This window comes from Cibotium barometz, chromosome 35, assembly GCF_041138505.1.
Source record: "Cibotium barometz isolate CiBa-2024 chromosome 35, ASM4113850v1, whole genome shotgun sequence".
Lineage (NCBI taxonomy): Eukaryota > Viridiplantae > Streptophyta > Polypodiopsida > Cyatheales > Cibotiaceae > Cibotium > Cibotium barometz.
Window position 1 is genome coordinate 43,251,009 of NC_141080.1, and position 72,089 is coordinate 43,323,097.

The 72,089-nt window shown below is 41.8% G+C and overlaps 1 protein-coding gene across 6 annotated transcripts; it reads right to left on the reverse strand.

Moving 5' to 3' along the window:
* Positions 1–16,874: 16,874 nt before the first annotated feature.
* Positions 16,875–37,920, reverse strand: LOC147618470 (G patch domain protein). Of its 6 annotated transcripts, none has more exons than XR_015262127.1 (5): positions 37,571–37,920; positions 37,125–37,214; positions 36,625–36,997; positions 17,817–18,068; positions 16,875–17,702 (listed from the first exon to the last, which is right to left on the reverse strand). XR_015262127.1 is itself a non-coding variant. In XM_086774906.1 (5 exons), the coding sequence occupies exons 1-5, from the start codon at positions 37,737–37,739 to the stop codon at positions 19,326–19,328; spliced, it is 879 nt and encodes a 292-aa protein (XP_086631032.1). In that variant the 5' UTR covers positions 37,740–37,919; the 3' UTR covers positions 18,560–19,325. The 6 variants fall into 6 exon arrangements, 4 of the variants coding, with proteins under 4 accessions (XP_086631034.1, XP_086631032.1, XP_086631031.1 ...); XR_015262126.1 differs by having other exon boundaries at positions 16,877–17,608; positions 17,758–18,068; XM_086774906.1 differs by lacking the exons at positions 16,875–17,702; positions 17,817–18,068 and adding an exon at positions 18,560–19,656 and having other exon boundaries at positions 36,625–36,785; positions 36,870–36,997; positions 37,571–37,919.
* Between the last annotated feature and the right edge of the window lie 34,169 nt (positions 37,921–72,089).

Sequence of the window (72,089 nt, forward strand, 5' to 3'; positions counted from 1 at the left end):
TCACCAAGTCCTAATTTTAGCCATCCAAAAAAGCTGCCAATCAAAATAGAGGGGGCACACAACATCTTCACCAATGATGACTGGTGTGTATGGGCACTTTGTTAACTATGATGATATACACACCTCTTAGTAATGCAGAACATTCAAGTATTAAAGAGAGATGCACAAAAGAAATCATATTTCTTGGGCACAGAGAGAACCGTAAGTTTATTGTTCAAGATGAATTATTTGCATTGTAACTACTCCAATGGGGATACTGCCAACATGATTGAGCACTTTTGTTTTATATAATGGTACATTATGTACTTAATCATGATTGAGCACTTTTGTTTTATATAATGGAACTTAATCATGTATGTTTTCCCACACCCTACCATTCAAGATGGATTATTCCCATCGTAACTACTCGGATGGGGATACTGTCAACACGATTGAGCACCCTTGTTTTATAAAATTCTACATTATGTACTTGATCATAGAGTCCAATTTGCATATATCTCAAGCACGAGCAGTATAATACCGGTATCAACATCCACATCACCAGCAAGGTCAAACTAAGCATATCATGAAGATCGTGATTAGGTGACTTCAGCCTTACGTAATGATGCCCAACTAGACTTTTCTAGAGCCAAAGCAAACTCAAGAGAATTGTTTTGAAAGGCATATAGTAATGTGAAGACCTCTTAGCTCTTGAAACATGCTATCATAAACATCTTATTTATTTGGTGTATTAGTGATGTGCATTTTGCATGTCCTTGAGGATCTTGTTTGGCACATTTTTCTATTAAGACTTTCATTCTTGATATTTGCATGTCCAAAGGCTTCTATGCAGTGTTACACAGCTGGCTAACAGATGGGACTACAAGGACCTTGAAGTCCAAGTTCTAAACGCAAGTTGAGGAAAAGATTTCTATTAATATGCAAGCTCAGAATTGAAGGCAACAATTTCATTTTCAGGTTCATCTAGCGTGTGTATGTACATACAATTACTCAAAGGGAAGGCCATAGTTTCTAGAAAATATTTGGAGCAAAGGATGGGGGCAACTCAAAGATTTGTAGGTTTGTGTGCAGTGTTGCAAAACTAACATATGGGACTACAACCCACAATAGAGTTGCCACACTATAAGGACCTTGAAGACAATGAATATTTCATTTTGGAAGGAGATGTTTCTTACATCTATAAGGTGAGAAATGATTTGGTGGTGGACAAAGCAAAGCATGTTGCTCCCATGCAGTAGACTTGGAATCACCCATCTGGGAGAACAAAACATCACAAGGAGGGTCAACATTATAGTCAGCAATTGAACTTGATTCCCCTGCTCACATGATGCATCAGCGGAGGTAGGTTGCACAAAAGAATCTGCCAATAAATGTAGACCTAACTCCAATGCACTCACATAATGGAAAAGATAAATTCATATTGCTCAAATTATTGTACCAAAGATTTTGCATCTATGTAAACCAACCATCCTAACAAAGATGCTGCAATGTGTGGGAGCTCGTCGAGAGCAAGTCACAGAGATACAAGGGTTTTACAATGGGAATCTTACCTTAGAGTTCCTGTGGACATTGGGTCAAGTACTTCCCATGGATGCAATGGAAGCACGGTATGATGGTCACCTATGGATGAAATCCACAACTATAAATGTGTCTTTAATGGCACCACGAGGATTAGTTATTGTATTGGGGAGCTCCAATGCTTGAGCGATAGCGGTCCACACTTTGTCAAAATAGGGAGAAGAAATGGAACAGCCTTTAGAGGGATGAGGAGGAAAATATGTGTCTTGGGAGAATCAACACATGAATATGGACAAGTCATTTGCCACTATTGTGAGTAACCAGGGATATGCGTGGTATCGTGCGAGGCATATATCTACTATGTTATGCCTCATGATGTTACATTCACACGCCTCTAATGATTCACCTTGGAATCCATCACCATGAGGTCCCTAGCTAGGCACATCAAAGGTGTTGATAGAAAGGACTCGAGAGATGGTAAGGAGGGTGCTAGCTATGGATAGGAACGCTGCGGCCAAAAAGATTCAAATGTTGCAATTGCCAAAGAACTGCCAAAGAACTAGTAATGAACTCCATGGTCATTCCACACAAGCCAGAAACCTAGGTGGAGCTAGGTGGCTACCTTTAGGAGCTCTTTCCTCTCGTTGAAAGCAAAGGGTATCTATGTTATCCCATTTCATGGACCTTATTCTTATAAAGACCTCAAAGGAGTTGATCCAAGCATATGTCAACATACAATACCATTGCGAGAGGATGCAAAACCCTCCAAGCAACGTCCTTATACTTACAATGAAAACTTTGCACGGAAGATAAAGGAAGAAATAGACAAGCTCTTAGAGGCAGAATTTATCTATGAGATTGAACACACTGAATGGGTCTCCCCTATTGTAGTGGTGCCCAAGAAAAATGGAAAACTCCGAGTATGTGTAAACCTCAAGAAGGTAAATGCAGCTACTGTGCGTGATCATTACCCACTTCCAATCACGGATCATGTTCTGGAACGAGTTGCAGGGAAAAAGGCATATAGTTTCTTGGATGGATTCTCCGGGTACAACCAAGTGTCAATTGATCCAAAGGATCAACACAAGACAGCCTTTGCTACTGAAGATGGCATCTTTGCCTATCGTGTTATGCCATTTGGTCTAACAAATGCGCCAGCAACCTTTCAGCGGTTAATGAGTCATGTATTCAAGGAGTACCTTAGGCAATTTCTTGAGATTTTCATGGATGATTTATGTGTTCACTCACAAGAGCGTGATGATCATATAGAACACCTGAGACTTGTGTTTCAAAAGTGTCAACTTTATCGTATATGCTTGAATCCTGACAAGTGCAAATTCATGGTAAGACAAGGGAAAATTTTGGGCCATATTGTTTCTCGCAACGGGATTTCAACAGATATGGATAAAATTGATGTCATTGTCTCATTACCTCGGCCTATCAACCCTAAAGGGGTACAAACATTCATGGGACATTGTGGCTATTACCGTAGATTCATCTACATGTATGCTGTCCTAGCCAGACCGTTATATGCTCTTCTTGTAAAGTTTAATTGGACTGATGAGTGTGAGGAATCCTTTGAAAAGTTGAAGCAAGCATTAGTGACTGCACCCATTTTACGGGCACCAGATTGGAACCAAATCTTTCATGTCCATATTGATGCTTCCAACTTTGCAATTGGATGTATTTTGGCTCAATCGGGAGAACACAATAAGGATTTCCCAATCTCATATGCTAGTCGACAGTTGAACAATGCTGAGAGGAATTACACCACAACAGAAAGAGAAGGATTGTCCATGATATATGCAGTGAAAAAGTTTCGCCATTACCTTTTGGCAAACAAATTCATATTTTTTGTGGACCATCAAGCACTGCTATATTTGGTGAATAAGCCATGTGCAACTGGAAGGATAGTAAGGTGGTTTATCATCCTTCTTGAGTTTGATTTTGAAGTTGCAGTTCGAAAAGGAACAACTCATCTAAGAGCAGATCATTTGTCTCGAATCACCTCTGGCGAAGCTCCTGTGGGTGTGGATGATGATATGTTAGATTCAACACTTTTCCTTGTAGAGACAGCTCCTAGATGGTCTGAATCCGTTTTAGAAATTTTGACAAGTGGGCGGATACAACTAGCAGGTCCTAATGTGGACCTATGGCGACCATTCAAGCTAATCTCAGGGAGATTATATCGTCAGGGTAATGATGGAGTGTTGAGGCTTATACCTAACCCCGACCAATATGAGGAGATCTTGGAATGGGCACATGAGGGTATAGATGGAATCCATGCATCAGCTACCACTTGTGTGCGACGTATATCTCAAGATGGGCAATGGTGGCCTACCATGCATGCAGATGCTGAAACATTTGTTCGTAACTGTGCTTCATGTAAAATTCAGAAGCCAATTCATAATGTCACATTATTCCAAATTTCAACTACACCAAGTTGGAGTAAGTATATTGTGGACTACCTTCAGCATGGTCATACGGATCAAACAATTCCTAAACATCGAAAGCAGGCTATTAAAATTGAAGCGACAAACTATATGCTAATAGAGGGCCAACTCTACAAGAGGGGCAAAGATGGCAACTTGCGCATGTGTGTATGTGAAGCTGACTATCTAAAAATCTTAACTCATGCACATGCAGGTGTTGGGGGTGGACACTTTTCTGGTACTACCACAGCTAAGTTGATTAGGTGGTCTGGGCTTTGGTGGCCAACCTTACAAATGGATGCCGAAGAATATGTGAAACGTTGTGACGATTGTCAAAGGACCAAACCTCCCATCACAAAGGACAATATGCCATTGCGGCCTATGTTGAGCACACGTGCTTTTGCAAAATGGGGTATTGATTTTGTCGGTCCCATTAAACCTCCAGCTCGTAACACGCATGCAGAATATATTATAGTTGCAACCGACTATTTGACTAAATGGGTAGAGGCAAAGGCAACAGTCAAAAATGATGCCAGAACCACAGCTAAGTTCTTGTATGAGTATGTGTTTACACGCTATGGCTTACCTATTGAGATCGTTAGTGATCAAGGTGTACACTTTGTAAATGAAGTCATAGAATTTTTGCTTCAAGAATTTATGGTAATTCACAAGCGTTCTGCACCCTATCATCCCCAGACCAATGGACAAGCTGAGAGTACTAACAAGATTCTCTGCACAGCACTCACAAAGATTGTTGAGGGACATAGGACTGATTGGGAGCAGAAGTTGCACTCAGTTCTCTGGGCATATAGGACAGCCTATAAAACATCTGTGGGCACAACCCCATTTGAACTTGCTTTTGGGCTAGACGCAATTCTTCCCATTGAATTTCTTGTACCTACTCTACGAGTAGCTAAACAATTGGATTGGACTGGTCATGAGCTTTCACAACGCGTTGACGAATTGGAAAAGCTTGATGAGACCCGCTTATTGGCAGTAATGGGGATGTATGCTGAGAAGAGGAGACAAAAGCAATGGTATGATAGAAATGTAACAACTGGCCGATTCAAAAAAGGAGACCTGGTGCTCTTATACACACTTAAGAAGCATAAGAGAAAGCTCAAGAAACGTGGCCTAGGACCGTTTGTGATTAATGAGCTTACTCCAAGTGGTGCAGTGCGTTTAGAGACACTAGAAGGTGAGCAAATGCCTAACTTCATTAATGGAAGTCGTCTCAAGAAATACAATGAACCATTAACTGAAGCCATGCTTCAACAGATGCATGCTGCACAAACACGGAAAAAAGCACTTGACCTACTTAAACGTCACGCTCAAGAGGAGGCTACAGCTAGAGTTGCAAAAACCAAGGAGCGTCGCAAAGCTTCTATGTTAGCCATACAGTTGGCTACTGATGAGCCATATGTCGAACCATTCAATATTCAAGTGGGACTTCATCTTCATGAGACTACCTACTTTGTCTCTGCCTTAATTGACTCTGGTGCAGATTATAATGTTCTCTCGTTTAACACCTGGATAGCCTTGGGTTAACCACCACTTGTGCAAATTCCTGTGGACCTACGCAGCTTCTCCGGAGAAGATAACCCTATAGAGGGAAAATGTGTCATTATGATGACCATTCAGGATCACCAGATGTCAGTGTCCTTTTATGTGGCACGTAAGTCCAAGGCAGTAGTAGAGGTTGTTCTCGGTAGATCGTGGTTAAGTGCTACCAATTGCTCATTAGATTGGAAGAATAGACAATACAAGTTGCAAATTGATTCTGATTGCATCTTGGGATCTGCTACACCACGAGCTTTATCGTGTCAAAGGGGTAATGTTTCTACCTTACCCGACCCACAATCAACATCTGCTCTTGAAGCTCCAAAAAAAATGATGTGGATAATTGATGAGTACTCAAGTGAGGGCCATGGCTGGTATGTTCCAACTACTCTAGTTGCTGCTCAAAGAAGGCCAGGTAAGAAGGAATTCTCAATGTGGCTACCCAAAGATGCGTACAAACTTGTACCATCTAGTCCAGTTGCTAAGCCTCTTAAGAAGCACATCATTTCCAAGCCTAAGCCTCGAATTGTTACTCGATGGGTCCCGAAACATGTTCTCAAAGCACAAGGCTATTATGAGGGTGCAACAGCAATTTAGTATTGAAACACCTGTTGTCCCGATTTCTCCTTGTAACACAATTCAACCATCAACTGGTGTACCTACGACAAGTACAAATGTGTCTCATTTGAGCATAGATTCTAGCATTTCAATGCCTAAAACCTCTTATCTTGCTCAAATTCCAAGACAATTGCTAAAGTGTCCACCTCTTAAAAAGGATATACCAAAAACTAAAGATAAGGCATTAACACTACAATTAAAGCTCTTTGGTAAATCCATGTTTGAATAATGTAGTTCCTTATGCCTTTAGAAGATGTGTTTTCTTTGAAATAATCTTGTTTTTGATTGGCATTGTCATGATGGATATGAGTGTTATAAATTTCATTGTTCTACGTCCAGATAACTCCTGATGGATATTTGGCGAGATACATGTCCACCATGCATTGACCCCGATAGTACTCGACCAGATCATCGCGGGGGTTATAGTGCTCCTCCATTTCAAACACATTCTAGGTACTTCTATGCTGCCTTTGGTGAAAGTTGCTGTGGGCATCACTTTGTCACATTATTCTATCAACAGCATCACCCATTTCCACATTGTCAAGAGTGTGCACGGCTTGTATTAGAAGAAGCTTCACATATTTGTTGGATATGCCGCTCTTACTTTAGACGATATGGCACGGGCTTAATGAAGCAAATTGTGGGAGTTACACCCCAACGCCATAATCTTCTTAATGTGAGAATACCAGAGAGGGGACCAAATCAACGACGATTACCTGAGGAGGTTCAAGCACAACAATGGAGGGATACAAGCCTAAATGACTTGCAACCACCGATCCTGCAAGCCCTCCTTCCCCAAGCCCCCACATGTCAATATTGGATCAATATGAGTACCTACATTGCACAGTTCCAAAATCGAAACTGTCTAATTAACCTTCCCATAGAACCAATGCCATACTTTAGTGAGGAAGCACTCCTTCCTCTACCACCTTCTCCAGCGGCAGGTTTTTGTGAGGGGTTGTCTCTGCATCCTGAGGAAATTGATACCATCTTTCCAGCAGACGAGGACACGGATCCACCACCAGCGCAAGGGTAAGCACATCGACTCCACAATAAGATCGACAAGCCAGGGCACTTTTCTCCCATTGGGTTTTTTCCCCTCGGCTATATTCGGTGTTTGGCACCAATGGTAAATTTTATTTTTTTCTTTTCTTTTTTTTGTGTTTGTTAATAAAAATTTTGCAGAGATCCTCGCTAAAACAAGAGCATCAAACATGCCCCACTAGTCCACCTACCTTGCACACAAATTAGGAAGGGGGGAGACATGCTACGCCTACAAAGATCAAGGAGGAGCAATCTGCACCAAAATCAGCAATGCCTCAATGCAAACGAACAACATCAACAGAGCACTACAACAGGTGTATTCAAATCTTAATCTCTACTTCTTTTTGTGCTCTTATCTTTCGAATATATGGTTTGCATGTTCACACAATATTGGCTGGTTTGAGTTTTTGATTAGTTGTTAAAATATGGTGAGTGAGTTCTAGAGTCTTAAAAGACTTAGTAAAAGATATTTCTATTTAAAGACAGTGTAGGATATATACCAATGGAGTATGCCAAGTACTTATGTTTTCAAGGTATATTAGTTATCCTTAGTGGTAGCTACCTCTTAGATATGAGCTAGGTGCTAGGAGTAATAAAAATTTACAAAAATGTGCCCTAAAAAATATATATCCAAAATAAATTGAGACAGGAAGTGTCTACCGCCATGTGAAATGCTTGGTAGGACCTGAGGTTGTCTTAAGCACCTTGGGGCCGATGCCTTGGTTTCCATGGGGTGAACACTGATGTTTAAAAACTTCAGAAGAAGAACTTTGAGGAATCTATCGCCTTGATAGATGTTGGTAGGACTCGGGGGTACACTATGGGCCCTCAAGACCGATGCTTTCATCTTCAAGGGGTACTCCTTAGGTCATAATAGACAGAAAAAGGGTCTGTCGCCCTTGAGATACTTAGCGGTCTTTAGATTCTCTTGGCGGAGGTCTCTTGGCCATTGCTTGGGTCTCTTTGGGATAGAACCTTAATCTTTATCACCTTCTACACACATTTTAAAAAAAATAAAAAAAAAAAGAGAGTTCCAATCACCTTTGCTCATATTTAGGAGTAGGTATGCCATTTAGGAGTAACTTACATACTGGTAGGACATTGAGACTACGGTCATAACCGGCGGTGTACAAAGCACACTTGCCTTTACGTAGCACTATCTACTACTTAAGTCTCACTTTGACCAGTCTTTACTCACCTATTTTAGTACTCATTAAAACTTTAATCAGCCTTGCACTTGTATGCTCACGTGTGAAAAATATCATTGCTGATTTTTCTTTTCTTTTCTTTTCTTTTCTTTTCTTTTTCTTTTTCAATAAAAGACTTCAATGTATCAATTGTTTTTGTTGCAGCTCTTGCTACTACCCCGCTCGAGGACGTGCGCAAAATAGGAAGGGGGGAGTGTTGCATGCAAATGAAGATCAATACAAGGAAGCAACAAAAAAGATACTTAGGGCTCTTGTAAAGAGTTCCACTTTGTAGATGTATGTGGGAGAGGGCTTCACAATAATCCCACATGGGAACTTTTGAGAGTTCTAGAATTTTTGTATAAAAGGTGGCTCATTTGAGAGCATGGACACATTGGGCAAACTCATGTTTGAGCTCTCATGAGACTAGCTCTCCCTCTTCTTCCATAGAGGTGCAAGCTCTTCTCTCTCCCCAGCTACATTATTGTAAGTCTATTCTTTTGTTAATGCAATGAGTGATGTTTGTCTCTCTTCTCATGTCTATTCTCTAGTAAGCATGTTTCTTTGTTGTTGATAGCTTCAAGGTGTGTGTGCATGCTAGGAAGTAAGATCTTGAGAATGAAGGATGCTTTGAGCTTGTGTATGCAATAGCTTAGCTTTCTTCTTGTTTGGATGCATGGAATGAGTGGGATGTTGAGTGATTGAGTGTGGCAAGATTGAGCTTGAGTATGTGTTAGTCTATGTCAATAGTAGTAGTATTCCTAGCATTCTCTCCATCATCAAATGGATAAGCTTTTGTGCACCGGTACGGGTTGAATCCCTAGCTCCGAAAGGGATGCAAATCCCATTGGATTGAGCTTAGTGTGGATCATACAACTCTTGCTACAAGTGAGAGAGTTTTCCGTCTCTCCAAGCTCCATACATGTACGGACCATATAGATCATCTAGGGCCATGATAATGTATGGATCATATAGACTATCTAGGGCCATGATGATCTATGGATGATATAACCCATTCCATACTTGTATGGACCATATGGACCATCCAAAGCCATATGGACAATACTAAGATGTAAAGATCTCAAGTAGTCCATTCTGACCATGTACGCATCATCATACCCACCAAACAAGCCACACCAAGGTAGCAACGAGCATATAAAGATCACATAGAGCCTACATGGTCCATACAGAGCACACCATGAAAAGAGAGAGCAGCATACATAGATCACATAGAGCCCAGTCCACCCATATATGAGATACATGGACACATGGATCGCATAAACCACACCAAGTTTTGTCACCATCAAGCGTTGCTCCTCTGCACCCCTCTCCACACACTCTCTAGTAAGGACACTCTTCATTAAGGACAACATCAACATTGGACATCGCTCCTTTGCACCTCTCTCCATACACTCTATAGTAGTAAGGACAACCACCGGTCTCGACCATGTACAACACATATGCACCATATGCACCATGCATATAACACCAAGATGACGGCAAAGCATTTAGACATCACATCCATGTGCAGATAACACCGAGCATATAGATATCACATAGAGCCCATTTCAACCATATGGACCATACAAGGCCATGATATATGACATCACACATGGACATTATATGGATGATGCATGTGTGTCCATGGTGCACATAATAGCATGTATGTCCATGCCAAATCACATGCTGACATGAACTCATCACATGTTGACATGGACATGTGAAGTGCCACATCATCAGGGTAGTCCACATAAGCAAAACCCATGGAACCAAAGCTCGCCTGCCAAATAAATTAACCCGAGTAAAGCAAATAGAAGCGCTGGAAGAATATGTAAGTGTAAGGAAGTATCTGTAAAAATAAAGAACTTGATGCTTAAAGGAAAGTTGATTCCCATTGAAGAGCTTCGTCAACTACAACACTCTAAAACCTTTACAACACATATAATGCCAAAGAACAACAACAAGAATAGGCATACTTTATCTATGTTATATTTCCATGCATCCATGCTTGTACAACAGCATTACTTGTGTGCGTGTGTGCATTCTTGCAACCACAGTTAATTTTCTGACCTAAGGGTTTCAACTCTATTAAGAATGAAAATTACCTCTATTAACAATGAAATTAGTGCTAATCACTATCGTTTTTTTGAGCCAAGGGTATCAACTCTCCCATTGAGGTGTTGCTAAAGCCTCATGCATCATCAAACTCAATTTTCCCCTTGGTTTGGTACTCCAATTTTCTCTCCCAAAACAGGGTATTCATTGTGAAGAACCATCTCCTTCCCTCCATCTAGGCACTGAGAGCTCTCATTTCAACCCATTTGGCAAGGAGCATTCTGGTGTAATAATGGAGTGAGGATACGGCATACAAGCTAGCGCACCCACAATGGGAAGTATTTTGTAGCTCAAAGGCAAGACCCAACGATACATGCCTTAGCAAGACTAAGGTAAGCTCTTAACTTGAACATAATTGGCACCGCTAGGAATTAGCATCTTCAAGAAGCCTTAATCGAAGCTAAACATACAGCCTGAGAGATGGAGAAGTACAACAAAAATCATGATAGCATGGTCATGACACATGCTCGAAGGCAAGACCCAACGACACATGTGTTGGCAACGCTAAGCTAAGCTCTTGACTTGAACATAATCAACATTTTTGTCGAGGATCAGCATCTCTAGGTAGCCTTAATCAAAGCTCAACATCATATAGCCTAGCAAATGGAGTATGACAAAAATCATGATGGCGTGGTTAGCTTCTTTGAGTATTTGCCTGAAGAATCCTTAGAAAGCTTAACAAATGGTGGAGTGGGTTGGTGGAAGGAGTATTTTGAAGCTGCAAATAAGAATGGAGATGCCCTTCAAAGAGGCACACAATTTGTTTCTTTGCCAAATGGCACAAGCTACGTGAGACCATACATTTGTTTCTTTGCCAAATGGCACAAGCTACGTGAGACCATAAATGTTTGAACCCACATTCTAGAAGTGTCAAACTTTCAAAGGCTCCACCATTAGTAACCAGCCAAGAGAGAGCATGCTTTTTCCTCTCTACATTTCCTCTCCACCATTAGTAACCAGCCAAGAGAGAGCATGCTTTTTCCTCTCTACATTTACAAAAACTTCTGAAGCAATCTAAAGTTTTCTCTCCAAAAGCCTCTTGTCAAAGCTAAGGTTTGCTCATCTTCTCGATTTGAATGTATGATGATTGCTTTGAGACCCTATTGATTGGATGTACATAAGATGGAAAAGTGCCTTATAGTAGGTCGGGAAGGCGAAACCATGTTAAGATGTTGCGATGATTGACCTCCTTCTTAGGAAGCCACTCTATTTGGTTCTTCTTTGATCGTTATGTTTGCTTGAGTTTTCTTTTTGTTCAACAATCTTTCTCTCTATGTGGCCTAGTTTTCCATATAAAAGTTACACTACACTTTGGCCCTTAGTCCTTTGGTGAAGAATGAATATAATGTGATGAATCTCCAACCACTTTGACTTTGAGGCTTTTCTCTTCTTCAACCAAGGATGCTTTAATGTCAGTGAAGGATAGCTTAAAGGAAGTTTAGATTAGAGAAACGTTCACACTATAAAATAAAATTTTGTGGCCCTTAAAGCAAACACTTTTATGTCTTATTCTTACAACTTTGATACGTGTACTTAGGTACATAGAATTTTGTGGCCCTTAAAGCAGACACTTTTATGTCTTATTCTTACAACTTTGATACGTGTACTTAGGTACATAGAATTTGATCTATAACTTTCAATCACATAAAAAATAAGAGAAAGAGGAAAGGCCTCCTTTAGAACAAGAAATGAAAATAACTCCTTAAAATAATCTTTGATCATCATGTATTATCTTCCCTTAGATTGCTTACACTATGGGAAAAAGTCTAATATGTGGGAGTTAACATACAATCCACATAATTCTAATTATAGCCAACTAATGGGCTAAATGCTTCCAAGTTCATACTCTTGATAAGGATTGCTATGGCATCCTCCTCATCTATGTAGATATTCAACACATGTAAGTTGTTACATAACACTTTTCATTTTGTTTAAGTGAGCTTGAAGTAATTCACTTTCTTTGATGTCCAATCCAAAAACAACTTTTAAAACTAATGTTAGTGTTCTTTTATTCAGCGTGAATGCCTCGAATATCTTTTTAACCTGGTCTTAGTTCTTCTAATACTCTTAGCTCCCTAGCTCTAAGTACACCCAATATGTATACAAGTGAGAGATCAAGTTCTAAAGAGTTTGGAAACAGGTGAGCCATCAAGTTCTGAAGAGTTTGGACATGTGAATCCCATTGGGATAGGTCAAAAAAGTGAGCAGAAGGGGTAGGCTACAAGTAGTGTACAACACACAAAAGTTATAATTTTCACCAGGTCCGCACAACTAAAATAGGAGTGTTATTGGCAAGCTAACATCATGAGGGTCTAGTAGATATATTGGACTATCACCAAGTCAAACCCTAGGAAAAACCAAGGTGTCTCGACCCGTCTCTCTACAACCATGGTTTGGTGGTAGTAGAGACATGGGGGTGCAGTTTACATCAACCCTGTTTTTGATGTTGTTGATGTTACATATGACATCCACATGGTTTTCTATAATGGGATGAGTACAACCAATGTGTACAGGTGAGCCATTTTGAATTTTCTTCCAATATGATGGATGAAACTATCTACTAGTGCTAATGCGATGATGGCTAGGGCTTTATCATCTCTTCCAAGATAAAACCTTTTCTCTTCTCCTTCCAATCTGGACACTTTTTCCCATCCACTCATATCCCCCAAAGCCCATCTTTCAACAAATTTAAGGTCTTACCATTAAACTTATTAGCTACCATGAGTGGAGTTATCATGATTTCCCTATGGCGATGGGACGCTCTTAGCAATGGAGTGACCCAATACTAGTGTCTAGTCCCTTACAAAGGTAAAGCAATGCATTTTATATGATTTACTGAAATGAAGAAGCTAATGGAAGATGAAAACCTATAATCACACGTATTCTCATAAGCATCCATCAAGAAAGTAAAAACACAATGTTAAGAATCCTACTATGGGATTGATCATGGTGATTAGTAACATAGATTAAGCATAACTAAGGTGGGTTATACCACACCAAGAACTTCATGACTAGAGAGAGAGAGGGAGAGAGAGAGTAGCACACTCAACACAAGTTCTATTGCATATCTTGTATGAACCATACAAATGAGAGGCTTCTAATATAGATAGCCTTAAGCCCAAATATCCATACATGTGTCTATTGCATATCTTGTATGAACCATAGGCCTCTAATATAAATAGTCTCAAGCCCAAATATCCATACATGTGTCCACCTGTGCGGCACTAAGATAGGATAAGTGAAAAAAATGTGAAGCCCGTGGTGAAATATGTAGGTGTGATGTGCATGGGGGCCATGTTCGCAGAAGGCGTGGAGCAAGATGGAGGATTAAGATAGAGGATTCTCCGGTGACATCTTCAAAAAGTCCAAATGTGTCATGCACAAATCGAAGGCTAGGAGCCCTTGTAAGTGTGTAGTCACGGATGACAAGTGGATTGGACTGAGCAAGACCTAGACTCAATGAATGAAGATGAGACAAGACAAACCGGATTGAAGGCAAGCATGCAAAGTGTTGGCATGGGGCATGGATGTTGCATGCAAGATTGGGATCCGGTGTTGGAGTGTCATGATAAGGTGTGGGTGAGACCATGAGGTGTGATTGATGGAAGGAATTGGTGCGAATAGTAATTTTTAAGTTTGGTTGGCCTAGTGTGAAAGCTAGTCACTTGTATGAGTCATTTTTGACAATAAGCAATACACAATCATCCCCTTTCAATAGTTTTCTTATGAGCTCTGTTTCTTCCCTCTTTTTGCTTGCTAACATGCTATTTTGTGTTGAAATGTGCAATGTAAAATGTGTGAGAGTGAATCTTGGGCTTGAGTATGTGAACACACCCTAGAGGTGCTAGATATTATCTTGAGTGTGTAGAGGGATAAATACATGCACCTACAACTAACCTCATCAACGTCAATGTCAACCCTCTAGATACATCTATAGATCGGTGAGGGGGCACATGGCGGGTGCAAGCATGGCCCATGGTACGACCCATCGCCTAGAAAACCCTCAACCTTGTAGGTACCTCCAACAAGCTTCCATGCCTATACACTGTTTCGACTCCAAATTAGCACCAACACCACCTCGCCCTGTGGAACATATTCACCAAGCAACATGCCAATCTCTATGCATCACACTATGAGACCTGAGCATCATATCCTATCTCACGCCATGACATCGAAGATCTCCATCTACCCATGCCAATCATTCCATGGGATCTTGGCACTCATTTCGCTCATCACAGGGTGCAGAGCACTTCTCCCAACTACCCCTTATGTTAAAGGGTCCACACCACCTCCACAACCAACGGAGGTGGTGTGGACCGATTCTCCCAACTACCCCTTATGTTAAAGATTCCACACCACATCCACAACCAACGGAGGTCAGGAATAAATAAACTCTACATTATCTATCACTTTCCATGCCGTCGTGACAAGATGTCTACCATGAAGGCTTCCCATAGATTCGCGTCACTTTGCCCTATATCTAGCTATGGACCAATCCCATTACTCTTAGCCGCCAACTCCATGGCATATCATGGGACCATCCACTTCTCGGCACCATTGACTTGGGTGACATGAGGACACGGTCACCATTAGCAAGGGAGGTATGTTAAACCACTCACCCAACCTACAATAAAAGATGTTGTGTCCTCTTACATGTGTGAACGGGCACTTAACTTTGTAAGACAACCCTAGAACATATAAAGCAACCTTACCATGCACTCAATGTCAAATAAGGAAATCTTACAGATTTAGTGTATATACTTACTTAAGACTAGTAATAGAGGCTGGATCATTTTTAAGTTTGGTCGGCGGTGTGGCTTCTTCCTAGAGATGATATGAGTGGCAACATGCTCATTCTTAAGTTTTGGGTGATGACGTCATCGACATGGCATGGGTGGCAACATACTAGCCTACTTGTGGGGGCCTTGGTGATCCTTGGTGGTGGTCTCCATCAATATATGATTTACTACAAGCAGCATTACTCCTATTTAGAGTGTCGATTTCAATTGTATTAGGATCTTATCACTTGGTGACTTCTATGTGTGTAGTGGTCCATGAATCACCTTTGATTGGATCATTGCTAGTTAGTAGTTGAAGGTGCTAGTTAGTAGTTTACAACATTGCTTAGTGAGCTTAATTCTTATAATCCATTGTCAAGATCCCTTTTGGGATAGTTATTAGAAAAGGAAGGCCTTATTAGCTTGGCTAAAGTTAAAAGATTTATCCCATATTTTAAGGTAATGAATAGGTGTTACAAATTAGGATTGCTAGACTCTAGTGCTTCCCTTCCTTCCCTTCCCTTCTTTCCTTCTTTTCTTCCCATGTTGTTAGCCTCATTAAGCAAGGTATAAATAGTAAGTTTCTAGAGTTGACATACAACTTTTATAAGCAATAACATTGTTTATTTTTCAAAGTTTTCTCGTGCACACGTGCATGTGTACACACACACAAAAGTGCATTTATCCATACATACATACATACATATATACAAGTGCGCGCGCGCGCACACACACACACACACATTGGTGGATCTACACTGTCATTTGCTAGAGTAGGGTCTATCACAAGTGCCTCATAGGTTACAATGTTGGCTTACATAGAGGAACGTCCTTTATAAATGAGGATTGAATCATTCGCACAAATGTTTTAACCACTCCCACAAAGGATTGAATCATTCACACAAAGGTTTTAACCACTCACACAAAGAGTTGGAACATTTACACAAAGGAATTTTCACTCATACAAAGGAGGATGGAGGCCCTTTATAGCATTAGGGCATTACAACAAAGGTGTAAGAATTTCACCCAAGACGAATGCCATCACACGAATGCAACAACAAAAATATGCCTACACACTTTATCTTGTCAAACACAAAAAGCACTCTAAGCAACAAGCATTCACTAAAAACATGCCCTGAAAAAAGTGCCAAAGTCTGCAACATATCATGGACAATAACTCCTTTTTAACCAAAATTGCAGGAGTCTTGTCGCTCATGTGTGCGGGGACACGGACTTGCATGCATGTTTGTGTGTGTGTGTGTGTGTGTGTGTGTGTGTGTGTGTGTGTGTGTGTGTAAACGTGTACATATGCATATATACACATATACGTACATGTATACGTGCAAGCAAGCACACAGCATAAAGGTAGTGTCAAGGTTCAAACTCATGTCCCTTGCACAACAAACATAATATTCACAAACATCCTATCATTTTGTGATGCCTACTCGTGACCCCTACACAACATTGTATAATACCCACTAGAAGAAAGACAAACAATCATCTGTTAGAAAAGGAGCTTAAAATCAAACCTTCCTCTCTCATCTCTAATTTGATAAAACACTATGAACAAAATGACACCAACAAAGGCGAGGTTTTTCCACAAAGCTAATCACCACATAGATTTATTTATTAAGCTCAAATAAGCAATACAAAAATGCTCTTTAAATAGAGACCTTCACCCACCCACTGCCACATATTCCACTTGAACATAGCAACTTACCTACTCAAGATCACTTGCTAATTCTACGTCAAAATTTGCTAAAAATAGCAATTTTGACGGCTTCACATTGGAAGTTTTCAACAGGCTCACATGCCTACACAATGCCTAACACAACTTTCTAAGGTTTTTCTCACTAAGGCCCTTATAAGATATTATTCATCCTACACCAAGGTTTACAACCACCTTAACTTCTAACACCCCCACTTGATCAATCGTAGGGATGCTAACCACATAGCCACACAAAGCCCCCACTGAGTTGTAGCACTCAAATCAGTCACCAAGGCTTAGAACATATCGCGGCCTAGAAGAACCACTGCTTTCAAATTTGCTCCAACCATAGTCTTGGTTCCATGAACCATGAGCTTCATGCCAAGGAGCCACCGGTAGAGCTGCGGGCCAACACCACCAAGAGTTGCCCACACACACCCCTTTGAATGACACACATGCTTGTGCCTTTACATGACACATGCTCCCACTATCATCCCAAGGATTGATTGCAGAACTCATGTGCTACTTGGCAAACTTATGTTTCACATAGCACAATGCTCACTCTCATCACAAAGCAGAACAACTGCTTCCAAAGCCATTCATAGCATCGAATAGGATCATCCTCCTAGAACCTCCAAGGTTCTTAACCTTAAATTACCACAAAGCATATTTGAATCTTTTAATCACTAAGAAAAGAAACAAAAACACTACAAGACTCACCGTTCCGTGCGTTTGAAGTTACCTGGCCACAAAAATCCGCATTACACAGAAGACACACACATAGCGCAGAATGTTACCTGGCTACTTCTTTGCACCTTTGGTTCACAGCAGGTTGTAAACGGGGTCACAAATACACCTTTATCAACCGGCGCACACAGCCCAGCTACAGCCGCCACATGCCTTTAACTAGCTAGCACACAAAGCCTAGCATAAACAACTTAGTCATCCCAACAAACACATGCAAGTGGCCAACAAAAATAACCGGCATAAATAGCAGCCAACGGATAAAAATCGGGGGGGGGTGTCATCGAAGTGGATGGACGTCAATGGAATCGTGCTGGCAGCATCTCTTCCTTAAACAGCCCCACCCAGCCCATGGAAGGACTCTCTGATACCATGTTAACAAAGAAGCTTCAAAACAAACCCCTCTCTCTCGCTCTCTCTCTCTCTTTCTCTCTCAATTGATAAACACTACGACCAAAATGAAAGCAACAAGAGTCCAGATTTTTCCACAGCTAATCACCACAAAGGTTTCTATCTTAAGCTCAAATAGAGCCCTTCACCTACCCACCATGCAGCAACTCAATTGCCACCTACTTCCACTTGAAAATAGCAACTTACCTACTCAAGATCACTCTCTACCCACACACGTCTCTACCCACACATACTACACTAAGGTTTAAAACCTTTTGCTTGATCACCTTAATTTCTAACACCATCCATCCCCCACTGCAGTATTAAATACTCTACCAAACACTCGTGTGAAGCTTTCCCCACAATAAAGATACACGTCCTATCATTTTGTAAATCCCAATACACTCGTCAATACACAAAAAAAGAGAGGTCAGCTTCAAGCTTTTTGTTTACCCATTCTGAACATTGAATGGCCTGGCAATACACCACCACTTTATAGCTTCAAATAGCTTCGAAATAAGGTAAACTACAGTGCCTAGGCTACACTGTTACACATGACACACACATATGTACAACGCGCACACAACTCGATATCATTCTGTGACAGATCCATGAGGTAAGGACTTCAGTGGACTTTCCAGCAAAATCACAACTTTACTGCACCACTCTTGTCACTAAATTAGTGATGCACACTAACAAGACCTGCAAACTAAGTCAGGTCAAGAAGTCCTCAATTCCCACCTAAAACCTCGTCCATAAAACCAAAGGCCTGTTGAGATTCTTTTCTTTTGTTTCGAAGATGCGTAAAGTGGGCAGTGAGACCACCACCCCACCAATCGTATTGGGATCCCCTGAAGACTGACCCAACATCAAGAACACAATGACGCAAATTCCTACCTTGAAGCATAGCATCGGATTCACTTCTTGGCTCCCTAGCCTTGACTGATTTGGTGGGAGATGGAGCCCATAAATTGCTGTCAGGCTAATACATATAAGCATTCATTACAAGGACCGAGTACATCCTCTGCCAAATTCTTGTTCACACCTTAGAACATAATCATTCTTGGCAGCAGACTTCAGGTCAAACTTTTAGCCAGCTTCAAGAGTTCACAAGAGGAAGACGAAGGCTCCAAAATTACACAACACATAGTCCAGGCTGTATCACCAGAAACAGACAAGTGCTCACATGCTTCAGTAGTATTTGCTCCAGCCAGCTTCACAATTGGTGCCTTCAGGAACTATCCCCTTGTCTCTTCTTCTTAAACTTTTTATGTAGACTTCTATGCTTCTTTTTGCTCCGCCTTTTCTCCTTTTCCTTTAGCTCAGAACTTAACTCTTCTTCAGAGCAGTCCTCATCTTCGTCAACCTTCCGTCTTCTCTTCTTGTGCTTTTTTGACTCCAGTAACTGTCCTTTGTCAACCTCCCTTGAAGGACCTATAATATGATCCTCCCAGTCCTCCTTAATGCGCACATCCAGAAAATGTTGGTGGCCAGGATGGGGCAATGGATATGGTCCAGTTTCATCCATACGAGACCCAACTGCACCCCTTCCACGCTTGACCCTGCATATTAGTAAACCAAAGTTAAGAAGACAAGATGATAACAAGTGGCTAAATTAGAAACTCATGTAGATATGAACTCACATGTGGGAGAAAGGGAAACATAAACAGGAGTATGGAAGCACGCGAACGGGTTAAGCACGTGAGCGCTCACAGCCGTTGCATCTTTGAAATGCAATTAGGAAAAAGATAAGTGTGGAAATCACAATGTTACGCCCATAGATCTCGTAAACATAGGACAAGTGCGATTCATAATCAAATTGAAGGGGTGCAGGCTACCTCGCCACCCAACCATAGGTCTCCATCGGCAGACCACCCCTGAGCACAAGGGCTAAAGTTCGGAATGGACTATATCCTAGGCCTAGGCACAAGCCTCTGTCATCCGACAACACGATATAGAATAGTCCACTCCATAGACTCATCCTACTTATAAAGCCTCAGTCAGCCTCCTATAACTAGTTGTCAACCCATTAATAGCCATGACTTTTACATTTTGGATATTTTGCACACTATTGGGGCAAGAGTGTGTGTATGCATTTGACATGTGGTTTATGGCGGTGTGGACACACATTTGGGAACAAGTGTGTATGCATTACTTTGACAAGGGGCATAATGAGGTGCGGACACATTTGGGGCAAGTTTGTGTGAAACTACTAGTTTTGGCTCTCCAGTAACTGAAGATGATGCAACGGCAGTGCTTCTTAAAAGCATGCCTGAAGAGTATGACCACCTGGTGAGCACCTTGAAGAACATTCCTAATCCTACCTTGGAGGGAATCATTAGTTCTTTACAAGAAGAAGAAAGAAAGAAAGAAGAAACAAATGTTGCATGCACGGAAGCCTTGATGTACTGCTGATGATGATTCTGATGAAGATGATGTTGATGACCTAACTGCTGTCCTAACTGATGGACTAATCAAGGATTAATAGTGTTCATTTGAGGATTAGCCATGGCACGGGCCTGCGCGTGACATCCCCTCTTGCTAAACTTGATGACGGGGTGGACACTCTGTCATCCTTCCTCCCTGGACTTCTAATTGCTGACTTTGACCTTCTACAATTGACTTTGACACTTCTACTTTGATATTTTTTGTCTGAACAACTTCCACTTCTAATCTCCACTTCCAAGTCTTGCTGAAGAACTCAACATCTATTCCACTACTGTCCCTGCTATCCCTTACCCTTAACAGAGCAGTGGGTCACCTACCGGAGCTAATCATGCTTGTTGCCAAGCCTTTGGAACTGATCTGAGGATTAGCCACGGCACAGGCCTGTACATGACATTCCCTCCTACTAAACTTGATGATGGGATGGACACTCTGTCACCCTTCCTCCCTAGACTTCCAACTGCTGACTTTGACACTTCTACTTTGATATATTTTGTCTGAACAACTTCCACTTGGGTCTCCTACCGGAGCTAATCATGCCTGTTGCTAGACCTTTGGAACTGATCTGAGAGCTTAATGATGTACTCATTATGCATACATACCCTCAGGGAATGCTTTCTCTAGCTTCACCTGTTATAGACCATTGCACCCTGCTACATTTTTCTGTTGGAACTGTGCACCTTCCTTGGGACTATGCTGAGTGGCTCAGCCTAAATGCTCTCATACCAATGTTGCATGCACGGAAGCCTTGCTATGCTGCTGATGATGATTCTGATGAAGATGATGTTGATGACCTAACTATTGATGGACTAATCAAGGATTCATATTGTTCATGTTGAGGATTAGCCATGGCACAGCTGTGCACGTGACAACAAAGGTCAACAGAAGCTATCACAGAACAAGGTTTTATTGTAAAGTCCAAGGCCTCATACATAGGAGAAGCCAAAGGTAAAGCTTGTAGATTACGTGGGAAAAGCAATCACTTGGAAAATGATTGTTTTAGCCTAAATCCTTGTGGTATATGTGGGAAAAGTAATCATCTTGAAAAAGATGGTTATTCAAAGAAAAACACTGCTAATTTGTTGAAGAGCCTTCCATATAAGAGGCCAACTATTGTATTGATGATTGGGCTTTTTAAGTCCAGTGTATGTGTTGTCTTCTTTTGTGTGACCTCATCTCTTGTATGTCCTTACCCTTGGCACTCCATAACTCGCATGTGAAACTAGAGCCATGTGATTTATCCTTGACCAAGAAAACTGGCATTAGAAACCATGAGCCTAGATCTATCCTTGACACAATATGAGACAATCCCTTGAGGGAGGGTTTGTTGGGAACAAGGTATTGCTTGTGTATGTGAGTGTGAACCACCTCCTAGAGAGCGGCAATGTAAAAATGTCTTGTCTGTGTGTGAACCACCTCTTAGAGGGGTATCAAATAATATCTAGATATTTGTGTGTGCCTGACATAAGCAATGATGTCATTGGGGCAATCTTTGTAAGCTCTTTGAACGAGGCACAGTCTCATTTGCTTCAACTTCTTAAAAGCTAGCATGCCTTGGCAGCTCGGAGGATACCGCGTTGTGGCATGCTCGCTTGTAACATGCAACGGAAGTATTCGTAATTGAGGATCCTGTCACACAAATTCTCACACCATCTTCTGTATCCTAAGTTTCACGAGTTTAGCAATCCACTTTATGACTTCAAACTTTTAAGAGATTTGAGAGAGAGAGAGAGAGAGAGAGAGAGAGAGAGAGAGAGAGAGAGAGAGATATTAACGTCTACGAGAGGCCACAGTCGGCCTATGAGACAAAAAATAATACAACTGTGTTCTTCCGGTCATCAGAAGAAAAGAAACAAAAGAAAAAGTGTGCATGTGTCTGGATACAACTGTGAATCATCATGGATCGGTGGAGCCCATATACAAACAATATAAGGGGGGTGGGGATGTGGATGGAGTGCTGAGGCAAGATGCATCTCTATATGCTGAAGGGGTAGTACAAGCATGCTATGCAGATCTATGTCTAACTCCATCCAGTGCCATAAGAGGGATATAAGATATCATACATCGCCGATGCTGAGGCTGTGAATGGCATGAACATGTACCCTGAGTCTGAATGAAAGCGAGCTAGCCTCTCCTGTGTCTCCATCTGGTGTCTCATTCGGATAGCTACTATCTCTCGGTGACGGAGTCGGGGTGCTCTATGTCCAGTCTGTCTAGGTCTCCTCCTAGCTCTCAATTCCTCTGCTCTCTATGCGGTCACCCCACATGGTAAATCAGCTGGCACTGGCATAGCTCTCTGGAAGAAATCTGTGAGCTGGGACTGTCTCCCACCCCTAGCGGGAGCGGGTGTCTGGAGGAGTCTCTCTCGAGGACTATGAAGCTCTAGTAGTAGTCTGCCAAGCTGTCGCTGGTCCGAGGCCTCCATCAACTGATGTAGTGAAGAGTGCTCCTCAAACAATCCTGCATATCTATCTCTGACCCCCTGGTGGGCTCTACATCTACATACAAAGTGATCCTCACTCTCCACCTCCTCGCGGCACAATCTGCATATCCGCTTAGCTCTAGGAACCCGTGCCGCTCTCCCAGCCTCTATCTCTAGCTGATGTGATGAGACTCGTAGCTGTCCAATAGCAACGCGAGAGCTGTGTGGCATGTATACATCCATGTACCGCGGTCGATGTATAAACCCATCCCCTGAGATGCTCATAAAGTGGTCTCTGTAATACAGCATCTTCGGTGGTAGTGGGCTCTCTGGTGCTGTCCATGTCTCCTATATGTAGTGCTTCCATATGTCCTGTCTCATCACTCTGTTCCTCTCATTGAGAGAGAGGTAACCCCGTGGAGCAGACTGATCATACTGAAAAGGTGGCAACCGCTCAATGTCTATACCATGATGTGAGAACCACTGTAGCATCTGTGCATACCAAGATCCAGTGTGTCCAGCCTCGGCCAACTGTCTGATGCCTCAAAAGCTCGGCGGGATAATCTCTCCATGGGCATCTCCCTCATCCTGTATATAAAGGAGATCGTCTGGAACAATGCCTCCACTGCCATAGGTGGTGCAGCAAACTCAGCCCGAACAATGTCGTGCGGGACGGATGGTTTGCTGCGTATCATCCTTGAGAGCATCAAGATCTGTGGTCTCTCCAGCTGTACCCATGTGGAGGCTGCAAGCCCTGGTGCCCAAACCGCTGCTGCATACATCAAGGGCTTGCAGAGGCCAAACTCGACCTATGAGACAGAGAGAGAGAGAGAGAGAAACTGTACACCGTATGGGGTCCCGAATTACCCACTGAACGACCCCCTATCCCATTACCATAATAGTATTTGCTTTATTTCTTTGAAGAGACTGACTGTGGACTGACGATAAGCCAAACGCAAGATCTTGGAGGACCAAGAGTCAGACTGAACCGTACACGGCTGTAGAAGCACCAATGATGACCAATCTCGCACCTATGCACTCTTCCCAATGGATGTAGGAAGGCTGTAAATCTAAGGCTGAGAGAAAGGGCTGATTGGGACTGTTCTAGGCTATGTATGAATGCTGAGTTTTACCTTCACCAAGTGGCTGTAGCAAAATGATGCTAACAAGGATGCTGAAAACTGTATGTATGCTGAAAACGCAAGGTGAACTGTGGGGCTGAATGCTGTAGATGAAGGCTGAATGCTCAAGCGTTGATGCTCCTTTATGCTGATGGTGAAACGTTGATGGCTGATATGCTGAATTCTCCAATCTTATGCTCCTTGGGCTGAAGGCTCCAAGCGTTGAGGTCTTCTTGGCTGAATATGATATGAATGATGGAATGGTGAAATGCTCAACTATTTATATGGATTCTAGATGCTGGTCGGTTCGCTTAAGGGCTGGCCGACTGTCCTACACGACTTGTGCATGATGAATAAATGGTATTACATGCTGGAAATTATGGGAAAAATGCCAGATAAATTCTAATAAATGCTAGTTGTTATTTGAAGGCTTTTGCAATGGTCTATATGCAATGGATGAATGATATGGCTTTCTAATTCAAACCCTAAGGTTTCTACTGACTCTACATGCATAAATGCATCTCTTCAAGTGGGTTAAGGGACATGGACTAACTGACTAACTGTCTAAGGCTGAGGAATGACCTACGTAGCTCGTGCCTGACTTATCCTGGACTGAGGATTACAATGGATTACAATGGCGTCACAGCGTACGACAATTATCATCCTAAAAGGTATTAATAATGTACAATGTTGCACTGATGATGATGAACCATCTTGTCACCATGCAATACAGTGCAAACATAGTAGTTAGGAAACGTGTTTCCTACAGGGAAAGAAACTTGGAAACGTTTCTGAAACATTTCCTTGTAGAAAACATGTTTCTTCAAGCAAATTTTTTGACATTTTTTTGCCCAAATCTAACGTTGAAGTCTGTGCGACTCTTTTGATAAAGAGTTTTATGTATTGTCATGTATGTTTTTTTTTGTGGCATGGAATGATGGATGATTGGATCATGGATCATGGACAGTGGACCATGGTCTATGAATCATGATCACTTGACATTGATGATGGATGATTATATGGTTTTTGTTCTTTGTGATTCAAAGACTGTAGGCTTCAAATTGATGTATTCTATGCATTTAGTGTTATTTTTACATATTTTATACAGTATATATTTGAAATTTTGTACATGCACAAACACCTGTAGGTAGGAAACTTTGGGCTGATTTTAGGAAACCCATTTGAAACGCGTTTGAAACTTTTAGGAAACCCGTTTCAAACAACCCCCTAACTACTATGAGTGCAGAGTGCATGTGACATCGCTGCAAGCACTTGAACTACGCTTCTCTTCAATAGTTGCCTTCTCAGAAGATGGTCAAAGGGTCTTTTCCCCATTTTTCCCTATTTTCTTGGCTTGGGTGGTTGCCTTGTGTTGGCAGGAGGGCCCATGAGCTGGCCGGCAGATCATTCAGGAAACGACCTCTCACAGCTGCTGGCCGACTTGATACAGCTGGCCGACTGGTGCATTTTGCTGGTTGTGGAGAATTCAGTCCCTGTCGGCTGCCCCTTCTACTGGCCGACTGCTCTCTTGGGGCCATATAAAATGGCCCCATAAACCCTTGCCATTGTATCTTGTTTACACTTTGGGATCTTGTGTATATAGAGCAGAGTTTCACGCATCTCTCTCTCCTTCTCTTGTGCTGTCTATTTTTTGCAATCTACTTGTTCTTGTGGTTTCACATTTGGTTATCATCTCCGCTGCGTATTTTGACATGGTATCAGAGCCCTAGGCTCTTGATAGATCTTGGGAGTTTTCTGAGCAAGAGGGGGACTGTTGCGTTGCTGATTGGTGGATTGTTAGGGACTGTTCAGGAAGAGAAGAAGCAAGAGGAAGGCGGGCTGAGCTACTGGACAGCCACTTGCAGGTGTAAGTTTTTTTTCCCCACCCACCCACCCTTTTCAGTTACATCCCCACGATGGCAGATTTGTTAGAGATGGCTGAGAAGCATGTGAAGATCCCAACACTCCCCACGTTCCCAATGGACCATCAGTTGGACGGGAACAATTACGGCATATGGAAGGTTATGATGGAGTCTGTGCTAGAGTCATATGACCTTGCTGATTTCATCGTTGTCGGGGTTCCACGGCCGGAAGCAGAGGAAGGGGAGTTAAAGTCAACCAGAAAGGACTGAGAGGCACAAGCACAGATGTGGGATCGTGTCAACGCCAAGGTCCATTCATTTATCTTCCTCAATTGCACACCGCAAGTAATCAATCACGTAAAGCATATGACGTTGGCCAGAGCCATATGGCAACACTTGGCTTCTCTTTATAACAGGGTATCGCCCATGAAGAGAATTTCCTTGGAAGTACAGATGCAGGTTATGAACCCTGCAAAGTCGTCGATGATGCGGGAGCACATTAACAAGCTGCAGGCCCTTCAGCAAGAAGTCCTCCAAGCTGGGAAGGAGATATCATCAGAAGATATGGCCATTACTTTGTTGTCCCACTTGCCTGCTCAGTATTCCGCTTTCTACTCCGCTTTGATTACTAGTGGCAGGCTCAGCACCATTACATGGGAGGAGCTTGTGCCCATGGTCTTGGACTAGGAGGAGCAATTCACGAACCCTCCTCACAACGGAGGTTCGGAGGCCTTAACTGGCCAACGGCCGAAAGGCTAGAATAACAACAAGGCAAATGGAAGGCTTCACCGGAGAAGTCTTATGAGAAGAAGCCTGACACAGATCGAGAGAAACTAAAGGTCGAGAGGTCCTGCAATGATTGTGGCGAGAAAGGCCACTATTGGCGGAAGTGTCCTAAGCGGACTGGGAAGAGTGCTGATTCTTCAGCCTCAGCTGCAAAGACTCCAGCATTTGTGCACTTAGAGATGATAGACTCGGATGCTTCATCGTCTTCGAGCGAGGAGGCAGTTGGCTTCACCGCAAAGGATACCCAGAAGTGGATTCTTGACAGTGGTGCTTCCAGGCACACTCCTCCTTCCCGAGACTTCTTTTTGGATCTTAAACGGCAGTCAGGTCGCATCTTCATAGGCGACAACTCCACCATTCCGATACACAATGAGGGCCAGATGGAGATTATTCCCGACGGCAAGGGGGATAAGCATTCCTCCCATGTTCTTTACGTCCTTGCTCTTGATTTTCATCTTCTGTCAATGCATGAAGTATGCAAGACTGGCTTTCGGGTGGAATTTGAGGAGCATTCAGTTGCTCTACGGGACCGTGAGACTGGCCAGGTTGTTTGGGAAGGCGGTGTGGAGAATGGTATCTACAAGCTCTCTGCACTCTCCTCATTGACAGGTTCTCAGGTCGGAGATCTGTGGCACTTTCGTTTTGGCCACTTAAATGTGGATGCACTGCGGCGAGCTTTCCGAGACCAGATGGTGGTTGGCTTGCCAGATGTTGGCAGCAAGCAAGGACGTTGCAGTTCTTGCATACGTGGTAAGCAGCACGGGGAATCCTTTTCGAAGCAGGCTTCCAAGCGGGCTTCAAAACCATTGGAGTTGATTCATACTGACTTGTGTGGACCTCAGCAGACACCATCATTGGGAGGATCTCTCTATTTCATGCTCCTTGTTGATGATTGTACCAAATTCACGTGGGTCTACTTTCTTTCACAGAAGGACCAAGCTTTTGCACGGTTCAAGGATTGGCACGTGATGGTGGAAAAAGAGTCTGGATTGCAGGTAAAGACTCTCAGGGCTGACAAAGGGGGTGAATTCTCTTCGAATGTTTTCGTCAAATTTTGTGCAAATCATGGCATCAAGAGGAAACTGGCCACTACAAGATCGCCTTCAGAGAATGGAGTTGTAGAACGCAAAAACACGACTGTAGTGGAGATGGCGAGGACCATGCTGGAGCATCGTGATCTTCCTCGTCCACTTTGGGGAAAGGCTGTGGCAACGACTGTCCATACCCTCAACTGGTCTCCAACGACTTCAGTACCTAATACGACTCTGTTTGAGGCATACTTTGGCAAGAAACCTGATGTCTCCCACTTCCGTGTTTTTGGGAGTGATGCGTATGTACATATTCCGAAGAAGCAAAGGGGGAAGCTTGACTCCAAATCCCGTAAGCTTATATTTGTGGGGTATAATTCTCTTTCCAAGGGATACAGATTGTATGATCCAGACAGGAATGAGATTGTTGTCAGCCGAGATGTGGTCTTTGATGAGCATGTTCCAGTATCCACTGTCGAGGAGCCGCCACTTCTTGGAGATCTAGAGGAGTCTGATGATGATTCCTAGACCATTGTTCTGGTTGGTCAACCACAGTCAGTACAGGAGGTTGAGCCCGCAGCTAGAGTAGAGCCCCCGCAACAGCAGGAGGCTCCACGATCTGTTCGAGTACCCAAGTGGTTGATGGACACCCTTCGGGAGTCGGGTGTCACAGAGCTATCCTCCAAGTGGACCACAGAGGACGGCCCTCCAAGATCGCACAGAGTCCGCAACAAAAGCAATATAGCAAAGCTTCTTCAGGTAAACTATGCTTTGATGTCTCATATTATGCGGGACAAGGAGCCCACTTCCGTTAAGGAAGCCCTTTCACAAGATACTTGGAGGAAAGCCATGCAGGTGGAACTTGATGCCATCGAGAAGAACAACACATGGGAGTTGGTACCGAGGCCGTCGAAACGGTCAGTCATTGGTGTCAAATGGGTCTTTAAGACCAAATATGCGTCAGATGGGTCGGTGGACAAACACAAAGCCAGACTCGTGGCTAAAGGTTATGCTCAACGGCCAGGCATTGACTAGGATACCTTTGCACCAACAGCAAGGATGACCACGATTCGGACCATTCTTGCCCTTGCTTCTTCTTAGAGGTGGCCTGTGTATCAAATGGATGTAAAGTCTGCGTTCCTTAATGGTGACCTGCAGGAGGAGGTGTATGTTGAGCAGCCTCCAGGCTTTGTTGTTCCAGGATCTGAAGGGATGGTTTACAGGTTACGTAAGGCCTTGTATGGTCTTAAACAAGCTCCCAGGGCTTGGAATCAGAAGATTGATTCCTTCTTTGTTCGGACTGGTTTTCAGAGATCGGTTACAGATCCCAACCTATATCTCTTTCGGGAACACGGCATGGTTACGATTATCATCCGTGCATGATCTCATTCTCACCGGCAGTCATGTGGAGCACATTGGCGTGAGGAAGGCTGCCTTGTCAAAGGAGTTTGAGATGACCGACCTAGGCTTACTCCACTTTTCTTGGGATTGGAGATCTGGCGACCCAGAGGGGGTTTTCTATCTCTCAGAAGTGGTATGTTCATGAGTTGCTTGAGGCCTTTGGGATGGAGAACTGCAAGCCTATTACTTCGCCGATGGACCCAAATACAAAGTTAACTGTTAATGATCCTTGTGAGCCAGTTGATGCCTCGCAGTATCGGAAGTTGGTTGGTTCATTGATATGGTTGCTGAACACCAGATTGGACTTGAGCTTCTCCATGGGACTGTTGAGCTCTTTTATGCAGACGCCATTGAAGTCTCATTGGGATGCAGGATTAAGAATCTTGAGGTATCTGCAGAGTACGAAGGATCTAGGACTCTTCTACACAGGAGGGGATGGAGTCAGACTCCAAGGTTGGAGTGACTCAGATTGGGGAGGAGATCCAAACACGAGGAGATCTACTTCAGGTTACAGTTTTACCCTCGACTCAGGAGCAGTTTCTTGGAGCAGTAAGAGGCAGCCAACTATTGCCCTATCGTCGACAAAGGTAGAGTACCGGGCTGCTTGTGGTGCTGCTTGCGAGGTTGTGGGGCTGCGGCGGCTGCTAGGCGAGATTGGGTTTCCACAGAAGGAGCCCACAGTCATCCAGTGTGATAACCAAAGTTGTATAGCTATTGCTCGGAACCCGGTCTTCCATGCCCGGACCAAGCACATAGAGATACAGTATCACTTTGTACGTGAGAAGATCTTGGCTGGTGACATCTTGCTACTTTATTGTGTTAGAAGTCATCTCCTGTCTGGCGAGAGGCATATGGGAGCACTTGGCTTCACTTTATAACAGGGTATCACCCATGAAACGGATCTCCTTGGAAGTGCAGATGCGGGTTATGAACCCTGCAAAGTCCTCGACGATGCAGGAACACATTAACAAGCTGCAGGCCCTTCAGCAAGAAGTCCTACAAGCTGGGAAAGAGATATATCATCTGAAGACATGGCCATCACTTTGCTGTCAAAGGATACCCGGGAGTGGATTCTTGACAGTGGTGCTTCTAGGCACATGACTCCATCCCGTGACTTCTTTCTGGATCTGAAACGACAGTCAGGTCGCATCTTTATTGGCGACAACTCCACTATTCCGATACATAGTGAGGGCCGGATGGAGATTATTCCCAACGGCAAGGGGGGCAAGCATGCTTCCCGTGTTCTTTATGTCCCTGCTCTGGGTTTTCATCTTCTGTCAGTGCATGAAGTATGCAAGACTGGATTTCGGGTGGAATTTGAGGAGCACTCAGTTGCTCTACGGGACCGTGAGACTGGCCAGGTTGTTTGGGAAGGCGGTGTGGAGAATGGTATCTACAAGCTCTCTGCACTCTCCTCGTTGACAGGTTCTCAGGTCGGAGATTTGTGGCACTTTCGTTTTGGCCACTTAAATGTGGATGCATTGATGCGAGCTTTCCGAGACCAGATGGTGGTTGGCTTGCCAGATGTTGGTAGTAGGCAAGGGCGTTGCAGTTCTTGCATACGTGGTAAGAAGCACAGGGAATCCTTTCCGAAGTAGGCTTCCAGGCGGGCTTCGAAACCATTGGAGTTGATTCACACTAACTTGTGTGGACCTCAATAGACACCATCTTTGGGAGGATCTCTCTACTTTATGCTGCTTGTTGATGATTGTACCAGATTCACGTGGGTCTACTTTCTTTCCCAGAAGGACCAAGCTTTTGCTCGGTTCAAGGATTGGCACGTGATGGTGGAGAAAGAGTCTGGATTTCAGGTCAAGACTCTCAGGGCTGATAAAGGAGGTGAATTCTCCTCGACTGTATTTCTCAGATTTTGTGCAGATCATGGCATCAAAAGGGAACTGGCCAATACAGGATCGCCTTCGGAGAATGGAGTTGTCGAACGCAAGAACAAGACTGTGGTGGAGATGGCGAGGACCATGCTCGAGCATTGTGATCTTCCTCGTCCACTTTGGGGAGAGGCTGTGGCAATGGCTGTCCATACCCTCAACCGATCTCCGACGACTTCAGTACCCCATATGACTCCATTTGAGGCATACTTTGGCAAGAAACCTGATGTCTCGCACTTCCGTGTCTTTGGGAGTGACGCGTATGTACATATTCCGAAGAAGCAGAGGGGGAAGCTTGACTCCAAGTCCCGCAAGCTTGTTTTTGTGGGGTATAATTCTCTTTCCAAGGGATACAGATTGTATGATCCAGACAGGAACGAGATTGTTGTCAACCGGGATGTGGTCTTTGATGATCATGTTCTAGTATCCACTGTCGAGGAGCCGCCACTTCTTGGAGATCCAGAGGAGTCTGATGATGATTCCCAGACCATCATTCTAGTTGATCAACCTCAGTCAGCACAGGAGGTTGAGCCCGCTGGAATAGAGCCCCCGCGATCACAGGAGGCTCCACGATCTGTTCGAGACTCGAGTACCTAGGTGGTTGTTAGACACCTTTCGAGAGTCAGGTGTCACGGAGCTACCCTCCGAGTGGACCACAGAGGACGGCCCTTGAAGATCACATAGAGTCCGAGATAAAAGCAACACAGCGGAGCTTCTTCAGGTGAACTATGCTTTGAGGTCTCGTATTCTGCAGGACAACGAGCCCACTTCCGTAAAGGAAGCCCTTTCACAGGATACTTGGAGGAACGCCATGCAGGTGGAACTTGATGCCATCGAGAAGAACCACACTTGTGGTACCGAGGCCGTCGAAGCGGTCAGTCATTTGTGTCAAATGGGTTTTTAAGACCAACTATGCGTCTGATGGGTCGGTGGACAAGCACAAAGCCAGACTTGTGGCTAAAGGTTATGCTCAGCGGCCAAGCATCGACTACGAGAATACCTTTGCACCGACAGCACGGATGTCCATGATTCGGACCGTTCTTGCCCTTGCTTCTTCTCACAGGTGGCCCGTGTATCAAATGGATGTAAAATCTGCGTTCCTTAATGGTGACCTGTAGGAGGAGGTGTATGTTGAGCAGCCTCCAGGCTTTATTGTTCCAGGATCTGAAGGGATGGTTTACAGGTTACGTAAGGCCTTGTATGGTCTTAAGCAGGCTCCCAGGGCTTGGAATCAGAAGGTTGATTCCTTCTTTATTCGGACTGGATTTCAGAGATCGGTTGCAGATCCAAACCTGTATCTCTTTCGAGAACGCGGCATGGTCACGCTTATCATCCTTTATGTGGATGATCTCATTCTCACTGGCGGTCATGTGGAGCACATACAGTGATGAAGGCTGCTTTGTCAAAGGAGTTTGAGATGACCGACTTAGGCTTACTCCACTTCTTTTTGGGATTGGAGATCTGGCAGACCCAGAGGGGGTTTTTCGTCTCTCAGCAACGGTATGTTCATGAGTTGCTTGAGGCCTTTGGGATGGAGAACTGCAAGCCTATTACTTCGCCGATGGACCCGAACACAAAGTTAACCGTTACTGATCCTTGTGAGCCAGTTGATGCCTCGCAGTACCAGAAGTTGGTTGGTTCATTGATCTGGTTGCTGAACACCAGATTGGACTTGAGCTTCTCCGTGGGGCTGTTGAGCTCTTTTATGCAGACGCAATTGAAGTCTCATTGGGACGCAGGATTGCGGATCTTGCGGTATCTGCAGAGTACGAAGGATCAAGGACTCTTTTACACAGGAGGGGATGGAGTCAGGCTCCAAGGTTGGAGTGACTCAGATTGGGGAGGAGATCCAGACACGAGGAGATCTACTTCAGGATACAGTTTTACTCTCGGCTCAGGAGCAGTTTCTTGGAGCAGCAAGAGGCAGCCAACTATTGCCCTTTCTTCGACAGAGGCAGAGTACCGGGCTGCTTGTGGTGCTGCTTGTGAGGTTGTGTGGCTGCGGAGGCTGCTACGCGAGATTGGGTTTCCACAGAGGGAGCCCACAGTCATCCAGTGCGATAACCAGAGTTGTATAGCTATTGCTCGGAACCCGGTCTTCCATGCCCGGACCAAGCACATAGAGATACAGTATCACTTTGTACTTGAGAAGATCTTGGCTGGTGACATCTTGCTACTTATTGTTCGACGGAGGACAATGCGGCGGACCTCTTCACGAAGTCTTTACCTCAGGCTACGCTCAGGCGGCACTCCAGCTCCCTTGGGTTAATTTCCCAGCCAAGAGCTCAGAGGGGGTGTTAGAAGTCATCTCCTGTCTATATTTATACACCAGGGCATCTGTTGTGGGTGTGCTCGCCCTGTATAAGGTGTTTTATCATTTTTCCTCACTCCCCGTATTTTTCCCATTTTTTTCCATGGTGTGGATGGATGCCAGATGGTTGGCAGGCTCTGTTGTGGGTGTGCCCGCCCTTTGTAGGTGTTTTCTCATTTTTCCTCACTCCCCGTATTTTTTTCCCATTTTTCTCTATTTTCTTGGCTTGGGTGGTTGCCTTGTGTTGGCACGAGGGCCCATGAGCTGGCCAACTGATCATTCAGGTCCATGACCTCTCATAGCTACTGGCCGACTTGATACAGCTGGCCAACTGGTGCATTTTGCTGGTCGTGGAGAATTAAGTCCCTGTCGGCTGCCCCTTCTACTGGCCGACTACTCTCTTGGGGCCATATAAAATGGCCCCATAGCCCTCTTGCCATTGTATCTTGTTTACACTTCGAGATCTTGTGTATATAGAGCAGAGTTACACACATCTCTCTCTCCTTCTCTTGTGCTGTCTATTTTCTGCAATCTACTTGCTCTTGTGGTCTCAGATTTGGTTATCATCTCCGCTGCGTATTTTGACATATTCCAGGGAGTCAAAGAGAGGCTCAAGCTATATCCGCAACTCTAGCAAATGCAACAAGTGGACCTCCTCCCACTAAGGGCCATGGACGCAGCCAAAGCTCAGGGAGTTGAGGAAGTGCAACCACCATGTTTGGAGCATCTTCCGCCACCATTGATGGTACCCCATCCCAAACAAAAGGTAAACAAAGCACCCCTCATACTACATGGCATCCACAGAATGTTGTGCGCGCCAAAAAACAATACCTATTCTTTGTGAAACGTGGAGTGAGACATTGGAGTATGTGGGGCCAAATAATGTTTTACAATTTGTATCTAATTTGGAGAGTACTAACAAAGGTGCAAGGGCATTATTAGAGCAGAGATATCCACATAGTTTAAACAACTTGTTAAAGGATATTGGAAAGTTGCCTTGGGTCAAAAGCTCAATTCATCACACGCCACAACTTCTCCTTAGCATTGTATCGAAAGTTCGCAAAGAAAGAGCTTGTCAAATACTCTGAGACTCACTTAGCCTATAACTTTCTTATGCTTCATTGTCTCTATAGCTAGAGACCGGCTTTGAAGCAAATGGTGGGAATCCCACAATGGGCAACTTGGCCTACTTCAAAGGTAGCATTGGAACAACTTTGTTTGAGTACTATCATACATGGAAAAGATTTCTGAGGCAATGGGATCGGATGATTGAAAACTTCCACACCATTGAGACTGATCAAGCAAGGCTTCAAGAGTTGAAGGAACTTGCTGTTGGCAAATGGAACCAATACTATTCTCCACTTCATGGTGTTGCATATGTGTTGGACCCTGAGTTTCAACACAAGGGAAGACAGTAACAAGAAGCAAATAGCGAGCTGCGAGGTAGTTCGGGGTTGGAACTCGACACGTTAGAGGTTGATTAGTTCCCTCAGCAACGTCAAATTGTGAAGGACCAACTTGCAAGCTATCGAGGCAAGGATGGCATGTTTAGATGGGGCGATGCTCAGCATGATAGATAATCTTAAGGCTTTTAAAATTGTATAATACAATTAACATTGCAAATCTCTTGATAATAGATATGAACATAGAGCTTATCATTGTATATTTCTTAAATTTCGGGTTCCATATTGTTGTTGAAACTTGGTAGGAGGACTATGGAGATCAACTCCAGACCTTGGCCATTCGAATATTGAGCCAAGTTTGCTCTTGCTCAACATTGGAGCAATTGTGGAGCACCTTTAGCAACATCCACACAAAGAAGAGAAACCGGCTTAGAACTCAAACTGCAAATGATCTAGTCTTTGTTAATGCAAACTTGCGTTTGCTAACAAGGATGAAGCAAGAGTATACCCAGAATTTATACATCGGCTTTCACAAGTCCGATGAAGATGCTAGTGCAATTCAAGAGATTATGGCGGCGGCAGAGGATGTTGACAATGAGCCTAGAGAGGCCCAAGAAGATGTTCCAACCGATCATGATGAGTCTAAAGGCTTTGAGAAATAGGAAATGTTCGATCATGAGGGTCATGTTGTAGAATCTACATCTTAGATTTTAGAGTGTAGAGTATATACTCTAAAATCTTTTTGTTTTGTATGTGAAGTTTGGATTTTGGAATGTTAAGTTTAATTGTTTCAATTTATTGTTATATGACTCTCGCCCCCCCCCCCCCCCCCCCATTGACGTAGCGTTTCCCTCCCCTAGAAAAATCAGTTTCTGTTTCCCAATTTCCAACGACTATGCCCACCACTATTAGCTAGTTACTTTTTTTCAATTTTTCCATGAATTAGTATTCTCAAGGATTAAATGTACTACTTTTGGGTCTCATAGACCCTTGGGGTCTTTTGAAGATCTCTCTCTCTCTCTCTCTCTCTCTCTCTCTCTCTCTCTCTCAATGTGGGTGTGTGCATATGGAGCACATGTGTTCAAGCACCAAAGCCCTTTCTAAGTAGTGAATGGTGAGACAGGTTGTGCACAGGTTATGGAAGCCCCACATAATTGCAACCCTATTCCCAACTCAGGATAGCTATTGCTTTGGACACATGCACACCTCCAAGAAGGGTCTTATTTGTTGGAGGTGGCAATTCTTGTAGCTACTCTCAGATTGTCGCATGACTGGAAGTGGTGGATTATCCCATATGCAAGAGCATGGGAAGTCAAAGAGCCATATATAGGGTGTGGTGGCATCTTGTCATAGATATCTTCTCCGGCCGGGTTTTTGGGGGAAGCAACAGCTAGGAGAAGGGAGCCTAGCCATTGACATTGCTCAGTGCCCTGGGGTGGTATGCGCGCTGCTGCTATGTGACCCTGACATGGTATCAAGGCTCGGGCCTGTGTGGTCCTGGGCGGTCCTAGCCTCTGAGCAAGGTGCTCGAATTGAAGGAGGGTATTGGAGGTGGCAATCCTCGCAGCTAACTCTCAGGTTGTCGCATGACTAGAAGTGGTGGATTATCCCACATGCAAGAGCATGAGAAGTCGAAGAGCCGTATAGAGGGTGTGGTGGTACCTTGTCATAGATATCTCCTCTGGCCGGGTTTTTTTTTTTTTTGGGGGGGGGGGGGGAAGAGGCAACAGCTGGGAGATGGGAGCCCAGCCACCAATGTTGCTTAGTGCCTTGGGGTGGTGTGCGCGCTACTACGGGACTCACATTATTAACATGAGATATGGAGATATCGAATATACCATGAGATATGGAGATGTCGAATTTACCTAGAGTGCAGAAACTCTTCAACTTCATCTTCCTTTAAGCCTTTATCTCTCAGATCATCTACAACACCATGAGAATGCATGTCATCCCTTTGATCATAGACAACACCATAAGACTCTTCTGACGAGTAGTCGGTTGCATTTTTTGCATGTAACTTCGGCGAAGAGTTCATTTGATGAAAGTTTCCATGTCCACTTCTCGACTTCTCTGCAGATTTCCTTGGCTTATCAAGATACGAATGTGATACACTTCCCAAAGATATGGCTTTCCCATTGTTTCTATGCTTGCGCCTGGCCCTTTCCTTTTCTGTCTTCTCAAGCTCCAACTCCATGGCTCGGCGCTTCCACATCTCAGTCACCTCAGCTGCACGATTTGCTGAAAGGGAGATAAGAAGGATATCATGTAAGAAAAGCCTGAGTCCCATGGGATGGAAAAAGATTACCAACAAATCCAACAGGATGTACATAATGAAGCAATCTCAGCATCTTCTGCAAACCCTTACCCTGATTTTTCCTAGGGATGAACCCAAGAGATGTGGCTTGAACATGATCACATGACTTGATGAATAAAAAGTAAAGCCAGTAGAAACAACCTAATCAAGCAATCAAGAAAAGTCTAATCCTAGTTAATATGTCATAGCGACCCCATGATTACCTCCAAAATCCTAACCCTGGTTTTTGCATACGGGCATGGCCATTGCAATCTGCCACGGTTTGTAAGGACATGAAAACTGCAGGAAAAACCCTAATGGGAACCCTTACTCTAATTTTCCACAAAGATGAGACCAAGAAATGCAATCTCAACAGGATCAAGCGACCCTATGATCTTCTCCAAACCCTAAAACATTGGCAAAACCGATTCGGCCACGAATTACAGCCCTGATCAAGTATGTGCCATGATTTGTAAGGACACCAGGACATGAAAACTCTGCAGGAAATGGAAGTTTACCTTGCTCTATGCCGCGGACCGTGGCCTTGAGGAACTGAGGGTTGGGTCTCCCGCGGATTTTGGGCTGGGTGAGGTAAGCGTGGACCCCTTCTTTCTCCGCTTGCATCCTCAGTCGCGCAGCTTCCTCCATAATCAGCGCCGCAAGATGTTTCTCTGTCTCGGGATCCATTAGCCCTCCTACTTTGAAGCAGGAGAAGAGGTCCACTCTGATCCAAAAGAAGGAACCCCTCTTTGAAGAAGAAGACCCACTTGCTTGCTCACAGCAAATGCTTTTGCCACACTTGCACCTTCGTTCCACGATCAACAGATCCCAACCTTCAATTAGAAGGCCAAATTTTACTTTGACCTTAGCTAACCTTCAAATTCACATAAATATACATATCTATATATATATATATATAAACTGATTGATAGCTTTTACCTACACAATAGGCCTTCTTTAGAAAGCTTGGAGGGCTTTTTTCCCCTCTCAAGGCTTCAAATTTCAGCACTATGCCCCTTATGTAAACGTGGCTAGAGAAAGGAGATAAGGAGATCAAGTTAACCCACGAGCGCGTAGGCGAGTTGGTAGAACGGTTGGGTCCCATTGCAAGGACCCCGGTTCGATGCCATCGAGTTGTGCGACGGGGGTACTGTGTTGTGAGTCGATGGATATACTCCACCTTCCCGCAAACACAAAAAGGAGATCAAGTTTTCTCCCATGTGATTGTTACTCTCGATATAGTGTGAGTTATAGTGAAGACATTCATATAGGAAAGTCTAAGAGGAGAGGAGGAGAGAAAACAAGGAGAAAGACAAACCGCAAAGAAAACAAAGAAAGAGAGAGTTTCATGAAGGTTATGCTCGTGGCTCCCTCACGTGGGTGACTATAAAGTTTATGGGGCAAAAACCCTTGCTACAAACGATTGCCCCAAGTTCATGAGACCCTAATCTTAAAAACTATTATATCTAGCCCAATATATGTTCCACAACTCCTAAAAACCCTAATAGAGTCCTTCCTTCATCTCTCTTGCTAAATTGTAGAATGTCTTCATCCAAATCCCCATGTGAGTGTAAAGGTGGTGTTGGGAGAAAGACTACCCCAAATTGTGGCCACTCTATACACGTACATGTTACGTGACAAGAATGGGGAAAGGGTGTGCTGTTGTGGTGGTGTCCATGACATGCTTGTTGTTGTGGTGGTGTCCATGTCAAGCGTGTCAAGCCAACCATGATGTACAAAGTGGAGAAGCAACTTCAAACCCAATTTTCAGATGTGCAACAACTACTCTATTGACCAAACTATACCACGATCCAACAAAAAATTTTCAATGAATTACCTCCTCTAAGACCTATAACAAAACTGACTTGCAACCACAACTAAGGTAAAATTCAAGAACCTTATAAATGGGGTTTGATCATAACTACCATTGGGCCGGAAAGATGGCAAAGAGGACAACCTGGTCCACACCAACAAACAAATAATGAGATTGCAAATGAAGCTTCCACGTACAAGAAGCATATGTTGGGCCGACCATGGTGTCAATCAATGACATGCAACAATGGCCAACAAGGCCTACTAGACAGTAAACATAAACTCACATGGCAAAAGCCATTGAAGCCCATGAGGGAGGCCTCTCTTGAGAAAGTGCTCCATCCAATATGAAATGAGCACAACTCTCATCGCCAATTGGGAAAAGGGCAAGACTTGTAAGAAAAGGAAAGGTGCCCACCAACAATGCTGACCACGGAAGAGAAGGAAAAGCTTTGGTCAAAGTCAAAGTGGCTATTTCACAAGGTGAATTGGGTCATGGGTCTGAAAGTAGCGAAAATTTGTCAAACAAGGCACACCCTTTTCAAGCAAGGGATTCTAAAAAAGATGACCTAGAGCAATCCACATCTATCAACTTTCCATTAGATGTCATGAGAAGAAAGCTTTATCATGAACACAATTACCCTCCCACCAATATTTGGAATGTAGATGAGATACGGTCCCAATGATCTAAGGACAAGGCGATGAGGGTCTTGTAAGAAAAGTCCAAGGTTGTGTAGGAGTTAACCACTAATTCTAGAGGTTGGGTGACTATTCTATGTTGTGTCAATTTTGAAGGCCAGGTTATTCCTAGGTGTGAAGAGGGTGCTATAATGGCTATGCAAAGGAAAGCATGGATGATTAGAGAGCTCTTTCATGCATGGTTGGATAATCTTTGCAACACCATCACAAAGAAGGGTGTGGGCCTTCCTACTTGTTACTGATTGATGACTTTAGTAGGAAGATATGGGTGTATTTTATTTGGGATAAGGATAAATCTTTGGAAAATCTAAAATTTGGTATAGCTTGGTAGAGAATGAGAATGGGTGTATTTTATTTGGGATAAGGATAAATCTTTGGAAAATCTAAAATTTGGTATAGCTTGGTAGAGAATGAGATAAGAAAGAGGCTAAAGAAGTTTTGTATAGATTAAGGAGAAGAATTCACATCAAGTGAATTCAATGCCTACTGGAAAGAGCAAGGGATCAAGATATATTTGACAGTTGCTCATACTCCGTTAACAAAATGATGTTATAAAGCACAAGAATCATGCACAGTTGTGGAGATGGCACAAAGTATACTAAAATGCAAAGGAATGTAAAATTCTTTTTGGGCAACATTTAGATGTGATTAGTTTTTGTGCAAGTTCTAGACTCATCCAAAATCATATGGGCTTCCAAGAGCAGGAAGTGTATCTTCCTGCTCTTGGAAGTGTATCTTCTTGGGGTACAGTATAGAGTCAAAGGGTTAGCAATTATATGACCTAAAGGCAAAGAAGATAATCATCAGCAACCTATGATGTGGTGTTCAAGGGCAACCTCATCAGGTGGAGGAGAAGGCTTCATTTTCATTTATTAAGGTTTATGCTTTTAACTTGTGCTGCAAATCTGATTTTCTTTAATTTTTGTGCTTGAGATTTAGAATTTCTTCTCCAAGTGTCATAAAGGTCATGTCACTGGTACCCAAGCAAGAGGAATGTTACTCATAACCTCTATGGGAATGCCCATTATTTATTTCAGTAATATTTTATTTTGAATGTGCCTTTTATTTATATCATCTTCCAAGATTAATGTTGTTAAGGAAACCCTACCCTAATGTGTTGTGGGGGAAGTTGCTCAAGAGCTCCACCATAGCCTTTCATCACCACCGTCCTCCCGCACTCGTTGTCACATCAAGGCGGTTGCTCTAATCCAATGGATGTTATGGGCTACCACACCTCCAAGAGAGAACTCAATGCATGAATATCTTAGGGAAGAGTAATAAAACACAACTATCGTAGGGCACTTACCAATGTTTCGATTCTATGTCCCTTGAGGTCTCCATGCTCACTTGAGAAGCTCCAATCCTCCAAGCTCCACCTCCATGCTGTCACCGTAGAGTCGCTCACACCACCACTTAGGGCAATCACTCTCTCTCACTCCTCAACACAAGCATGCAACATACAAGTATAGAGGAGGCACAAGTGCTAGAATGCTCTCTCTCAAGACACAAGCAAGAGCTCTCAATAGCATAAAGGGGGATTGTATCCATTCATTATGAGAAAATGCCTTATATATACGATTGGCCCTTTATTCACACTTGGGCACGCAAAAACTTACTTAACTAAGGCCTTGGGTGGCCAATATCTCATAATGTACAACTTTTATAGTGCCTTTGCATGACACTTATTAATGTCCTCAAATGGAGGAGCATATTTGTTAATCCAAAATGGGATTAACATCCCCCCTACCTGATGTAGGTTCTGTCCTCACATAACCTATTACCGAGGTCAAAAGACCTGGTCGCGCTGAACTCGTGAGTGACGATAGAAGTTACGGCGTGATTGAAGCTTTTTTAGGGTTCTTCTGAATGCAACGTGTGATCTCCAGAACCTGGTGTCGACCATGTCTTCAAATATGACATGCATATAGGCTGGTAGACACCTTAGGCGATGATACTACAACATCATCATGCTGTCACATGGTCCTTGATTCATGTTGAACTGCAGCAGCTGATCAGCACCATATCCATCATACCTTTCCTTGGATTGATCTATCAGAACCACGAGAAATTTTAGGAATCGAACATGCTAGCCACTATTGTCGGGTCCGGGATACGATGTCGACGCCATGCCTGTATCCAATTCAGCATCTGCTTCCTTTGCTCTCCTATATTTGTAAATGTGGCTGGCATGAAGATGGGGGAATTATAACATACATGTGAATCTCGTTGCTTTGCCTCTTGAAACTCCAAAGGTGTCCATCTTCTCTTCAGTGGCATGTACAAGGAATCCACTCTTTGAGTTAGTGGCGCACACATATATTCATGGCTATATTCCAGGATTGTGAGGTACTCGTTTCTCCAATCTGGATGTATTCCGAAATCCTCCAACTTGGGGTTGGCATCATCTATGATAATTGTTGTATACCCCCCTCTTGTGTGTACTCGATGAGCCTTCCTCCACTGCGGAAGCAGTAAAACTGATCATAAATGTCACAATTCTTATTTCCAACAAACAGATCAGCCAACAGATCAGCCAATTGTGGATTTGCTAGCTTGGTGTGTCGTGCCAAGTTAGACCATAAAGTGTCCTCTCCAACCAAAGACAGGAGCTCTTCTAATTCCAGTCTGGTGATCGGAGAGGGTACTATACATAGGGTTGCTTCGTCAGTGTGACATCTGAGTACGCTTCTGGTAAAATCTGTCAAGTTGGTTCAAAGGATGTTATCTGCATTAACACCTTGAACATGAGTTTTGGTTTTAGCAGTGGATTCCCAACTCTTATGAATCCTTCGTACTTTGCAGCAACAACAAACAAGGACTCAAGAATAGTATCATCAGTAAAAGATTCAATGGTGTCTTGTGGGAGAGTGTGACGCACCTCCTGAGTTTGTTGTGGGGGAGACGGGTCAGGTGCCGGTACCTCCTCGGGGACGAGAGTGTTCGTGGGAAATTCTAAGGGTTGAGAAGTGAGAGTAGAAAAAATACAGTTTGCTTGAGATTTGTCAGTAGTCGGAGCATTTGGATATGGATTAAGTAATTTATTGGCGACATTAAAATATACGGGGTAAGTAGGGTTAAATGATGAACTTGAAGTTTCTTCCTGACCATGGCCTGAACTTGGGGGTGGGTGGCTAGGTTAGTGGAGATTCATAAAGTCTTGAAGCCCAGTTATATCCTCTGGATTTAAGTTGGGATACTCAATATGTGTTTTATCAAAAGTATAAAGGACGTTGGTTAACATTGCTTCTAGATGCTTGTAGATATTATGATATAGTTTTAGAATACCAAAAGGATGATATAAAGAGGATTCACATAGATTTAAGTGTTGGTGAGTATTATATACCTCTAGCCACCCATGGATTATGATCCATTGATAACTTTGGGCTACAACCTTGTAGTTGGTCGGTGTGTCAGGAATATCATCTGGAACAAACATGTCTAATTTATTGACGCTGTTGTCCATGATTTCGGAGTTTTGTAGCACCCAACACCAACTATAAAGGTTGAGTACAATTGGGTGCAAGGGATAAAGGTAAATATCTTGAGGATCAATTAGTACTACATCCCCCAGATGGTGGGATCAACATCATGTTCTGTGTTTTGTTTAATGAGTGCTAGTTCTCCTAGGCTTAGGTCCTCAGACAGGTTTATATCATATTGAAGGCAAAGAGAGGGCTAGTGTAGATAAAAAGAGAGTCAGAGTTTGAAGAGGGGCCCGAGGAGTTATTGGCAATTGACCTATTTCCGAGGCTCGCTCAAGGAGTACACGCATCTTGTCTGTGGGTTCTTGTCGTTGACTTTGTTCTTGGATGGGCAATTGGCATTCCAACTCTTGGATGCGCGAGTCCTTGGTGCTGAGAAGGTTTGAAATAGCTATTTCTCTCTAACCATCGTGGTAGCATCCAGCTCCTCAAAGCGCCGTGTTGCTTCTTCTTGTGCTCTTCTGGAAGTAGCCTCTCTTCCCTGAGCCTTTGTAATCCTTTGAAGTCTTTCTGTAGCCCATTTTTTACTTTCTTGTAGCTGTTGTGTGACTTGCACCATAGCTTCTTGGTGTGTAATACATCATCCTTTGCACAATTGTTTGGCTTAGAACCAGATTATTATTTTCTAGCGCTTGGTACTTGACCTCTTGCTCCATTGCCTTTAAGCTCTTCAGGATCACATCCCTATGGGTTGCTTCTACCGTTGTGAGGTGTTCTTGCAATGTCTGTACTTGGTTGGTTGTGGCATTGCAATTATGAAGCATGTGGGTTGTGAGGAGATGGCACCGCCATACCTGTTGTTCTTGCTCCCAAAGGGAAGCACTTGTGGCTGTGGCCCTTTCCAGTCTAGCTTTTGTGGCAAATTCAAGAGCTCATCCAGTCCCTCCACAGTTTCTTGAAAGAATCTTTCGTAATCTAAATTGTGGAGGAAGGATGTTTCTGGTATCATGTCCTCATCCTCCATACGTCTCCTTTTCCTAGGACTTGGTGTATCTTCAGCCCGTGGTCGTTTTCTTGTATCCAGTGGCTCTTCTATGAGTTGCACTGGGAGCGATGTAGCTTCTTCGAGTCCTTGGGGTTCTGTTGCTGGCAATGCTTTTGGTTTAGGCTCTGTCTGCAACCCTGTAGGTGTGTCTGACATTGTGGAATTATTTAGGGGAGATAGATTGTGCCGGGCTTCGAGGAGAAGTCAGGTGTTGTACTTCCGTCCTCTGTTGATGTGTGGCCTCGTTGTTGATACTGGCTACCCTAGTACTTCTCGGTATGATTTTATTTCTTGAGCAAGCTCGGCCTCAATCCTTTGTGTTTCTTCAGCGACATCTGGTATGAATCCCCTTATCTTTTTTTTAAAGTCTTCTTTTTCCTTCCTCTCTTGATCTCCTTGATTATCTCTTTAGCCTCCATGAGTGCAGCTTGTCCTTCCTGTAGTTCTCCTAGTAGTCAGTGTTGGTTGTTCTGTTAGGAGTGCCAATTGCATTCTTTCTTCTAGTTCCGGATCTGGAAGAGGCCTCTGGGCCACATGATTTAGTACTTGTGTCATCAGGTTACGGGTTGTAGATCTTCGACTGATGGGCCTTTAGATAATTCTCCATCTCTTTGTGGATGTAGTAGGCCTAGTCGTCCTCCTTTTCCTCATCACCTTGGCTATTCTATTTAGTAGCACCCTATTGTACCTGTCCACTGGCTTCACTTGCATTATTAGTGACATTGCCCTACATGCTTTTCTGTGACTTCATCCCTGACATTTTTGTATTCGGCTCCATTAGAGTTGTACGAGCTCTTCTTTAGCATTGCATCTAGGTGCATCTTTTCATAGTTGTGTGAGTATATTTTTACTGGTGGTGGTAGCTGCAGAGCCTCACATATCAAGTCCTCTATGATCAACACTTGTTCCGTGGTGCCATCTGCTTTAGTCATTGTCCCCCTCTTGGTGCCTTTGTCGTATGTCTTTATGTACTCCGCACATAGCTCTACGTCTATGTTTCGGGGGAGAATTTGTGCTATCGCCCGAGGCCCACCTTCTCCAGCTTGTCTTTGACTTTGGCATCTTTCAAAATTTGGAGGCGCTCAGGGCTTTGGTACTATAATTTGAAGGCGCTCAGGGCTTTGGTACTATAATTCCACCTTTCCATGCGTCATGTGGAGTTCTCTGTTGATTATCACGCCATGGAATGCCTAGGCGTATTGACCCAGGTAGCTCAGCTTTGGGCCCTGTGTTAGTCTTTTCTTTCTGCTCAGTGGGGATCTTGTTACACTGTGTTAGTCTTTTCTTTCTGCTCAGTGGGGATCCCGTTACACTGGCTTGTGTCACCGTGGGGGTCTCTGCGGCTTCTGGGTCGGATGTTGCTGAGGTTGACATCTGTACATTGAGGAAAAGGTTAGCTGGTGGGGCATGTGCCACTCCTTGTTGTTTTTTTTTTGGATGGTAACAAGGTTAATTTTGATGGGAAGTGTGTTAGTGGTGTGAGCAAGTAAGTGTTGTGACATGACAGGGTTCAAATTCTCGTGATTGGGTTAAGCACCATGAAAGTGTTGGTGTTAAGGCCGTGAAGAGGAAATTTGGGAACGTGCAGGCCGTGAAGGGTAATCTCGTGAAATGGGATAAACCCGTGAAAGTTTTGTGAACTGGGGTAGTTCCATGAATGTCAGTTTCGTGAAATGGTGGAATTCTGTGAAAGTGCAGGTCGTGAAGGGTGATCCCGTGAAATGGGGTAAACCTATGAAAGTTAGTTTCGTGAACTGGGGTAGTTCCGTGAAGGTTAGTTCCGTGAAATGGTGGAATTCCGTGAAAGTGCATGCCATGAAGGGTAATCCCGTGAAATGGGGTGAACCCATGAAAGTTCCGTGAGATGGATTGCAGGTTTTTGGCTTTTAGCTACCGTGAAATTATAGATGTTTGGCTTTTAGCCCGTGAACTTGTAGGTTTTTGGCCATGAACTAGTGAAGTTTCATTTTTGATTAATTTGATTTAATGAATGCATGATGTTATTGAACCGCAGAGCAGGGTTTGTGTAAGTATGATAACGAAAGACATTGTTGACAAGGGCAATCAATGATTACAATTTTTGTAATTTTACAAAGAAAAGATTAGAACACATGAAACGAAAGAAAAATGCAAAGGAAAGGCCCAAGCTCCCACCTCAAACCTGCATGTGTCGATTTTGTACTCGAAGAAGAGAGGAGGAAGGTGATGAGAAGAAGGCTCGATGCCTGCAATGCGCACATGATGAATGACAAATGCAAAATGATGAAAGAGGAAGGATTTTTTATTTTAAGGAATAGCCGTCAGACTGGGCGGCTGTCTTAATGAAGAATGCCACGTGTCTTCCTACGATTGGTCAAGAAAAAGTAACTGTTTCATGGTGGCATGAAGCCTTTTGGACCAGTTCATGGCATGAAGCCTTTAAGACCAGTTCATGGCGTGAACTGTTTTGTACCATGTGTGTGCAAGATTGATACCCCACTGCTGTGTACCATGTGACTTGGGCTTCTTTTTACGTAGGGATTGTGGATTTGATGCCTTTTTTGTTTCATGAGAGCTGATGTCACCGTGCTTGGTGTTTCTATATCCTCAATCATGGCCTGCTTCCCTGTGTTTATCAGGCTCCATAAGGGTATGGAAATGACATTGTTGCCCTCGTTTAGCAGTGATGTCCTCTTCTCCCATTGGATATTACAGTTGCTGGCATAAATCCAAGATCGTCCTAGGATCATTTCCTCCTCCATCAAACTTGTAGGCATGATAAACACATTTCGAACCAAGGAATTATTTTTGATGGAAACATTAACACTTAAAAAACCCTTAGCTTTCGTAGTTGTCAAGTGCACACTGCGTACTTGCCAATATCATGGACGAACTCATCTTCTCTCACACATCTTCTTAGGACATTGTCCTTACCTAGCTTGTATAGTTCTCCCGATTAATTGATAAGGTGCAGCAAGCTTAATAAGCCGCCACATTTTATCTTTGTTCAAGGGTCGTTCTTGCGAAAAACCATAAGCTAGATAATCAGATATTTCCTCACTCCATTCGGGCACCATGTCCAGTTTAAACAAACAAGCATTGGGGAGGTCATCATCAACACCAGTTTACCGGTTTCCCATTTGGAATTCTTGACATATGATAGGCGAACACATGCTGTGTCCCCTTTCTCACCATAACCGTGAAGTTAAATTCCAATAATAGTAGTAACCAGCGTGTGATTCTTCTCGTGGTGCAAGGCTTGTTCACCAAATATAATAAGGCCTGATGGTCCACGAAGAACACGAATTTGTTGGCCAATAGGTAATGTCGATATTTCTTGACTGCATCAACCATTGCCAACCCTTCTTGCTTTAAGGTAGTATAATTCACCTCTGCATCATTCAATTGGCGACCAGCGAAGCATATTGGGTAGTCCAATTTGAACTCACCAAGTTGTGCCAATATGCAAGTAGTCTTTGAAGGCTATGAAAATTAATCGTTGGAATGTTGCTGGGGCATTGGTGAGACCGAAAGGCATGACTTTGTAAGCAAACGTCCCCCACATTGTATTGAAGGTTGTCTTATGCTGGTCTTCTGGTGCTATGGACACCTGATTGTAGCTTGAAAATCCATCCAAGAAGATGTAAGATTCTTCATCAACTACTCTCTTCAAAACGTGTTCCGTATAGGGCAATGGATAATGGTCCTTTCCTAGTAGAGCTGTGTTGACCTTTTTAAGATCGGCACATACCTTAAGTTTCCCATTCTTCTTTGGCACTATTATTACGATTGATGAGACAACCAATCTGTATGTTCTATCTCATAGATGAAATCCGTAGCAATGCATTTATTGATGTCCTCCTTTATAATTGTTACATAGTTAGGATTCATCTAGTATGGTTTTTACCTGGTTGGTCTTGATCCTTCCATGATTGGGATCATATGTTGTACCACCTCAGGTGGTACACCCTTCATCTCTTTGTAGTTCTAGGCGAAACGATCCTTAAACTCCTTAAGGAGAGTAACAAGTTCATTTTCTTCAACCGAAGTCAAGTCCTTAGTGATATAAACAGGTTTGGCTTTCTCCCCTGGTCCCGCAATATCAAATTCCTTGACTTCAGCTGGGCTATCATATATGATGTGGACAACCCATCTTCCCTAACTCTTTTTGCCGCCAGTCGGACCACCTTTCATTCGTCTCAATTGTGTAGGATTTGAAATGGTCTGGTACTGAAAGCAAGTCTGGTTTATCCTCATTCTCACTTTTTGCAAAGCTTTGTTTCATTTTCAGCGCCCAGCTTTCGTAAGCTTAGGCGTTTCTAGTTCTTGAAGGATGACTTCCTCCCTATGTTTCCCTTCAAGTGATATCTTACTCAATTCCTCACCCCAATCCTTAAAAAACTCATTGTGTACCTTAGTGGCTTCGAGGTATCTCAGCCCCACTGGGCCTCCGTGGGTTTTCTTCGTAGTAGAGTATTTCGTCAAGCAATATATCGTTTCTACTTTCACCATCTTCTAAGGCATTGGGCACTGGTACGGCCCTGTGATCTAGTCCCTTCTATGCTAGAGACCTCCTCTTCTGATTCCTCATCAATGGTTTGCCAATTCACCATACAGACAGAGGTAGTGGGAACAGTTTCAGATTCCACATATTGGGTTTCTCGGTGTTGCATCACATCTATGGTAGCTAGCACATGCATCCAGTTTTCACTGAAATCTGGGGGAGGAAGCGATGCATACATTTCCGTTTCCTCTTCCTCTTTGGAATTTTCCACCGTGGGCTGGCATATTTGTATAGATGTAGTTTGCTTATCGAACAATTGCCCTTCCATGGGGTGTGCTCTCCACGTTCTCAGATCTATCTTTAGAATTTGCGAATCCCTACGTACATACACATGGTCTAATGCCCAATCGTGCACCAATTTGAATTCCCTCACAAAGGGTCTCCCCAATATTATGTCATATGAGTCTGGGCATAGAAAGTCCATTACTACAAACGTATGATGGTAGCGAAACGTAAAGAGTTTGAGTCTCACATTCTCTAAAAGCCCAATGGGCCTTGAAGATGTTTCGTCTCCCATTTTAACGATAAGATGTGGATTACATTAGCATGTTAGCATTGATACTAGGTAGATTAACCAACAGAAAAATTCATTTAAAAAAACAAAACTCATAATTTTCACTAATACACTGGTTTTTTGATTAGTGAAGTCAAGAGACAAATCACAAAAAGTTAGAGTTTAGGGCATAGCTTGGGCTCCCTTGAACACATATTCATGATCTTCATGCTTAGGAGACCCATACTAGATAATTTGGTCAAGCAAAAACATCAAAAACTTCCCAAAATTCAAATTTTAAATTTTTTACAAAATTACTTTTTTGGGAAAAACCTGTAAAATCATGGCCGTGGTTCTTCAGCGTGATCATGCCCATGATTATCTTCCTAAGATTCCTATTCTTGGAATAACGAGGCCAAGCCTATTGAGACCTATGCCACACATTGAGGCCTCAAACTCCTTAGGGAATTCATACCCCACTGATACAGTTTTTTTTTTGGAAACCTTTTTTCTCTTTTAGATGGTGTCTAGGAAGAGGTACCAATGTGTAGCTTTACACTTTTGTGTCAACTAGGGAAGTGGGCATAGTATGAAATGAGGTGAGAGGATAAGGTGTACGGCCACTCTCCTCCTGAAAAAAGAAAACGACCGTGTTGAAGTGGAGAGAGATCCAGAAGAATGGAGATGATGAAAAAAGAAAGGGAAGCTGGGGAGCTTGAGGATAACAGTGGGCAAGTATTTCTTTTAGGAAGGAAGGTAAGGAAAGATTGGGAGGCCTTTTGACTTTGTATTAGGAGGCTTTTGTTTTTGTTTTTTGGAGGGGCTTTCGTTTTGGGTATTAGGAGTTTTTTTGGTCTGAGAGTTATGTCAGTGAAGAGAGAATGTAGATAGGTATATGCAGGGGTGCAGATAGACAGAGGAAGGAAGAAGAAGGATGAAGAGATTATGTTTTAAGATGAAGAGTGAGTAAAAGAGAGAAAGAAAATTTACAGATGCTGGCTCTCAAATCTAACAAAGAGACTTGCTGTGGAGATGAAGATGAGGACTCGAAGAGTTTCCTACAAGGAGCTTCCTGCATAGTATCCCTCAGTTGTTTTTAATGTTTTTATCTCTCTCCTGTTTTGCCTAGGGTCTCAGGGTTGTTGGACTAGATTTGCTTTGAAAGTTTGAAGGAAACATAGTGTTTGACTCTGAGTATGTTATTTGATGTTCAATTGTGATGTATACGTTGTTTTGATTGAAATTGTTGAGGAAAATTAACTATGAGTGAAGATTTGAATTCTTCTCAGTCAGGATTAAAACAGTTGGTGTTAGATGGGGTCAGTTAAATGTCAGTGGAAGTCGGCTGAAGGTGTAGAAAAGTAGATATAATCTTGCTGGGTTGAGAGGAAACTAGTTTGAGTCAAATATGACAGCCAGAGGTCTATCAAACTTAGTTAGACAATTTTTTGTGAGCTAGAGGACATCAAAGTCAGTTAAAGGTTAGTTAATATCAAATTAGGGATTGTGAGGCTGAACCATTGTGAAGTTTAAGGTGTTTAAGTGTTTGTGAGTGTCAGAGGACACAGAAGTAGTCAAATTCGAGTCAGCTGAATCAACTGAGTCATCACAACAATTAAGTGAGTCAGATAGGTGTTAGCACAGAAGGGTGTTGACATGACTAGTAAAGTTCTAGAGTAAGGTTTTTGAGGATTGTAAGATCTGGATGAAAATATAAGAATCTAGAGGATTGTAATCTGTCTAAGTTCAGTTGTTGCAATAATTTGAATCAAGATACAGTCAGTAGTAGTAGATCAGAGGAGGTCAGTTGAGGTGTTAAGAGTGAAGAACATGGCTACTGTGATTCAGGTCTGACTTGAGAGGACATTTAGATGGGTCAACTGATTTAGACTAAGGGGATTTAGGTGTCTAAATTCAGAGTTGTCAAGATCAAGAGTTGTCTAGAGTTGCATTAAAGAAAAGTCCACTGAGCTGAAGAGAGGCAAGCTAAGATCTTCGGTTTTTGTGTTGTTGTGTTCGGTTTTCGGTTGTTGTGTTTGGTGTTTGGGGGCCTTGTATACATGATCTCATCTTGCCTTCCTATAGTTCTAGCTAGTTGTAGCTAATATGAGAGTTGAAAAGGCCCTTATAGATTGGTGTCCCCACCACTGAGGAAACCACCACTGAGGAAGGCTCTAAATCAAGTTTACCTTGTGTGAAGAAGCAGGTACTATGGAGCACAACTATATGCCTACCTATTTGGGGATTCCTTTGTTATTTGGAGAGGAAGAGAAAGATGCTCATGCTTTTCTAGAAACTTTGGCTACTTCATGCATTCTGAACAATAAGGATACACCAGCAGATAGGAGGACTACCTTTTGGTCTTGAGACTGAGGAAAGAGGCTAAGGAATGGTTTAATAGTTTGGATGGATAGGTTCAAGAAGATCTCGATCAATTGCAAGCAACTTTCAAAACTCAATTTTGCAAAGGAAGAGATGCAACAACTTTGTGGCGGCAGAAGATTCTTAGTTTGAAACAAAAGAAATTGGATGAACATGCTGACTACATAGTTGAATTTCTGAGGTTATGGGAGAGGTGGATTAGAGCCTTGACCAATCCTGGAGAGGTAGAAGAGTTTTTGAAAAGGATAGATTTATTGTAGGGGGTTGCATCCTCTGTTGAAAGCTAAAGTAGAAGAGGTTGAACCTGATTATTTTGAAGAAGCGAAAGCCAGAGCCTTGTATAAGGAGGCAAAGAAGTACAAACACAGAAAATTCATACAAGGGGAAAAGGAAGATGAAGGACCATCAACAGCAAAAGGAGGGGAAACAAAAATAGAGGACAAGAAAGAGTAGACCATGCAAGGAGGACACCCTCAAGGCATAAGAATGAGAGAAGGTGAAAACAGAAAAGCTGGTGGAACAGATAAAGGTAGAGAAATGGACAAAGGTAGAGAAAGGATCCCTAACTTTCAGTGCTGGAATTTGGGGAGTTTGGTCATGGTATGAATAATTACCCTTGGCTTAGAAAGGAGCCTGGTAAAGCTTTCCTTACTTATCTGCAAGTTCTTCCCACAGGTACCATAGATTTTAGTAGGAGGAAATCACCAGAGTAATCCACAAGTTCAAGAAATACCACAAGAAATAGGAGAGATGATAGTACACTTGATTGAGTTGGAGAAGCCAAATGTCATAATGGAAGATGATCTTTCTATATGTTCATCCACATATACAATGGACCAAAGTATGTCAATTGAACATAATTGTGAAAGTTTTGATGAGGTGAGTGGTCTATTTGAACTTTTTACTATGGGAAAAGAAGATGTGTTGGGTGGTGTCTATCTTAACAAGGAAAGTGGCAATGTGCATGCATAGTTTTTGAGGATTTGTATGAAGTAATGGCTTGTTTAATGAGGATGGTGACAACAATAGTGATGGTGAGTCCATGTTGGAGATGGGAACTAATGTAGAGGTAGGGCCAATGGAGCCTTGTGTGTATTTGCAACAATAAGAAGACATGCCCATGGTAATGGGACAGCAGCAGAGCTGATGTTACCACATTGCTTATCAAAGAGTGATATCCATGAGTTAGGTAAGGAGGATGGAGAAGAGATGCATCCTGAGGCTATGTACATGGATTTTTTCACATATTTTGAGAGTGTTGAATACAGTTAAGCCAGATAACCAGGACATAGATGGGAAACTTGACATACTAATGGATGACGTTATTTGGGATTTTTTGGCAAGAATAAATATAGGCCAATATGAAGAGGAAATTATTAATAAAGGTAACCAGGTGGAGAAAATAGAGTGTTTGCATATGAATAAGTGTGCTGATGCTATGTTGGTTTCTATGGAAATGAATAAAGGTTTGTATGAATGTTTAGATGAGTTGGATACAGAGTTGGATACATATAATTCAAGTTTAGAGGTACTTCAAGATAAGGCATTGCATGACTTGTTGACTTATGAGAGCAGGAAGGCAGTAGAACATCCTCTACCTATGTAGGATGAGAATGTTTTTAATACTAAGAAAAATATTTTAGAAATAATTCAAGCAGGGTTGGATATGGACACAAACGAAAGTGGATTTTAGAAGAATTTGGGGATGAAGACAATTCTAAATGATACATAATAGAACTTCATGAGGTTAGATGCTAATTCTTCTAGACAAGATATGCTTGATGCCAAGTGCTTGATCAGCATGAATATGATGCCTCATGTGTTTTGGAAAACATGCTGTTGAAAGATAAAAACTTCTTTATAGATATGCCATTTGATCTTAGAGGATATGGGTATACATGTTTGCTACATATTGCTATGATTTCTTTTTTTCCTTTTGATCCTAGAGGATCAGAGCTACTCAGAAATAGCAACTATCCAGAGCACAAAAACTATCCTAAGCAGAAACATGAGGAGCTGGCCAAGAAGATCATAAGAACAAGCTTACAAGGGGGGATGGCTACTATGGTAAAGAACAAATGCAGTAACATGCAGTGATGGTACATAAAGGTACCATCTTCTAGGGGGGTGGCTGTCCATGATGCAGTTTTTTTTTGAAAACTTTTTTCTCTTTTAAATGGTGTCTAGGGGCAGGTACCAATGTGTAGCTTTAAACCTTTGCGTTGACCAGGGAAGTGGGTGTAGTATGAAATCAAGCAAGAGGATAAGGTGTAAGACCACTCTCCTCCTAAGTGGGGAGAGATCCAAAAGAATGGAGACAACGAAAAAAGAAAGGGAAGCTAGGGAGCTTGGACGATAACGGTGGGCTAGTCTTTCTTTTAGGAAAGGAAAGATTGGGAGGACTTTTACCTTTGTATTAGGAGGCTTTTATTTTTGTTTTTTGGAGGGGCTTTTGTTTTGGGTATTAGGAGGTCTTTGGTCTAAGAGTTGCGTCGGTGAAGAGATAGGTATATGCAGGGGTATAGACAGACAGAGGGAGGAAGAAGAAGGATGAAGAAAATGAAGAGCTTAAGATGAAGACTGAGAGAGTGAGTAAAAGAGAAAAATAAAATCTACAGATGCTAGCTGCTGAATCTAACAGAGAGACTTGTTGCTGTGGTGGAGATGAAGATGAGGACTTGAAGAGTTTCTATGGGGAGTTGCCTGCATAATAGTATCCCTTAGGTTTTTTAAATGTTTTTTATCTCTCTTGTTTTTCCTAGGGTCTCGAGATTTTTGGGACTGGATTTATTTTGCAAGTTTGAAGAAAACAGAGTGTTTGACTTTGAGTATGTTGAGAGTGGATGATAGAGTTTGTAATTTAATGTTTAGTTGTGATGGATATGTTGTTTTTATTGAAATTGTTGAGGAAAATCAATTGTGAGTGAAGATTTGAATTCTGCTTTGTCAGGACTGAAACAATTGGTGCCAGATAGGGTTAGCTAAATGTCAGATGAAGTCAGCTAAGGGTGTAAAAAAGTAGATATAATCTTGTTGGGTTAAGAGGGAACTAGTTTGAGTCAGATCTGACAGTGAGAAGTCTGTCAGACTTAGTCAGATAGTTTCTATGAGCTGAGTCAGCTGGAGGTTAGTTAATATCAGATTAGGGATTGTGAGGCTGAATCATTGTGAAGTTTAAGGTGTTTGAGTGTTTGTGAGTGTCAGAGGACACAGAAGTAGTCAAATCTTAGTCAGCATGAATCAGCTAAGTCAAACCAACACAAAAGTAGTCAGATCTTAGTCAGTAAGAAAAAGGATGCTGACATGACCAATAAAGTTTTGGAGCAAGGTTTTTGAGGATTGTAAGATATGGAGGAAAATATGAGAATTTGGAGGACTACAATATGACTGAGTTCAGTTGCAATAATCTGAATGAGACACACTAGCAAGTTAGCTGAAGGTGAGCTAAGGGTCAGCTGGGGTCAGATACGGTCAGTTAGCAGATCAAAGGAGGTCAACTGAGGTGTTAAGAGTGAAGAACAAGGCTATTGTAATTCAGATATGACGTGGGAGGATATTTAGATGGGTCAATTGATTCAAAATGAGGGGATTCAGGTGTCTAAATCAAGAGCTGCATTAAAGAAAAGTCCACTGAGCTGAAGAGAGGTAATCCGAGACCTTCATTTTTTGTTTTGTTTGGTTTTGTGTTTGGGGTTGGTGCCTTGTATACTTAATCTCATCTTGCCTTTTTGTAGTGCTAGCTAGTTGTAGCTAGTGTGAGAGCTAAAAAAGCCCTCATCGTTGGACCAACACCGTATACATAAATGCTCCACTAGGTTTTTTGTTTTGTTTGGTTTTGTGTTTGGGGTTGGTGCCTTGTATACTTAATCTCATCTTGCCTTTTTGTAGTGCTAGCTAGTTGTACCTAGTGTGAGAGCTAAAAAAGCCCTCATCGTTGGACCAACACCGTATACATAAATGCTCCACTAGGTTTTACCAAACTTGTAAAATAACCCCAATGCCACCAATCCCAAGTCCCTTGTATAACACTACTTCCAACCCAATCACTTCTCAACCTCCTTTATCCTTTAGTGAACAAACTCTTTCCATGTTGAGAGCTCTAGGAACAGGGGTGGCACAAGGGTTGGCACACACATTGAACCTTTCAAGCCACCTAAATATAATTCAAAGGAAATTTCCAAGCTTATGAATAATTTTGATAGGAGTGGAGATTGTTTCCAGAATCTCCAAAGGTTTGACACACTTTGTGAAGCTTTCTGAAATATTGATTGTTCCACTAAGGTGCACGCCTTTAAATTTGAGCTTAAAAGGCAGAGCAAGATAGTGATTTCAAACCCTAAAAGAGGCCTTTATTCAAGGTTCTTGAGGAAAGGTCACTGGTGGGTGTGCATCACATGAACTTTACTCAATTGAGTGGAAAACTAATGAAACGATATGAGATTTTATCCTCAAGATAAAAACCCTAGATTCACTATGTGAACCATGGAAAAATTTGAATGACACCCAATTGAAACAATGTTTTATGATGGGGATAAAGAAAAATGGCTTGCACAACTTGATCCTTGTATCAAATCCTGAGACCTTTGACCAATGTTGCAAAGAGGCTATCTGATTGGATGACATGTTAAATGATGACCTAAAAGTGGGGAATCCCTCAACCAAATGAAAGGGTAGGAACTTGGGAAGTTACATCAAAATTTCCTTCAAAATTAGCTAAAAAATGGGAGCCTCTTTCTTGATCTCACAAATTGTGCAAGGAGTCAGTACAGAAATCGCAATGGGGTGCTAGCTATATATCCTTCAGGTACAAAACCTTTTTATAGGGTGCCAAAAAAAATATATTCTCAAGTCAAAAGGAATGACCGTTCACTCTTAGAATCCATAGTCGTTCTCTCTACAAAGCCATGGTCATCCACTCTTAACACCCACGGCTGTTCACTCCCAACAACCACGGCCATTCACTCCTCATCTGCTAACCCATGGCCGTACCTTTTTGAAACTATGATCATACCTCTAGGAAGCCACGACCATACCTTCTTTGGAAATATATATAAAGGGCCCACCCACCTCATTTCACCCACTTTTCCCCTTGCACTCTAGCCAAACTCTTGAAATTTTTTCTCCCAAACTTTTACACCTTCTTGCTAGCTTTCTCACCCTCAGCCCTCATGGCAGCCCCCGCACAGCTGGACTCCTCTTATAAAGTCCTTACTCATACCCCCTAGAAGAAGAAGAGGTGTGCCGGCTCTACTGATTTGAGGTATATGGGAAACATCCAACTCAGTTTTCCCATTTGGGGGCAAGGCTCTCTCATGAAGCAGGTCATGGGCCACACAATCCATAGCTTCATGAAGAATACCCACAAGGTTGAGCATAACTTGCTCTACTACACCGAACCTTGTTATCGAGCTATAGCAGACCCCACCATTGTTTCCCACCTGGAGCAAATAGTGCTAGACGGCTTGCCCACCTTGTAGCCCTAGGGGCCCGATCTCCTTAATTTCTTATACTTCATGGAGACTTATGATGCCAACCATTCCATAGGGCAGGTCATAGATAATGACGGCAATATCCAAACTATCCATATAAGCCTTGATCTCATTTGGGATTCCCTCCATCTTCTTTGCATTAAGAAACCATGCGCAAGGTACAAAATGTCATGCACTATGTGCGCAATGACTACTAGGGGCCGACAACTAAAGATGGAGTGGAGTGGAAACATATCTCTCACCCTGAACTAGTGAGGTCAGCTAGGGCCCTGACTTTCCTCCTCTCACCACCAGCTAGACTGATAGGTTTAACATATGTAACCTATCCACATTAGCCCATGTCCATCAGGGTGTCCCAGTTGATTGGGTAGATTATCTACACAAAGAGCTTCATTCATTCTGCTCAAACCCCCAAGGAAAGCTTGTAGCATCCTCTCTCCTAAGCAAGGTCATTTATCACGCTACCGGCGGGTTGGGAGGATCTATTGCAACCCATCTGCATCCAAAGCACAACCACAATTCAACCCCCGATCTCAAACCCCAGACCCTCTCCAATCTCTTTGCCCTCCCAGACGCCACCATGTGGATATCCAACAATAGGAGGAAGCCCATAGACAAGCTACCCGCCAAAGGACGTAGCTAGACTCAAAGCTACAGAGAGGAGGAAGAAGCCCGACGGCAAAGTGCAAGAAGAAGAGGACATATGCCACACAAACCAATTCTTTGACCAAATTCTCATCGAAACCCCTAGCCCCGGAGGCCACCACTTACCCTATCCACACCTAGCCCCAGAGGCCACTACTTACCCTATCCACACCTAGCCCCAGAGGCCACTACTTACCCTATCCACTCCCCATTTTTCTAGAGGAAGGACCCTCATTGCCCTTCTCCTCTCAAAGGCACACCATGGATACCTTGCGGTGGGTCCACACTAGTTGTTTTCACTGCCCAAGGATTTTCCAACCTTGCCTGTGAGCTAGTCACCTCGATGATGGATTATATGCAACGCTAGCAAGAACAAGTGATAGCCACCTAGTAGCAACAAATGCTCCTGGCCAAAGCAGACCAACACAGTAGAAAACCTAGGATCCCTCCAGGAAGCCACCCTTGCCAACCGACGCCTACATGTGGCCCTAGAGGCTAGAGAGGAAACCCTCGCCACCATCACAGAGCTCCAACTTCAACTCTAGGTAGCTCAAGAGGCTACCCGCAATGCCACCCAAGCTCCCTCGCCCACAACGAAACCCACGAGCTCTGGCGTAGGGCCAAAGATGCAAAAGATGACTGCAACCAGCTTTTCTTTGACCAATACCGATAGGTGGTAGAATCCACATTACTCTAGAAGGATGCCCAGTTGCTCTGTCGAGCTATAGCCTAAGCTCTCTAGCCTCCAGCCCCACCCTTTGTTGGACCCATACCAAGGGCCCATACCAATTGTAGTTGAGCGCAAGGTCGATGCACTCATGGAATCGGCCAACCAATGAGTTGCCAAACCTTGCCACCCCCGACAAAACCCACACCAATTCCTCGACCTCGAATACCACACCCTTTGCCTTAACATGCTCCAACACAACATCGTCCTCGATGACCCCATCTCCTCCTCCACCCTCTCCTATCTCCTCAGCAAACTCCCCTCCCACTCCATAACCATTCTAGTCACCCTTTTCTTCTCTGACCCCACTTACCTCTTCACACTCCCCATCCACCCCCTTGCTGCAAACCTCATCAACTGGGCAAACCTTCGATGGTATGGGCATGCCACTGAGACGACAAGGCCACAATTAACCTTTTTGTTCCCCATGGCCTCTTCCATACCCTTATGTAGCCTCCAAATCCATAGGAACCATCAACGTCCTAGAACACCATGGTTGGGAAACGTTGGGAGATCCCACCTTATTCTCCCTATTTTAAGATTCCTCTCTCCGGCTTTTGAGGTGTGCAGGTGTAAGAACCTCCCCTTCTGATCTTATAATTATTCCCCTCTGATCTTATAATTATTCCCCTCTCTGAAATAAAAGAAAGATCCCGTTTTACCCTGTTTTGGCCTAGAGAGAGAAAATGCCTAGAGGGATGTAATTCAAAATTGAGATATTTTTGGATATAAAAATCCTCCTAGTGTCTAAAATGGTTTCCCCTAAAACAGATATTCAAAAAGAAATTTTCAATGTGCAATTGGAATAAATTGAAATCAGGTAAAAAAGACCTTAGCCTAAGGGTCCTGTAAGATTCCTCCCCAGCCTCTCAAGATGTCCAACATCTTCCCCTATAATCAAATCCCTCTTCAGAAATATAAAAGATCTTGTTTCTGCTTGTTTTGGCCTAGAGAGAGAAAATATTCTAGAGAGAGATTATTCAGATTTTGGATATTTTTGGATGAAAAAATATCTCTTCTTATTAAAATAAGTTCCCCCAAAATAGAAGTTCAAAAAGATTTTCAGAAGGTGTATTAGAAATCAAGTATAATCTGTTCATCAAGAGGCCTCATCCTAGGGGTCTAGATTTTTAAAAAATTTTAAATTAAGGTTTTGAGTGGCCAATCAGATTCATCCAAATGTTTGGAGAAGATAAATAGAAGAAATAAAGAAAATCTCCCCAAAAATGAGTAAATACTCATATAAGATGAAGAGTGGACTAAGGACCAAAGAAATTCTTAAAAAAAGGATTTTTGACACTGAATTTCCCTCCCTCATGAATGAGGCGCCTACTTCATATGTGTAATGGAGTTTTAAATCATCAAAAATTGAGATATTTCATCTCTCCTCTCTCCTAATTCAGGTCTGGTTCTAAAAATTAAGCTAAACTTACCTAAAAATGATCAAAAATTGACCAAACTGATCTGGAAAATTCTAGAATCAGTTTGCTTGGTTAGGAGCTCACTTTTTCCTACAAATAGAAGCCTTCCCCTTTTGTTGAAGCTTAATAGTGTTTTATGCACTGTTACTCTACTCCACCCCAGAGTCAAGAACTATGAATTTCTTAATAATTCATTAAGTTTTGACCGTTCCCTCTTCTAAAGAATTGGTGGCCACTCTTGTTGCAAACAAGAGTAGATCCCTCAAACCATCAAGCCAAAGGAAAGCTCTCATAATTCTTGTAAGTTAGTAATTTTGACTTTTCTTTATTCTTTTAATGGTTTTTCTAATCTTGTTTTGTTTAAATTGAAAACTCTGATGCTATGCCTTGCTGGAAAGGCTTTCCCCCTCTCTCATTCTTAAATTCAGCCCTTCTTTATCCTAGTTAAGTAATCTAATTGTTGGAATTAAACTTTTCATATTGTTTCTCTTTTAAAAGTGAAATTTGATTAGTTTAGAGTGCTTAAAATCAATTGGGAATAATTTTTAAGTAATTTTAAGTTAAGAAAAATTAAATAATGGTCAGCCGTACAAAGGAGGTTATGGCAAAATTTTCTAAAAATTGGTGAAATAAGTTTTATCTTTTATTATCCAAAAAGAGTAATCCCCACCAATCGTGTATTCTAAAAGTGTATTTTTGCTTTTATGCATAGAAAGGTGCATAAAGAAAATTATTTTTATTTGGAAAGAGTTATTTTCATCAATTTTTATTTTATGCATAGGAAGATGCATAAAGAAATTTATTTTTATTTCAAAAGAGTTATTCTCATCAATTTTCATTTTATGCATAGGAAGATGCATAAAGAAATTTATTTTTAAATTCAAAAGAGTTATTCTCGTCAATTTTTATTTTATGCATAGGAAGATGCATAAAGAAATCTATTTTTAAATTCAAAAGAGTTATTCTCATCAATTTTCATTTTATGCATAGGAAGATGCATAAAGAAATCTATTTTTATTTCAAAAGAGTTATTCTCATCAATTTTTATTTTATGCATAGGAAGATGCATAAAGAAATTTATTTTTATTTCAAAAGAGTTATTCTCATCTCAATTTTCATTGTATGCATAGGAAGATGCATAAAGAATTCATTTTTATTTCAAAAGAGTTATTCTCATCAATTTTCATTTTATGCATAGGAAGATGCATAAAGAAATTTATTTTTAAATTCAAAAGAGTTATTCTCATCAATTTTCATTTTATGCATAGGAAGATGCATAAAGAAATTTATTTTTAAATTCAAAAGAGTTATTCTCATCAATTTTTATTTTATGCATAGGAAGATGCAAAAAGAAATTTATTTTTATTTCAAAAGAGTTATTCTCATCAATTTTCATTTTATGCATAGAAAGATGCATAAAGAAATTTATTTTTATTTCAAAAGAGTTATTCTCATCAATTTTTATTTTATGCATAAATAGGTGCATAAAGAATTCATTTTTATTTCAAAAGAGTTATTCTCATCAATTTTCATTTTATGCATAGGAAGATGCATAAAGAAATTTATTTTTAAATTCAAAAGAGTTATTCTCATCAAAAGAGTTATTCTCATCAATTTTCATTTTATGCATAGAAAGATGCATAAAGAAATTTATTTTTAATTCAAAAGAGTTATTCTCATCAATTTTCATTTTATACATAGGAAGATGCATAAAGAAATTTATTTTTAAATTCAAAAGAGTTATTCTCATCAATTTTCATTTTATGCATAGAAATATGCATAAAGAAATTTATTTTTATTTCAAAAGAGTTATTCTCATCAATTTTTATTTTAAGCATAGAAAGATGCATAAAGAAATTTATTTTTATTTCAAAAGAGTTATTCTCATCAATTTTCATTTTATGCATAAATAGGTGCATAAAGAATTCATTTTTATTTCAAAAGAGTTATTCTCATCAATTTTGATTTTATGCATAGAATGATGCATAAAGAAATTTATTTTTATTTCAAAAGAGTTATTCTCATCAAAATTGAATTTATGCATAAAAGATTTATTTTATTTCGAAAGTGTTATTCTCTTTAAAATTGAAATTATGCATAAATAGATGTGTAAAGAATCTTTATATAAAAAAAATAAGGATTCTCTTGCATTCTAAGAATGGATGTGAATCAAATAGAAGAGAATGAGATGAGAATGGATGTGATGAGATGGGATGTGAATCAGATAGAAGAAAATGAATAGAGAATAGATGTGATGAAAATTGAAGTAATGAGAATGAGAGGTTGATAGATGTGATGATATGTGATATGAATCAAATAGATGAGAATGAATGGATGGATAGATGTTATGAGAATAGATGTGATGAGAATGAGAGGTAAATAGATGTGATGAGATGGGATGCGAATCAGATAGATGGGAATGAATGGATGGATGGATGTGGATGTATGTGAAGAATAGAAGTGGATGTATGTTAAAGAATGGATGTGGATGGGTGTATGTGAAAGGATAGATGTGGATGTGTATGTGAGAAGTATGGATGTGGATGTATGTTAAAGAATGAATGTGGATGGGTGTATGTGAAAGGATAGATGTGGATGTGTATGTGATAAGTATGGATGTGGATGTATGTGAAGAATAGAAGTGGATGTATGTTAAAGAATAGATGTGGATGGGTGTATGTGAAAGGATAGATGTGGATGTGTATGAGATAAGTTTGGATGTGGATGTATGTTAAAGAATGGATGTGGATGGGTGTATGTGAAAGGATAGATGTGGATGTGTATGTGATAAGTATGGATGTGGATGTATGTGAAGAATAGAAGTGGATGTATGTTAAAGAATGGATGTGGATGAGTGTATGTGAAAGGATAGATGTGGATGTGGATGTATGTGAAGAATAGAAGTGGATGTATGTTAAAGAATGGATGTGGATGAGTGTATGTGAAAGGATAGATGTGGATGTGTATGTGATAAAGTATGGATGTGGATGTATGTGAAAGGATAGATGTGGATGTGTATGTGATAAGTATGGATGTGGATGTATGTGGGAGAATATATGTGGATGTAAAAATGATGGATATGAACGAGAATTGAAGCGATGAGATGTGAAGTAAATTGGATAGATATGAATGATAAGGAATGTGAATGAATGATATAGGATGTGAATGAATGATAGGGATGTGAACGGATGTGTGTGATGTGAATCGGGATGCGAATGAATGATAAGGGATGTGAATGGATGTGATGTGATGTGAATCAACATGTGAATGAATGATAAGGGACATGAATGAATGTGTTAGCATGTGAATCAGGATGTGAATGAATGAGATGTGATGTGAAATGAATGTGATAAGATGCGATGTAAACTGGATAGATGTTAATGTATGTGAAGTGATGAGATATATGGGTAGATGCAAGTGGGTGAGATCTGATGAAGATAAATGAGGAAATAAGTGATGAGATAGAAAAAGATGTGATTAGATGAGAATGGGAATGCTTATAAAATGAGGTGGATTAATGTGCATGGATGTTTGAATGATGTGGATTGACGTGTGGATTGATGTGGATGATGTGGATTGGTGTGTGTATGATGAGTGAAGGATGTGGATGATGTGGATGGATGTATGGATGAGGTGGATGGATGTGTGGATAATGTGGATTGATGTGCGTGGATGTTTGAATGATGTGGATTGACGTGTGGATTGATGTGGATCATGTGGATTGGTGTATGTATGATGAGTGAAGGATGTGGATTGATGTGGATGGATGTATGGATGAGGTGGATGAATGTGTGGATAATGTGGATTGTGTGCATGGATGTTTGAATGATGTCGATTGACATGTGGATTGATGTGGATGGATGTATGGATGATGTGGATTGATGTGTGGATGATGCGTTTGGATGTGATTTGATGTAGGAATGATGTGATGTGATAGGGATTGATGATGAAAATAAAATTGTGGTAAGATGAAAAAAAAAGATGGGGTCTAATGAAAGGATGCAGAGTAATGAGAAAAGATAAAAATATTGTTGGAACTGTAATTGCTTGTGAGATCTGTTTTTAAATGACTATTTTATGTCAAGAATACTGGGGAAGCATTTTGATCGTCTTGTGAATGAGGTCATGGAGACCTATCTGTTTAAGTTGTAACTGCTGGACGGAGAGTCATCGGAGGATGTCTCGCGTAGCAAGGTCGGCTGAGGTCTTGACCAACCTCGGTTTGATTAAATGGTGAGCTTCCGGTACAGTGGATGAGGGACCAAGGAAGCAGCCTATGAGTGAAGGACGCGGCCTATGAGTGAAGGACGCGGCCTATGAGTGAAGCGCTAGGTGACCTGCGAGAAGGATCCTAGAGGGTGCTGACCATACAGTGCTTGGGCTCTGGGTCGCCGAAGATACCCACACGAGTACGTCGGGGAAGATATTGGAACAAGGAGTAAGAGTTGTTTTCTGAATTCGGGCATGGATCTAGTTGATTGACCTTGCTGGTCCTCAACGGATGAGTCCATGGCTTTTTTATATGGATCTATTTGTTGATCTTGCTTATCTTTATTGGAGATTCCATTTGGATATTTTTTATGTGATTATATTGCCGGGTACTATGAGCTAAGAACTATAGAAAAGGCCCCTGAACAGGTGGTGAGCGTTCTGGTTGCCAATGATGCCATAGGTACACCGATGAAGGAAGGAATTAGAAATTAGGATTCAATTGGATAATTAGAGGATTATGATCAGTAACACTATGGTTTCATTAAATGATTGCTTTAAAGATTATTGAATCTGTGAAAAAGACAAGTTCATATTGGGTGTGTAAGTGGTGTGACTAGTTTTATGTTTGCATGAGTATCCGGCTAGGGGGCCTGGGAATTTTTTTCCATGGTACCCGGGACAAAACCTAACCAAATTCCTAATTGGATCCCATCACTACAGTGGTTGGGTGGTTGGCTAACCCATGGGACTTAGTCTAGACTGATGGATCTGTAAATCGAGACTCAATTTTTATATAGTACGATAGATGAGGTAAATCCTAGAAAAAATTTGTTCTATGGAAAAGAATCAACGGTTGTGCCTCTCAATGAGGAAAAAAGCGTTGGGCTCTATGATCCCAGTACAGTCTTTTTCCCTGATCTGACTATGGGACTTACAGGTTCGGTCAGATGAGTTCAGTTAGTTAAGGCTTTTGACTACGTTAGAGAAAAGTTATCTTGGAGGAATCGCCCGTACTTTCTGGGCAAGGAAAGTTTTTCCGAGTTTGGTTTTGGAAGAACCGATGGATTAGTTTCTTGTCTGGATATCCGTGGACGAGGCCCCGAGTGTGGGAACCTACCCCACGCACGAAGTGCTACTTCCGCTGCTAGCACCCCCAAATTCATTGTGCGTTGGGGACATGGATCTTACAGGTCCAGATTTGTTGAAATTTTTGAATTAAGGTTCCTATGAGATTAATCTAAATGTAGGGGGAGGAGATAAATGGAAGACCCCAAAAATGAGTAAATGCTCACATAAGATGAAGAGTTGACTAAGGACAAGGTTATTAGTTAAAAAAGAAGAGATAGTTAGAAGAAATGATGCATTTTTGACACCTCAGTGTGGGGAATACCTATTTCACATGTGTGGTTGAGTTTTAAACTCACAAATAATGAGATATTTTCATCTCTCCTCTCTCTTGCTTTCAACTAGATCCAAAAAGTAAGCTAAACTGACCTAAAAATGGTCAAAAATTGACCAAACTGATTTGGAAAATTCTAGAATCAATTTGCTTGGTTAGAGGCTCACTTTTTCCTATAAATGAAGCCTCCCCCTTTCTAAATGGTTAATAGTGTTTTATGCACTGTTACTCTACTCCTCCCAGAGCCAAAAAGAGTGAATTCATTGATAATTCATTTTTTTTACCATTTCCTCTTCAAAAGAATTCATTGATAATTCATTTGTTTTTGACCATTTCCTCTTCAAAAGAATTGGTGGCCACTCTTGTTGCAAACAAGAGTAGATCCCTCTTACCATCAAGCCAAAGGAAAGCTCACAAAACTCCTAGTAAGTTAGAAATTCTACTTTTTCTTATTCTATTTATGGGTTTTTGATTTTTACTTTCTTTAAAATGAAAATGGATGTTATGCCTTGCTGGAAAGGCTTTCTCCCTTCTCTACATTATTAAATTCAGCCTTTCTTTATCCTAGATGTGTAATCAAATTGATGGAATTAAACTTTTCATATTGTTTACTCTTAATAAAGTGGAAATTGATTAGATTAGAATGATTTAAATCATCTTGGATAATTTCTAGTAAATTTTAGAGTGAAAAATTTAAAAAATGGTCAGCCATACAAAGGAGGTTATGGTAAAATTTTCTTAAATTTGGTGAAGTAAGTTTTATCTTTTTATTATTCAAAAAGAGTAATCTCCTCCGCTTGTGTATTCTAAAAGTGTTATTTTTATTCTATGCATAGAAAAATGCATATTAGAAATATTTTTATTATAAAAGTGTTATTTTCATTAGAATTAATTTCTATGCATAGAAAGATGCATATTGGGAATATTTTGATTATAAAAGTATTACTTTCATTAAAATTGAATTTATGCATAAATAGATGCATAAAAGAATTTTTTAATTATAAAAGCGTTACTTTCATCAAATTTTGATTTTATGCATAGAAAGATGCATAAAGAAATTTATTTTTATTTCAAAAGAGTTATTCTCATCAATTTTGATTTTATGCATAGAAAGATGCATAAAGAAATTTATTTTTATTTCAAAAGAGTTATTCTCATCAATTTTGATTTTATGCATAGAAAGATACATAAAAGATTTATTTTTATTTCGAAAGTGTTATTCTCCTTAAAATTGAATTTATGCATAAATAGATGAATAAACGGATTTTTTTATAAAAGTGTTATTTGCCACTGAAGTTGTTCTTATGCATAAATAGATGCGTAAAGAATCTTTATATCAAAAATAAGAATTCTCTTACATTCTATAAATAGATGTGATATGAATCAGATAGATGAGAATGAATAGAGAATGGATGTGATGAGAATGAGAGGTAAATAGATGTGATGTGAATCAGATAAATGTGAATAAATAGATGAGATGTGATGTCATGTGAATCAGGATGTAAATGAATGATATAGGATGTGAATGAATGTGTTAGCATGTGAATCGGGATGTGAATGAATGATATAAGATATGAATGAATGTGATAGCATGTGAATCGGGATGTGAATGAATGATAAGGGATGTGGATGGATGTGTGGATAATGTGGATTGATGTGGATGGATGTATGGATGATGTGGATTGATGTGGATGGATGTATGGATGATCTGGGTTGATGTGTGGATAATGTGGATTGACATATATAGATGTATGGATGATGTGGATTGATGTGTGGATAATGTGGATTGATGTGGATGGATGTGTGGATAATGTGGATTGATGTGGATGGATGTGTGGATAATGTGGATTGATGTGGATGATGTGGATGGATGTATGGATGATGTGGATTGATGTGTGGATAATGTGGATTGACATGAATGGATGTATGGATGATGTGTGGATAATGTGGATTGACGTGAATGGATATATGGATGATGTGGATTGATGTGTGGGTAATGTGGATTGACATGAATGGATGTATGGATGATGTGGATTGATGTGTGGGTAATGTGGATTGACGTGAATGGATGTATGGATGATGTGGATTGATGTGGATGGATGTATGGAAGATGTGGATGGATGTGTGGATAATGTGGATTGATGTGGATGGATGTGGATGATGTGGATGGATGTATGGATGATGTGAGTTGATGTGTGGATAATGTGGATTGACGTGAATGGATGTATGGATGATGTGGATTGATGTGTGGATAATGTGGATTGATGTATGGATGATGTGAATTGACGTGTGGATTGATGTGGATGGATGTATGGAAGATGTGGGTGGATGTGTGGATAATGTGGATTGATGTATGGATGATGTGGATTGATGTGTGGATGATACGATTGGATGTGATTTGATGTGGGAATGATGTGATGTGATAGGAATCGATGAAGAAAAAAAATTGTGGGAAGATGAGAAAAGATGGGGACTAATGTGAAAGGATGTGGACTGATGAGAAAAGATGGAAATATTGTTGGAACTGTATTTGTATGTGAAATTTGTTTTTAAATGACTGTTTTATGTCAAGAATGCTGGGGAAGCATTTTGACCGTCTTGTGAATGAGGTCGTGGAGACCTATCTCTTAAAGTTGCAATTGCTGAAAGGAGAGTCAATGGAGGACGTCTCGCATAGCAAGGTCGGCCGAGGTCTTGACCAGCCTTAGTTTGATTTAAATGGTGAGCTTCCAGTACAGTGGATGAGGGACCAAGGAAGTGGCCTATGAGTGAAACGTTACGTGACCTATGAAGGATCCTAGAGGGTGTTGACCATACGGTGCTCGGGCTCTGGGTCACCGAAGATACCCACACGTACGTCGGGGAAGATATTGGAACAAGGATTAAGAGTTGTTTTCTGAATTCGGGCATGGATCTGGTTGATTGACCTTGCTGGTCCTCAACGGATGAGTCCATGGCTCTTTTATATGGATCTGTTGGTTGATCTTGCTGATCGGAGACTCCATTTTTGTTAAAGTGAATACTTACCGGTTACTATGAGCTAGGAACTATCAAAAACGCCCCTGAGTGGACAAGGGGTGAGCGTTCTGGTTGCCAATGATGCCATAGGTACACCAATGAAGGAATGTTTAGAAATAAGGATTCAACTAGATAATTAGAGGATTATGATCAGTAACACTATGGTTTCATTAAATGATTGTTTTAAAGACTATTGAGTCTGTGAAAAAGGCAATTTCATATTGGGTATGTAAGTGGTGTGACTAGTTTTAAGTTTGCATGAATATCCGGCTAGGGGGCCTGGGAACTCTTTTCCTTGGTACCCAGGACAACCTAACCAAATTCTTAATTGGATCCCATCACTACAGTGGTTGGGCGGTTGGCTAACCCATGGGACTGGATGGGATTTTCTTGTGATATTCTACCATTTTTAGGTAGGCCATTTGTGTGACTCTCGTGTGGTTTTGTCTTTTTCTTCTTTTTTTCCTTCTTCTTTATATATATATATATATATATATATTGTTGGTTACCACTTTGCAAGCAACAGGTTTTTGTGGCTACTCTTTTTTTGAGAGAATAGATTCTTATGTCTGCCGTGTAGCTTTTGCACTCGTGTCTCATCGAGAGGGGTGAAAAGAGCATTGTGATTTTGTCCTTGATGTGCTCATAAGTCTCCATTGGCAGACATGGGGATTGATTTCCTGAATTTGTGGCTCAAGTGTTGTCGAGGCGGTAGGTGCAGCTTCTGGTTGGTTGCCATTGGTGTTGACTGAATACATAAGCTCTTGTGTATGTGGGTTGAGTGGCTTGCTTGGTGTTGGTTGGGCCTACATTCTTGTCAAACTTTAGGTGAAGTTCTTGGAAAAGAAAGGAGCACCATCATCTCTTTCCCCTTCTTGGTTTAGGTACAACACCCCCTCAGTAGCTTTGGGAGCTACACATCTCCGATTGAGGAGCTGTCTTCACAAGAGCGAAGCTACAGGGCAGGTATTTTGTCCTGTTGGATAAAATTTTTTAAAGCGATTCGCGTTTCGGGGGCATTACAGGCCCCGTTTCGTCATTGTGCAGGTATTTTCGACGGCAGTTTTCTGGAAGTTCTGGTAGAGAACTGTTTCTGCTCGAAATTTGGTTATTGCAATGCAGCAGTGCATTTTTGAAGTGCAGACAGGGTTTACACATGTATTGTTGATATTGGGTGTATGTACATGTACTTTGGTCAGATTTGGTGACACACAGGCTGTGCTAAAGTACTATTGCTACAGTAGTCATAGGAGATACTGCTGTATTACAGGTTGCGTACATAAGTTGTTTGTTTGTAGGTTATTTGATTGCTGTAGGAAAACATGTATGACAGAATTAATTAGATTGTTAGTGAGAAGCTGGATAATAATAACTTCCATGCCTAGAAGATCAGAATGACTAATTTTCTAATGGGTAAAGAATTTTGGGATTATGTAGAAGGAGACAATGAGGAGCCTCCAGAGTTATTTGAGGAGAATGCCACTCTTACAAATATAAAGGCATTCAAGGATTAGAATCAGGGTGCAAGAAAAGTCACGTACTAGCTTTCAATCAGTGTCACATACACTATGATAGAACACATACAGGATGCAAACACTCCAGCAGTTGCATGGCAGAATCTGGTTCAGATGTTCCAGACTAACACAAAGGCAAGGAAGTTGCAGTTAAAGCAAGAGTTGCATACTGTGGAAAAGAAAAGCATGTCCATCAATGAATATGCCTCAAAGATCAAGGGCATTGTTGAATCCCATTCAAGACCTCCATTGTAGTTTGGGAGAATATTCCCAACTTTCGGGACTTGATATCTATGCTGATCATAGAAGAAAAGGCTTTAGGTGAGGATTCTTCTTCACAAAGCAAGAACACATCGGAACAGGCCTTTTACTCTAATTCAGGTAGAGGCAGAGGTAGAGGCCATGGTCGAAGAGGCCAAGGTAGTGGCCGACAAGGAAATTAGAATTATGGACAACAACAATTCAATGATTCACAGGAACAATCATACACAGGTGGAAGAGGCCAGTCTAGAGGCAGGGGGACCAAAGAGGCTGAGGTGGTTGTAAAGAAATCAAAATGCAAATAGCATAGAGGTACAAGGCAAGGCTTATTTGCAAAGGGTTATGCTCAGGAGAACGGTATAGATTATGATGAGATCAGTTGGACATCAAGACTACCTTCTTGAGTGATGATTTGTATAAGGAGGTTGATGTATCTCAACCTTGTGGTTTTGTGTGGTTTCGTTAAGAAACCATACAAAACCACAAGAAAGGACGAAAGTCTAAAGTATGCACATTAAGAAAAGCTTTATATGGCCTTAAGTAGGAGCCTCCTTAAGAAAGGAAGGGAGTCTAAAGTATGTAGGTTAAGAAAAGATTTATATGGCCTTAAGCAAGCTCCCGAGTCACAAATCATGGTATCAGAAGATAAACACATACTTGGTTTTCATATGGTTTTTGCAACAATCCAATCGAGAGTAACCCTATGTAAAGAGGAGTAAAGATCATTTTTTGGTCATCATTTTATACATTGATGGCATGTTGGTCACATACCCTAATAAGGAGAAGGTTTCAGCCTTCAAGGCTGAATTATATGTGTCATTTTACATGATAGGTTTGGGCTCATTAGGCATAATACAATTTATACAACGTGATGATGGTATTGTGATGTTGCAATCAAAGTATATATAGAGGTTGCTTAACAGTTTAGTCTTGAAGATTGTAAGCCTATTGCTACACCAATAGAGATAGCAACTACTAAGCTTAGTCTCCAGGATATAGGTAAACCATTTCATCTATTTATGTAATATGAGGCTAGACATTTAGTTTGGGGTCTCCCAATTGAGCAAGTTTATGGATAGTCTTGGAAGAAGGAAGCATTGGTAGGCTGTAAAGCTAGTATTCAGATACTCATAAGGCACTTAGTCCTATAAGTGATTATTTGCATTGGTTTGATCGTATTTTATTATCTAGGGTTTGGTACCAACTTGTTGTGTAGTTGGTGATGAAGTTGCTTGCGAGTCTTGTTGCTACCCTCTTCCCTATTTGTGTTGCTATCCTCAAAATATCTTCCGTGGTTAGTATAACAAGTGGTGGTGTAGGTGGAGGTTGAAGTGCATTTAATTAATGGTCTTTCAATCTTTTGATCTGAGCGATGGGCCGTACCATGGACTAGGTTTTAACCCACAATGGCTCCTCCATCCTGAGATGTACCTAGAAAGCTTATGATTGGAGATGTACCAAAAATGGGTTGTATTATGGTTCCCATGGTGCTGGCACTGTGAGCACAAAACTATTGTCTTGGCCCATAAATGATGGACACTCCATGCTTATACGGTTTTGATGGGGAAAATTGCACACCAAACATAACTCTCTGTGGAAATAAATGTGGATGTCCTGCTTGAGGAGCAAGCCTAAATGGTTGAGTAGGTTTGTTGGCCTAAATGGTTGAGTAGTTTTTTTGGCCAATGCTCATGTCCTTGACTAGTACTCTAGCTGCTCTGCTGCTAGCTGGGCCCCCTTTGGATGACGTGTCCCTCCTCTAACTCCTAGTTTAGGTGGATGACTTATACATCCTTATCTTGGAGATTGTCTACTAGGTCTATTTCCTCACAAGATAACCACTCGTCAAAGATGTAGTTTCTAGACTTGTAGAGATGGTCATGAAGCCTCTTACTTTTGAGATTGGTCATAAATCAATCAATGATTATCTAATCTTTCATGGGGGATGCATCTCA

Excerpts from the sequence above, each read along its gene's own strand:
- LOC147618470 (XM_086774905.1), bottom strand. The coding sequence starts at position 37,739 with ATGGATCCCGAGACAGAGAAACATCTTGCGGCGCTGATTATGGAGGAA. Across the intron at positions 37,215-37,570 it reads GGTCCGCGGCATAGAGCAAG|GTTGTTTCTACTGGCTTTAC; the intron begins GTAAACTTCCAT and ends TTGCTTGATTAG. Across the intron at positions 19,657-36,624 it reads GAAGAGTTTCTGCACTCTAG|GGTCAAGCGTGGAAGGGGTG; the intron begins GTAAATTCGACA and ends ACTAATATGCAG.